Below are 72,089 nucleotides of genomic sequence, written 5' to 3' on the forward strand. Positions count from 1 at the left end.
TGGACCGAGAGAGGATTAAGGGCTGATTGGTCAGGCCAGTTACATCTCCTCAGCACATTCTCGGGAGCTGTCCTGTGAAGTTTGTTCTTGGGTCTGGACCGTTTGGGGCCCCGAGGAAAACCTTCTAGGCCCAGTGTTGCTCCATGTCTATCTGAGATTAGCCGAAAGTCACATATCCAGGGAGTGTGGAATGTAGGTCCCCAGGGTAAATTAACTCTGGAGAGAGTGACTCACCTCACCATCCAGGGAAGACTATTCTGGGGTCCCCACCAAGGTTTTGCTGAAACCAAATGCATTTTGTGGCTAATCTACTTCAGGGTTCTCCTGAGGATAATTCGTAAGTCTTTCCTTTCTTTTTCAAATTTTACATCTTTTGGGGGGAGGGTGGCTGGCTGGTACAGGGATCCAAACCCTTGACCTCTTTTTAAAATTTTGAACCTTAATATTTCTAGAGCTGTCTAGTTGGCTCAGTTGGTTAGAGAGTGGTGTTATAACACCAAGTTCAAAGATTCAGATATTTGAACCAGCCAGCCACCCCTTCTCGCACCAAAAAGCATTTCTTTTGAACAGGTATTAAATATATTCAGATGGTGCCAAGTGCAAAAGTGCAAAAGGGTGTGCAGTAAAAAGTCCCACTCCCAGCCTGTGTCCCTAGGCAGCCAGCTTCATCACGTGAAGGCAGCCAGTGGTAACTGGCAAGTTTCTGCCAAGCTTCCTCTTGGGGAGAACCTGCCTGATGAACCCAAGGTGTTGCTGGTGCAAGGCATTTTCTGTAAGATAAACTATTATTAGCAGGAGTTTGTTCCTCCTGAATTCCAGCTGCGTTGAGCACCTTCCAGAGCCAACGAGAAGCAGTGGGCAGAAGACCAACACTGATAGCAGGTTTTGGATCCAGAATCCGTCTCTCGTTCCTTCTGGGATCCCAGGCAAGTCCTGGCCTTTCTCTAAGTGACCTCATGAGCAAAAAAGCAGGGAGTGAAAAAACTTTCTCTGCAAGCTAGTTGAGAGGGTTACATGAGACCACACACATTCCTGGCCCATTATCAGGCATGTGCATTGCACATATAGTTCATTTTTTATTTGTTTGTTTGGTGGCTGGCTGGTACAGGGATCTAACTCTGGACCTGGGTGTTATCAGCACCACACTCTAACCAACTGAGCTAACCAGCCAGCCCTAATTCTTGATATTACCTGTTCACAGTCGGACTTCCCCACGGGTAGATGAGCTCCTTAGGGGCAAGGCTGTGTCCATCATAACTACCACTCTAGGCCCACTCACTGGCACAGTGGCCAGTATATGGCAATACTTAATAAATCAACATCACAGCTAATGTTCTGGAATACTTGCTACGTACCAAGCACTGTACCAAGCTCAATGCAGATAAAGTCACTCAATTGTCACAATAGTCAGCCTCTGATGTGATCCCCACTACACAGATGAGGAAACAAGTGCAGAGAGGTTGTTCCCTGGCTAGAGAGCAGTGATGCCAGGATTTTATTTCTGGCAGCCTGGCTTTAGTGCCCAGCACACGCCTAGAGTGACCAACTCTTCCCGACTTTCCCAGAACTATACTGGTTTTAAATCTGAAAGCCCTACCTCCCAGGAAGGGCAATCCAGAAGGTCCCAGGCTAGGGTACAGTCAGTGAGTCACTCACCTGGGGCATGACATTTAAGGGGGTGCCCAAAAAACTTAGTAGTCAAGATAAATAATGTTTTGATGCAATATTTAAAAAATCATCAAAATAAATGCAAAAAAAAATTCATGCTGAACAAAATGAAATTTATTTATTTATTTATTTATTTTATTTATTTATTTTTTTTAAAAGATGACCGGTAAGGGGATCTTAACCCTTGACTTGGTGTTGTGAGCACCACGCTCAGACAGTGAGCGAACCGGCCATCCGTATATGGGATCCGAACCCGGGGCCTTGGTGTTATCAGCACCGCACTCTCCCGAGTGAGCCACGGGCCGGCCCCAAAATGAAATTTAAACAAACAGAGACAGATGCCAGTGAATCACGGCTCCTCTGAGAGCATGCTTGGTCAGGACAGACACAGTGAGGGAAAGCACAAACTCTGGTGGCCCAGCCTCCCCGCTGCCCTTTTCCTCCCAGTCAGACCCCAGGGAACCTTCTGGTTTTCCTCAGCTTCAGGCAGGCAGGCAGCGAGTCTTGGGGGCCAGCAGGAGTAGCCACTGCAAAGGAGGAGGAGGAGCGGGCTGGGCTTGTTGGAGGAGAGGCCAGAGGTGGTATTCCCTCCGAGGGAAGAGCACAGCTGACAGGGACAGGCCGTGGGAGGAACACCAGCACAGGAAAGTGACAGGAAAGTGTTTTCTCTTAGCAGCCATAGGGGAGAGGGCCAGCTCTGTCAGGAGATGCTTCAAGAAGCCCATTTGCTGCAGAGGCTGCAGGCCCAGAGCTTCACTGGCAGACTGTGGCATGTGAGGTGCCTGTGGGACACCCAGGTGATGCTCCTCAGCAGCTTCTGGGCCCCATGGGGCTGGACAGACATGTATACATGTCACTTCTGCTGTAGAAAGAGGCTCTTAAACTTCTTTGGGTCAAGGACCCTTGCAGATACCAAAAAGGCTCCCCAGAAAAAGTGCACATACCCACATACTTAGAAAAACTTTCATGCAAATTCAACCCAGTTTTCAAATGGGGTTTCTTATTTTGTGTATGCCCTTGAGGATTGACTTTTGTGCATGAAAAGGATTATTCAGAAGTGATTTTAGTTTTTGAAACATTTTAAGTGTGTTAAAGTTCCAACTTAAAGCTTTATTTCTTTATCTTCTAAAATTCAGTTTATAAATATCTTTGTAATATTTATACATCTATCAAAGTTTAAACAACCGATTTAAAAAATACTTTATTGAGCTTTTAAACTTTTGTCCAGCCACCAAGAAAAACCTCCACCAACTTTATTTATACTTTTAATATACTTAATTTACTTTTAAAAAATTACTGCAGTTGCCTAAGTTAACAGACCTTCCAAGATATCTAAATAATTTTTATAAACCTAACAAATTAAACCTAAAACTGATAGATTTTAAGTTCTCTTAAGTGTTTCAATATGGTTTACAGGCTTAGTAAGACTTTAACTTAAATTCACAAGTCTAAATCAACTGTGCAATTACCTATTCTAAATGAAAATCACTGGGTTAACTTATTATAATTACTAATATGCTAAATTGTCCTTAACATTTCAAGAAATTAAAATAAAAGATATATATACAGACTGCTTCTAAATTTATCACAAAAATGTTGATATTTTACTTTGTAGCTCTTCTTTTTTTTTTGGATGGCTGGTCGGTAAGGGGATCCGAACCTTTAACCTTGGTGCTTGGTGTTACCAACACTACGCTCTTGTAGCTCTTCTTAATTCTGAGTCTCCCCTAGGATTAATTTTGTTTGGCCATCAAATGTAAAATCCTGCTACTCCAATGCTGAGCCTATTTTTATAGTCATTATGACAAGGGCTGTAAAACCATTAAAGGAATTGTCCCTAATCTACTCACAGAAGTCTGCATCTCCACCCAGGCTACTGTATTACAAGATTATGTTTTCCTTTTTAAAATTAGACTTGATTTTATGGGCTTTTTGTTTATTTTTTGTTCTTAGGGTAGTCTTAAATGTCTTTTCTGTCTGAACTCCAAAGACCTTGAGCTTGATGGAATTCTTTCTTCTTTCATGTTCACATCTGGTGGGACCCCACAGCCCAGAAAATGCAATGATGTCTCATGGGATCTCTCAAGACTTTGCCTCCGTCTGTGGTCACATACATCTCAAGCCATGTTGGTGTCAGCAACAAGGGTGTAAGAGGCCCACCAGCCCCAAGTTGTGACCCACCCCCCCGCGAGTGCGTACACTGTTGAATTTAGAGAAAGCAGAGAACTTGTTCAAAGGGAGTGAGGGAAGTCAGATCGGTTGGTTAGAGCATGGTGCCGGTAACACGAAGGTCTGGGGTCCAATCCCTATACCAATCAGCTATCAAATAAAAAAGATAAATTCATCATTTCTTTGTTATATTTCATCATAAACATTTTTATCTTGTTGCATTGTTTTCATAAATGCCAATTTTTTTTAAAAGATGACCTGTAAGGGGATCTTAACCCTTGACTTGGTGTTGTCAGCGCCACACTCAGCCAGTGAGCGAACCGGCCATCCATATATGGGATCCGAACCCGGGGCCTTGGTGTTGTCAGCACCACACTCTCCCAAGTGAGCCACAGGCCGGCCCATAAATGCCATTTTTTACAATGACTGCAAATAGTTTAGTTTATCTAGTGGAAGCACCGTAATTTACTTGTCAGTCTCATTCTGACCGTGTATTCTCATTGCTTCTTATCTTCTCCATTCTTTACCCTATAATGAATATTTTCATGCATGTGTTTTGGATTTCTTTCTAATGTGAGTTTCTGTAAGTATAATTACTAGGTCAAAGGATAAAAACAATTTTATGTATTTTTAATAAATGCATATTTCCAAGGTGATGGATATGCTAATTACCCAATTTGATCATTGCACATTGTATATATGTCCCCAGATACCACAATGTACCCTATAAAAATAATTAAAATTAAAAAATGCATATTTCTGATTTTCCTTGAAAAGTTATATTGACTTGAATTACCAGTAACACAAGAGAATATTTCATTGCTTCCTTACCACCATGGGACCTTAATGTTGCAGACAAGTATACTATTAGAGAGGTATCCTTTTAACTGTTTTAATATGTACTGTAAAAAATTATTGGCATTTTTCAAGACTGAATTAGTCGATCTGTATCTTTTGTGGTAGATTTTCTGCTTGCTCCTTTTATTTAGAGAAGTCTTAATGTTTGAATAAACTTTACAAATAAAAAAGATATCTGTCCACTGTTATGTTCAGTGGGAATATTCTTTCTCTCTGTATTTGCTTAATTTTACATGGCTATATAGTCAAAACTGCAGACCTTTTTTTTTTTTTTAGCAACTGGTCAGTATGGGGATCCAAACCTGTGACCTTTGGGTTAAAAGGATGTGCTTTAACCAACTGAGATAACTACCCAGGCCCTGCAGATCTTTTTGTCTATCTTACCCACGGTTTCTGTGATTTGACTTGTAAAGTCTACCTTTCTGGAACTAATTTTGGTATATGATATGAGTGTGCCTATGTTAATTATTTTCCTAATTACTAATTAGTTACTCTAGAAAATTTATTAGTAATCTTTAACTTTAAAATTGACTTGAACGGCCGGCCCGTGGCTCACTTGGTAAAGTGAGGTGGTGACAACACCAAGGCCGCGGGTTCGGATCCCTATATAGGGGTGGCCAGTTAGCTCACTTGGGAGAGCATGGTGCTGACAACACCAAGTCAAAGGTTAAGATCCCCTTACCAGTCATCTTTAAAAAAAAAAAAAATTGATTTGAGATGCCTTCTTTATCAAATATTAGCAGGGTCTACTTCTGGGCCATTTTATGGAATTGATTCATCTTTCTGCTCTTTGGCTCTTACCATGCTGTTCTGATAGCTATAGTCTTTTAGTGTGCTTCAATATTTTATTTTTATTTTTATTTTATTTTTTTGGCAGCTGGCCAGTGCATACACGTCTTGCTTTGATATTTGATTGAGCTTGCTTCATCTCATTTCTTTGCTTTCTTCTGAATTTTCTCCTATACACTCGTATTTTCTATTCTTCCAGATGAGTTTTAGAATTGTCTTGCCAGTGCCATGTCTCCTCTCCTGGTGGAAGGTGTCAGGGTGGGCTGGCCCAAGTGTCCTGGTCTCTAATGCCTCCATAGCACATGTGTGTGGGAGCCAGACACGCTGGCTTGCACAGCTCATTGAAACAAGGGACCTAAGGTGATTGTGAGTAGAACCAAGGAACAAGCTCCAAGGCAGGGTCTCTAAACCAGAGAAGAGAGGATTGAACCAGCCCTAAGGTGGGAGCTGGGATGAGCAGGTTTAGGGAGGCTGCTGGGTAGGGTTATTCAGCCCTAAGGTGGGAGCTAAATTGAGAAGATTAGGGAGGTTGTGGGTGTGGGCAGGGCTAGGATAAATTGTGGCATATCCAGGGAAGGCCTGGTTTCTTCCTCTTCCTCATGCATCGTCAGTGGTGTCCAGCTCTTCTTGACTGCTTTCTTCCCAGGTATGAAGACTGCTGTGAGGTCTGAGTGAGCTAGAACCTTCACCACAGTGTACTTGGTTTCCCCAAGTCCTGGGTGGACGAAGTTGTTCTCCAGGGAGGTGGTGGAGGGTGCAGTGTCAGTGTGGGGTGTGGCATAGGAAGATGAAGGAAATTGGGGTGAACAGTCAGGGAGGTCTCCATTTTCCAGCTCTGCAGCTTCTGTGTGTGTTGGGAGTAGAGCAAGGGGGAGACCCCATGCTAGTGTAATGGAGTGATCTTGTGTGTCAATGAGCTCCACACTGAGGGATGCCTGTTGGAGAATGTGGGTCCCATTAGGCAATGGATCTGCAGATTCATACTTAGGCTTGTGAGAGGCTGGTGGGGTAGTGGTTAATCTGGGTTTGAATCCTGACTGCACCAGAAACTAATCTGTAACTTGGGCAAAATATTAAGCAAACCCTCTGAGTCTGAGCTACTCATCTGCAAAATAAGGATAAAATTATCAGATAACTTAGGTTTGTGGTAGGAATTAATGAGTCTGGTGGCTTGCAAAGTTTTGAGATGAGAAGCAATAGGTTTTGCATCCTGGACTCACCACCTCACATAGGTAATATGCAAAATGTGGGTGATGATGGTGTCAAGGATATGGGTGGTCATAAGGATGAAAGGAGATAAACCCAAAGCCTGGGGTTAACCCCAGGCTGTCAAATGTTATGCCATTCTTGGCAAATATAGTGATTTCCAGAGCCCCAGGGCTAGAGCTCCCTTTCCACTTCTGTCAGGCAAAGAGTGGGCAGGGAGTGGGGCCTTTCGATGTCCTTGGATTCCTGAAGCATTTCCTCCAGGCTAAATTAGGTGGCCCTGCTTTTTCCTCTTCTGGGGACTGAGGATAGGGAGAAAGGTAGTTCCACCAAGCGTGGGTGGGGCCACCTCATGCTTAGGGAGGTATCCACAAAACCCTATTAATGTAGAAAGGAAACACCCAGTTCAGGGGGCCCCATAAAACAACTCTCTCTAAAAGATGCAGGACAGTCTGTGGACAGATGCAGATGAGGGTGCCCCCATTTCTCTGCCAGGAGTTCTCAAAAGGATTGGGAGGCATTTGCAATATTGTGGGATCAGTAGCTTCAAAAAACATTTAGTGACAAAGAAAAATGCTCACAATATAATATAGGGGAAAATAGGGAAATTAAGTTTATATATGAAGTGATAGCGATTCTATTAATATTACCATAGGCCATCTCATTTCCATGCCAGTGGTGCCCGAATAATCTTTGCTTCCAAGTACCCCCTGCCCAGTGCCACGTGTAAGTTATCTTTGGTCTCAGATTCTTCTAGTCTAAGGAATACGACTGAGAATAGGAAGCCTCATTGAATCTGGAGGTAAAAAGTTGACTTGCCTTCAAGTACATTAATCTGAGCAAAAACTAGTTTTGGCTCAAAGTACAGAATTCATGCTAATGCACCAGCCTGTTGGGTGGGGTGGGTAAGCCAAGTGCCATAATCATGTCACTTTTATCAGAAGTTTCCTCCAGACCTGCCCTTCTCTACAGTTATCCCAATTACTCCTTGGCAAATATTTCTTGAGAGGGTAGGTTGCCAAGGGCTTTTGTTTTTTTTTTTTGTTTGTTTGTTTTTTGGATTTTTTGGTGCTGGCCAGTAAAGGGATCCAAACCCTTGACCTTGGTGTTATCACGTTATCAACTCTGCACTCTAACTAACCAAGCTAACCAGCCAGCCCCAAGTACTTTTTATGTTTGAACAATTCAACTAATCTACATGGCCTCTACAAGGCCTCATAAAAAAGAACTTCCATCTCAAGTGGAAAAATGATCCTTGGCCTGGGTTCAGAAGACCCCTGACCTTTCTTGGCCATGTCCCAAATAGCAGAATTAACTTGGACAAGTCATTGCAGTTTTAAACTTCAGGTTCCCAATTTGTTTAATGAGAAAGGCCTCATCCTAAGCATCCTTCCCAACTCTAACATTCCATGAGATTTTTAAGTCAGGGGCCTCCAATTAGTAGCCTGTTGAAGGATTCTGGTTGTGTCAGCACAGTGGTATTTTTGGTTAGATTAATTTCATTTTGCATGTGAACTTGAATGCTTTAGGGCAAGGCATGCCCTACCCATTTGCCTCAAGCCCTACATTTATTTCCCTGTGAGTTGCCATGTGGCCATTCATGTCTTGACCTGCTTGCACTGAAGGCATTTGAATTTCATTTATTAAGTCAACAAATATCTACTGAGTACCTATTGTGTATCAGGCACTTGCTAGGCCCTGGGAACAAGACAAATGTCCCTCAAGGAGCCTATGGTCTACAGACAATAGAAAATGATACACAGAAAGGTCAAGTGGTGATCAGTTTGAAAAAAGGAGAACAAGACAAAGTAAGAGGCTACAAGAGGTGAGGGAAGCTGTCTCGGAGGATGTTAACAGACCTTGGAGAAGCAGGAAAGCAAGTTGTACAAACACCTGTGCCATCCAGGAAGAAGGATCAGAAAGGCCAGTGACCTGGGACAGGAACACGCTTGCCAAGTTTGAGGAACAGCAGGAAGGCTGTGGCCAGAGTGAAAGGAATGAGGTCAGATCAGCCTTGTTTGGTCTTAGGAAAGACGTCTTTAGACTGTGTTTACGTGGGATAGGGAGACATGGAGAAGAGGACATGGTCTAACTTAGGTCTCTAATCTATGTCAAAGATCCTTTTGGCTGCTTTATTAGAGAATAGACTGTAGAGGTGTTGGAGTGGGTGCAGACAGACCAGTTAAGACGTGAGACATAATCCAGGTGAGAGACGATGATGGCCAGGCTAGCATGGGAACGAATGGTAAGAAGCCATCTCCCTGGAGATGCATTTTGAAGGTAGAGCCATTTTAAGGATTTTCTGATTTACTAGATGTGAGGTGAGAAAGGAGGACAGAGGAGTAAAAATGAAGGCTCTAAAGTTTTTGATCATTACTGAGATGGGAAGCTTGGGAGTGTTCAGAGTCAAATTTGGGGCATGCCAATTTTTTTGGCGGCTGGCTGGTGTGGCCATCCGAACCCATAACCTTGGTGTTAAAAGGCTGCGCTCTAACCTACTGAGCTAACCGGCCAGCCCAGGGCATGACGAATTTGAAAGGCTGGTGGACATGCCTAGGAATCGTTCAGCGGAACTGTGCAGCAGGCAGTTGAAAATTCACATCTAAAGTTCAGGTCCAGGCTGGAGATGATAGTAAGGTTGGTCATTGTTTTGTGAAATATTTTATCCCGGGGGCCGGCCCGTGGCTCACTCGGGAGAGTGCGGTGCTAATAACACCAAGGCCCTGGGTTCGGATCCCATATACGGATGGCCGGTTCGCTCACTGGGTGAGCGTGGTGCTGACAACACCAAGTCAAGGGTTAAGATCCCCTTACCGGTCATCTTAAAAAAAAAAAAAAAAAGAAATATTTTATCCCGGTTGTATTTGAGTGTATATGTATAAACTGGGCCAGGGTTGCTAAAATGTATTTCTTACTGTGAGTCATGGTCAGAATCATTTGAAAGCCATTGAGCTAAGAGGTGAGCCCTGGGGCCCTTTGACACACCAAGTAAGAAAGAGAATCCACCAAGGAGACCCAAAAAACGAGTGACCACGATGCAGGAGGAATATCAAGAGAGAAGCAGAATGATGGAAGCATTTCAAGCCAGTCAGTGCTGTTAAAGGGTAGAGTGAGATGGCTGAGCCCTTGCCCTTGGATTTAGCCACTGCTGAGAGCTCTTTTAGTGGCGCACTGGTGGTGAAAGCTTGGCTAGAATGGGTTCAAGGGAGAATGAGATGGAGAAAAGTGGAGAAGGAATATGAATGACTCAAGGACATTTGCTATAAAGACAAGAGAAATGGGACAGTAGCTAAGGGGGGATAGGAGGTTAAAGGGGGAGGGGGTTGTTTCTAAAGATGGGAGAAACCCCACCAAGTTGTATGTCAATGGGAAAGATTGTCATTGAGTGAAGAACTAGAGGATGCAGGAGAAACAGGGGGGGGGATACTTGTGGGAGCATGTGAGAGGGAAGAAGATCTAGTGCATCTCTAAGCAGTTGTCTGTGATAGGCAGGAGCTTTCAGCCACATGCCAAGAAGAAATGCACAACACGTGGGTATAAATTCAGGAAGATCAGTTCATTTGGTGGAAGGATGGGGAGGTCTCTTTTGAGGGCTTTGATTTTCTCAGAAAGGTTACAAACAGTATCATCAGCCATGAGCAAGGAAAGGGGTGTTTGTGATCCCTGCTTACTTGCTCCACAAAAAACAATGGTCTCCAGTGGCGTGCAGCCTGCTGCTCCAGAATGCCCTTCTCCCCCTGAACCAGTGTGGAATGCTTATTGGAAGCCCACGTGGTGGCTATAACTCTGGCCTCACCTTGGGGCTAAGTGTAGTACCTGCTTTCCCATCAAAATCTTTCCTAAGGGCCCTGCATCTGCCACTTATGCTCATCCATGCTAAAAAGTGAGGTCACCAAAAAGGGCACTTGTGGTTCCAAACAGAACGAAGCCAGACCCGTGTAGTGAGCCTAGTGTGAGTTAAAGTCTGTGCAACACAAAACTCTCCACTGCCACTAGCTCAGTCTTTTCTAGAGATTAGGAAAATATGCCCTGACTCTGCTTGGACACAGTCTCAGGTAAAAAACAACTAAACATCCCATGTATAGAAAAATGTTAAAACTTGAAAGAAATGAACCAAAACTGTAACAGTGGCTATTCATTGACAATAACTCCCCCTCTGCCTTTTTTTTTTCTTTTCTGAAATTACACAATGTCCACAATGATTATAGATTCCTTTTATAACAGAAATCTTTGGTAAACCTTTTCTTTTCCCAAACACAAAGATTGGATCAGATTTTCTTTTTTTGGTGGCTAGCTGGAATGGTGTTCTGAATCCTTGATCTTGGTGTTATCAGCACCACACTCTAACCAACTGACCTAACCAGCTAGCCCTGGATCATATTTTCAAACTGCAACTTGGGAATCCCAGGGGCTTTGCACACAGAGCTCTTTTCCAATCTGTACCCCGCCACACCCACCCCTACAGCCCCAGGCTATTCCAGGGCAGGAAAGCAAATTGGGAGGAGGACTGAGCATGGGGAGAGGAGGGCCAGGTCAGGATTTCTGCTTTTATTTTATCTGTTTGCACTGAAAAATCACTGGGGTGGATGACCTCTAAGATTTGTTCCAACTTAAACATTCTGTGCTTCTGTGTTGCCCATGAAACGCTGAGATGACCGCAGCACTGCAATTTTATCTGAATGGAGGTTTCATAGAATTATATGCAGGATAGTACTCTCTAAATGCCTGGGAGACAGGAGCATGACTTCTCAGGGTCCCAGTGAGAAGGGGTCCACAGTGCCGAGATCAGAAAGGGCTACTCTGGAAGCTTCTGGGAAGAAGTGAAATTTGACCAGACTTACCATAAAGGGGAGAAACTATGACTTGCTCCGTGACGCACAATTGGCAGAGGCCGCTTCCTGCAATGGGGTGAGACTAGGCTGTATTTGCCCCACAGTGGCTGCCCCCTGCGTGTTCCTGTGAGTCACGGTCAAGGATCTCACCCCGTGCAGATCAGAAAGAATGAAGTAACAGTGAGCGGTAGCAGTTTAAAATGGTGAGCCTCCTTGGCCTTTTTCAGGGGTTGTGAAGCCTCTAGCGAGGGAGGAAAAAGATCTGGGTTTTACTGGTCTTCTTGAAGGTAAAAATCTTGTATTGTTCCTAGCAGCTGTTCCCAGCAGGTAAGCCTCAGGACACCTGCCCAGAGTAAACACCGGCACATCAAAGAAATAAGCAGCCCCTTCCCCACCCTCTGCATTCTGTGATGGGATAAAGTGGGAAGGCATTGGGGATTTGGGAGGGTTTGGGTGGGAATGCAAGCTCTTGGGAGCCTTCCTTCTCAAGATGCACCAGGTTTTGATAAAGGGGAATTAGCACAAAGATAGGCCGTCCTCCATATCACTTATTTATTACACAAATATCACCTGAGCTCTACTGTGAGCCGGACACCCTTCTGGATTTGGGAGACATGGCAGTGAGTAACAGGCAAACATCCCTGCCCTCAGGCAGCCTGCATTCCATTGTCAACAGGAACAGAAGTTCTAGGACGAACTAAGCAGCAAAGGCAGGTAGTGGCGAGCTGGCTAGCAGCTAGCGTTTGGCTTGAGATGTATTTAATTTGGCTCCTGTACTTGGGGTTTTTTTTTTGTTTTTGTTTTAAAAAGGATGATCGGAAAGGGGATCTTAACCCTTGACTTGGTGTTGTCAGCACCACGCTCTCCCAAGTAAGCCAACTGTCCATCCCTATACAGGGATCCAAACCCGTGGCCTTGGTGTTATCAGCACCACACTCTCCTAAGTAAGCCACAGGCTGGCCCTTGTACTTGTGGTTTTTTTGTTTGTTTGTTTGTTTTTTAAATTTGAGGCCACATCTAAAAATTCTGAAATTTTACCTGAAAGTCTTAATTTCTGGCTTCTGAAATGTGAGAGAAATAGCAACATCGGCCCTATATCCCAGCAGTAACAATTAGCTGAAGCTGAGTGACACCTGCCCCTTTCAGGAGGAAATCAGTGGGTCAGTTCACTACTCTGAGACCTTTTGTCTCACTTGGTCTTTTTCACTCGGCTGTTGGCCAGGGTGCTGGCTCAGACAGGCGTTACACCTGCTCCATGGGAACAGCCTGAGCCCCACTTTTACATGTCCTCTTCGATGTTATTACTATTCAAGCAACATTTATGGAGAAGCTAGTGAAAACCAGACCTTGTGCAAGGCACCATGGAAATGAAGATTAGTAAGGCCCAGAAAGGCTTCCTGGAGGAAGCAATGCAGAGGGTGTATGCAGGGGCCGTGGAGGTTCTGACAGAGCAGTTCTTGGGGTCTATCTCCAGACCAGAGTTCTGAACTTCAGTGCACACCAGGATTACCTGAAGACAATTGCTGGGGCCCATCCCCCGGGCTGAAGATCCGCTTGTTGAGAAAGAAATGGAGTGAAACTGTCCCAAATCTAAACACTCAGGACCAGCGCCAATTTCTTTACAAAGCATTTACTTTTAAAATCTCAACAAAAGGAGAACATACTCTTGAAAAATATAGATGGGAAGTCCTGAGTATCTATTTTGTTTTTACCCGATGGACACCATAGGTTTTAAACTGGTCTTATTTTCCTCTTCTAGTTGGTGACTAGAAAACTAAGAGCCAAAGTTGGCTTAACTCTAGCAAGGGTAGATCTGCATTTTGTATTAGGTTGATCTATATGAAACCATATGAAATTTTGGTTTGTTCGTTTGTTTTGGAGGCTGGCTGGTAAAGGGATCAAAGCCCGGACCTTGGTGTTACCAGCACCACGCTCCGCTCTAACCAACTGAGCTAACTGGCCTGCCCTGTTAGACTATGTTTGACTTATAAAAAATGGAGGTTTTGTGGTTCAACCTAATGTGTAGCACTTGCCTCTCTCTGCCTCAGTCTTACTTCATTACATTTCTCTACGCCTCTTCCTTCTTGCTTATTTTTGAATCAGTTTTACTTATTTGTAAGCTGCCTAAATCCCATTTGGTGCCGCATACAAATAGAAAAATACAGTCACCCGTATCCCACTATCAGAGATAACCACTATGAACGTTTTTGTGGATTGCTTTCCAGTATTTCTCTGTGCATTTATATACATATTTAAGCAAGATTGAGAACGGCCTATAATTCTGTCAGTCCTGTGTTCTGTTCCTTTAGCATTTCCCCAGTTAAGCCTGGATCTTTGAAGCCTAGTGCTTTCTCACGACTATGTAACATGTTATCTGACATTTCTTGAATTCTGGCGGAATCTAAGTGGCCTAATGGATAATTCTAAGATTATCAGCACTGCCATAGGGACCCGAACAAGCTCCTGATGAATGGAAAAGTTCAAAGTGGTTTTGTTCGGTTGTTATTTTTGGAGCCACTTTTGCAGGCCTTTACGAAGCCATCCATTTGAGATCCCTTTCTTGCAGTGGCTGTGGCCAGGAGAAAGCAGCGCCAAGTAGTCGCCCACAGGCTGTCAGGGCTGGGTCCCCGAGCAAGCAGGCCCAGAGTGTAGCTGCCTCCTCTGAAGGCCCAGCCTGGGCAGCTGAGAACCAAGCAGGCAGTATTTGCCATCCACCACTTTTCTGGCTTCAGTGACAGGCAGCTTCTTTCTGCTGGAGGGGTTTGAATGATGAGCAGGGCAAGGTTAGGGGTTTTCTTATGAGGCTGAATTTGTTGGTTTTCCCAGGCCCAGTGACTCAGAGGGTGGGGCACTGAGCCGAGGAAGAGAAATGAGAACCTGGACTCCCAGTGCCTCTCCCTTGGCACAACCATCTCCTAGGGAGAGCCATCCACTCACTCCTCTATGGAATCTCTGCCACTTCTACTTTGTGGATTAGGAGGCTGGCAGACAGAGGCACCAGAGGCCCTGAGGACAAGCCATGTAACTGGTAGAAAGGGCAATGGGCCAGGGTCTGAGCACCAAGAACACGTTTAGTGTCAGGATGAGAATTGGCAGTCCACAGACCTGCTTTACTTGGCCTGCCCAGTATTTTTTTTTAGTGGTAAATCTCACATAAAAACCTGTATATCTGGCTTCTCCAGAAAAGTCCAAAGGTCAAGGAGCATTTGACCAAATCTCATCATGCAGCATCTGGAGCTGAGGAGCAGCTGGCTCTGGGCAGGGGTTTCCTCTTCCCATGAACAAAGCCCACCTTGCTCCTACCTGCCTTCCTCCTCTGTGTGTTTCCATGTGAAAATCTGGGAGGAAATGTTCTAGGGGGAGGGAATGGCAGGAGCAAAGGCCCTGGGTTGGAAATGAGTGTTGGAAGCAGAATAAAGGCCAGAATAAATGGCAGGGGAAGCCACCTCTTTCTGTGCACTAAACTCATGGCCACCACCCAGGTTATGAGGCCCAGAGTGGCTATGTGGCTCACCCTGGTTACCCCAGGCCCTCTGTAGGGCACTGGCTTGTTAGTCTTGTTCATTTCTATTCTGGTATGTCCTTGTAAAGTGGGAGTTTAATGTCAATGGCCTCAAATATTTAGGGTCTAGACCAGTAGGTACTATATAGGAGGAAAAAAATGCTGATTATCCAAAGTAGTTGCTATCAAATCTAGGCAGTAGAAGACGCACATAAATAGACCTATCAGACCTCTCAGGCTTACTTTTTCTTGCTTTACACACAGTTTTAGTAACTGGTATTTGAATGGGTGAATAAGGTAAGCTATTTTCTTAATCTATAACAGATTAGAAATAGCAAAATAATACTGATAATAGCTGATGGTGCTTAAAGCAGGGGACATTATTGCTACATATAGTATAAAGCGGTAACTCCAGTACCTATGAATGGCCTAACAGCTAACACCGAAGCAAGGAAAAAAGTGGAAAAGTTAAAACACACAGACACACACACATGAAAAACTTGAAAGCAAAGCTGCCTGGGCCTACTGAGGATAGAAAATCAGCTCTGAGACACTTAAGGAATATGAGATTGTGATTAGATTTTGTAAAATAATTATGAGTCATCAGGAGGTTGTTAAATTCAGATTGCTCCCAGCAGAAAAATGTGTGTCTATTTTAAAAGTTTATTACATAATTGGTTAAACTTTTTTGTGACACTTAAGAAACTCACTTAATCTGGAGAATTCACCTATAGGAAACTAAATAAATTCTGAGGATGATAACGTAGACAGCATAGACTTTAGTTGAAGGCATGGATGCTGGAGCCCGACTACCTGGGTTGAATTCCTACCTCCATCACTCACCTTGGGCAAGATACTTAATCTCTCTGTACCTCAGTTTGCTCATCAATAGAATGGGATAATAAACTTATTTCATAGGCTTAGATGGGTCAATTTGTGAAAAGCACTTAGAGCAGTATATGTCAGAGAGCAAGCAAAATGGAAGAGTCCACTATGCTCACAATTACGGCAGACATTTATGTGGCAGCCTGTAAGCAGCTCGAAAGTACAGGCTTCAAAAGGATTTAAACTCAGTGGTATATTCCAGAGCTCACCCTCTTTGCCAGAGCTCCCCTCATACCATTCAACCTTTTAAATATTTTAATTGTGAAACATTCATAGAAAAATACATAGAATTAGTAAAACTCGTGGATTTCCCATAAAGTAACGGGCCACAACCAAGAAGAACATTTTCAGCACCTCAGAAATCCCCTCATGCCATCATCAGTCTTACTCCCTCCTCCCCAGCAAAGTGACTTCTGCAGTAAGCCTTTGCTTTTTCCTTCATAGTTTTACCACTTAAGCATGCATTCCTGCACTCTAAGATTTAGTTTTGGCTGGTTTTGGAGTTTCATGCAAAGGCACTCAAACAGTGTGAATTCGCATATCTGGCTTCCTTGGCTTAACATTGTTTGTGAGACTCATCCGTTCAGTTCCGTGTAGCAATACATTGTTCATTTTCATTGCTGTATGTTATCTGGCCACTTTTGACTATAAAATGGTAATTTCTTAATAGCATTTCATTCTATGAGGGTTTCACAGTTAAAATTCCATTCGGTTAGTTGTAATGGGCATCTGAGCTATTTATAGGGCTATGCTGCTCCAGGTGTTTTTTTGGTGAACATATGTACACATTTCTCTTAGACATACGCCTAGAAGTGGACGTTTGGATCTTGCCTTCCACTCTGGTTTACCGTTTAACTCTCTTAAAGTGTCTTCTATGTTTTTTTACATTTTATTTTCTTGCTATGCTCCAGCCAAGAGATAAAAGTGTCTGGAAAGTGCCTTTTTTCTTTATAGTTAATGCACTTGTATCCTGCTTAAGAAGTCTTTTCCTACCCTGAATTTATGAATTTTTACCTATATTGTATTTTAGAAGTTCTTTTGTTTTTGCTTTTTACATTTAGATACCTTCTGTGTGTACGGTGTGAGGCAGTTGAGTGAGGGAGCCAAGTTTCATTTGTTCCCATACGGATATCCATTTACCGCAGGATGTCTTTGGTCCTACTGCTCTGCAGTGACACTGTTGTAAGTCAAATGCCCCTATATGTTCTGGGTTCTCTAGTCTATTTCATTCCACTTGTATAATAAGTCCTTTGGGCAAGAAAATATCTCTATAAAGGAAAAGAGTGTAAGAAAATAGGCAAAGCTTGCTGATAATGTGGATGAAACCAGTAATGTCAGACTAGGTTAAGATCTCAACTCTGCCACCTACCACTCCTGTGACATTGTTTAACTTCTTTGGGGCCCCATTTCCTGGCTTCAATAATATGGATCACAACACAAACTCATTTGGTGCTGAACCCTAACCTGAATTCATATTGGAAATCAAATGTATTCCACTTAGTATCAATATTTATACATTTGCCAAGCACTGTTCTTTATGCTTTAATTATTTTAGCTTATTTTATTCTAACAGATCAGGACCATTATTCCCATTGTACCATGAGGCTGGAAAAGCAATAGGCAGAACAGGCTGTTTGGACCCAGAGTCAGCGTGCTTAACCACAGTGGAGACAATTCTTCGTTTCGGGATGAAACCCGGTAGTTCCAGTGGGGTGTTTCCGCTATTATTTGTGGGCAGCCAGGCAACTAGTAAGCTCACTAAGCCTTACTTCTCCCAGCTATAAAACCAGGACAGTGCAGCAGAGGGAAAGGGTTTGGGTTTGGGAGTAAAACCCAGGTTTGCTCCCTGCTCAGCAAATCCTGTGTAATCTAGTGTCATGCCCCCTAACCCCTCCAACCTCAGCTGGAAAGGGAGCTACTCAGCCCAAGGCAAGGCTTTTGTGTACACACTGGGGACAACGTCTGTTTTGCCCAGCATATAACTGGGTAGCTGTTACGATCAGCATCAGGATGGGCTCCCCCTGGGACAGATCTTCTCTCCTAGCCAGGATGGAGAAAGATAGGTGCACACACGGGGAACACACAGGGCAGAGCAGGACTTGAACTAAGAGCCGTAGTCTCCCAGACCCAGGACAAGCTCACCAAGGGAGTGTCCCCTTCCTCAGCCTGGCCAATCCGGCCCTTTCCCATTGCAGACCCAGAGCTGAGCTGGCCAAGTTTCTAACTGCTGAGTCCAGACTGCCAGGGCAGAAAGCACCCCCAAGACTGATAAGGCCAAACAATCGTGGCTTTGTTTTGGACGGATTTAACCCTGAGTTTCCAATTGGCCCTTTTCTCTAAAATCTGTGTCCCAACGTCTGTCTCTGACCTCTTCAGCCTCAGTGGAGCTAGACTAGAAGATTCAGGTTCCTGCGGGGGAGAAGGCAGGGGACAGGGAGCCCAAGTGGCCCCGACTTGTTGGGCTCCGGTGCGGCCAGAGCTGGGGCGGGGAAGGGCGCGCGCCCGTCGGGGCCAGGGCGCGCGGGGCGGCCGCGGGGCGCAGGGCCGTTCGGGCCGTTCGCGCGGTGCGGCCCCGTCCCAGGCCGGTCCCCGCAGCCCCGCAGCCCGCCGGCCGCCCGTCCTTCCAACGCGCAGCGGGCGAGGTCACGATGCGCTCATTAAGCCGGCAGGTAGGCAGCGTCCCGGCGGCGGCGGCAGGCGGTCCTGGAATGCGCGAGGGGCGTGATGACAGCGGCTGCCGCCGGCCTCTTTGCGCAACACCTTCTCCATATATACCCGGGGCGCGGCGCGGCACCTGGCTGCCTCCTGCGCCGCGGCGCCTGCGAGCGGAGCGCTGGTGAGTACCGACCGCCGCGGGCCCGGGGCGCTGCCTTCGCTCGCCTCGCCCTTTCGGGAACCCTCATTCACTTGACATGGACTGAGTTCTTTTAGATGTCCCTCGATGTGGACCTCAAGGAACGTGGCTGGCTGTGGGCTGCAGAAGAGAAAAAATAAACCTCCCTGAAATTTTCAGAGTTTTGTTCTTCTTCATGTCACTGCTCTTGCTGTGACTACAAACTCCTAATGCTACACGACGACTGACAGTGTTGTTAATCAGCCACACCCGGGGATTTAAAATGACAGACGTGCTGAGAGTCGTGGTTTGGAGGGGTACTCGAAGGGAGGGAAAGTAGCACCTAGGAGTCAGGACCACCGGGCTTTCTTTTCTGCGAGGTGGCTAACTAGCTGTGTGACTCAGTGCAGGTCCCCGTGAGCCGCTGGGCGACAGTTTCCCCCTCTTCACAAAAGGGGGAACGAGACCATCTCAGAGTCTTTCCTACCCTAAAAATTATAGGTTTGTGGTGATGCAGGCGCCCCCCCCCCCCCCCCCCGTTGTTGGCATTTATTTAAGGTGACTAAGAGGCAGATCTACTTCGCTGTTCCCATCGGGGTGGGTCAGCAAAGGGTCTGTCCTTTAGCAATCTTGGGAGAACAGAGCCCACAGTTTCTCTGTTTTCAGAGCCAGAGGGTGCTGGGCGGGCTGGCCGGGAGGTGACGTACAAGGAGACGCCAGCAGGGTGGTAGGGCTGGGGGGATCCGGCCCTGCAGGCCAGAAAGAGGAGAGAGAGCACATGGTTTGGAGCTAATTCAGGCTCCCTGAGGCAGATACCTGCCACAGGTGGCTTGCACTGAGGTTTTTGTTAGTGAGAAAGGTGACTTTCTCAAATGTGTTGATTTTGTGGAGTCAGCTTATGGATTTCATCACTTAGAATCCCCTCTTCTCCCTGTCTAGGTTCACCAGGAGGTTTCTGTGTTAGCCCTGATTGCTGCGGACTTTGTCTCTCTCTCTCTCTTTTTCCCCCTTCCTTTCCTGTGCTGGCAGTTTTGAACCTGTTCTGTGTCGGGTTTTCTTGGAAAAGTTGTGCCTCATAGGAGCGACCGTTGTTTCAGATTAGTAAAAGACTGTTTGGATCTTTTGACTCATGCCAACTGATAATGATCTTTTCTCTGTTTTTGCAATTTTGGGAAGAGGTGGCAAGAAAGGCAAGCTTTGCAAAAGGTTTGGACGCTAAACAAATTGCCCCCTCCGAAGCCCTCCCCAGGTCAGTCAACCATCTCATTGTAACAAGTCCCCAGTGGTATAAGGACGGGCGTCTGGGTTATTGCTGTTAGACACAAAATGGACACAAAAACAGCTGAATTTAATGAAGAAACCAGCTTCTCAGGACCAGTGATTTGGAATAAGCTGGATAATACCATTTTCAGCCTTCTTCCACCTGCTGTCCTCACCCCCACCCCCACCTCCATTCTGGGGACAGAATGGGGCTCTTGGCAGGGAGCAGTCAGGACATCCCACAGAACTGATTCAACTCAGTGAATCAAAAATGCAAAAAGTGCAAAAAGGGGGCTGCAAAAAAGATTGCAATATGTTTAAGATGTTTATATTTATGAATTTTTTTGTTGGTTTTTTTGGTTTTTGGCAACGGGCCAGTACAGGGATCGAACCCTGGACTTGGTGTTATCAGCACCATGCTCCAACCAACCGAGCTAACAAGCTAGCCTATATTTACAAATTGGTATAGTTACAAGTTAATTTCAGGATTGTTTTAAAGCTATAAATACAAATTGGAAGTGCATTATGAGAGTGTGGTTTGGTTTAGTGTATCTCATCAAAAGTGTAAAACTAAAGCCCTTCATCAATGTGAGGCTCAGGCCAATTCATTCCTTGTCTACTGTCTCAAACATATCTCCTCTCTCCCATCACCACCACTGCATCCTTGGGGGGATTATTTTTTCTTGTGATGGCTAAAGGAAGCTGAAGAAGAGCAGCCATCACCCTCGTGGGAATTTTTGAAGTCCTGGGTCATTCTTTCAAAGTACAAGAAAATTCCTTGGGCATAGTGAGCACATTGAACCACATGAGTTTGACTCATCTGTGGTGTCTATGTGTCTTTAAGCAATTAATTTCTCTGCCTCAGTTTCCCCCTCTTCAGAATGGGGACAAATTGGTACTAAAGGATGCCTTATGTAAAGTAAATTTACATAAATACATAAAGTGCTTGTGAGATTTAAATGAATTAATTTGTGTACGGGAGGACTTACAACAGTACCTGGCACAAAGTGCTCAGCAAACATTTGGCTGGCTACTGTGTGCCAGACACTGTGCTGGGAATACACTGGTCATCCTCCTTGTGCTTGTAGAGGCCACCGCTTGGTGGGAGAATGTGGTCTGTGTCTTTCTGCAGGACCAATGCCCTGGCCTCCTCCTCTCCCCACTTCAGATGGCCTTGGGCTGCTGCTGCTCTGAGCATAGGTGGCCCCAGAACAGGTCCTGGTTAGAGAGGCCCGAACAATACTAAGCATAGGGGTTGGGTGACTGCCAGGTGCCCTACATTTCCCAGTTTTGCAAGTCCCAGAAGAGCCAAGAAGTTTCTCCTTGGCCTGCGAGAAGGGATAAGAGTTCCTTTTGGCGTTGTGTGCACCTGTGGATGCAGGAAGTGGAGCCCGGGTGGTCAGGTCCACAGGCTGCTCAGCTGTAGACACCAGGGGTGGAGAGCAGGGGAGCAGATGTATGATCGCTAGGGACCTGGAGGCCCAGTCGTAGCCACTAATCTCCTTCCTGGGCATTACCAACCTGCCGAAATGGATGACTTTTCCCTTCCTTCTAGGCTGCCTCTGGCTAGTAGCAAGAATTTACTGGAATGTGGCCTTGGGGGAAGGTGGGGAGAGGGATCGGCAAGGTGACAACTGCATTAGGGGGGTGGGATTGGGAAAAAGTCTTTGGAGGGGCCCAAAGGCTCCAGGGACCCCTGGTGGTGCCCAAAATCCCCTCTCCCAAGAAGCACATTCAGTGTTTGCCATGTCCCTGGACATAGTGACCTTATTCATGCCACATCCTCTGCCTGCCTCATTCGATACCACCTGCCCTGCTCAGCTGAGACTCCTAAAAGGCTTGGGATGTGCCGAAGCCAGGCCTCTGGTATGCCAGAAGCCTTTGTGGGAACTCAGCAGCCTGTCATTATAGCATTCTTGGCTGGCATTTCTGGCTGTCTGAATGACTACATGGGAATGACCCCTGCAGACGTGCCAACCCAGCCGGCTCTCCCAGGAACACCGAGAGCCCTCGCTGAGCCTGGAGCTGGGGCCTCTTGGTGCTCTGGTGCTTTGATGGGGACTGGAGGACTTCTCCCTTTGCCCCCTGGCTGCGAGGTTTATGTAAGGCCTTTGGCTTTGGAACCAGCAGTCCCAGGTTTGAATCCTGACACCACCCCCAGGTAGCTGTGGGACTTCAGGGAAGTTTCTTAATTTCTCTTTGCCTTAGTTTCTTTGTCTATTGACTGGAAAGAAGAACCTCTTCCTTGTTATACGATTTAATGAGGTCACAAACCTCATAGGACGCTCCCTTGTGCAAAACAAATGTTAGCACCTTTTTCTCACGGGCTTTGGGTTGTTATTGAGCAAACATTTACTACTGTGCTGAGCACTGAGCTGAAGAGCTTATGGTCTGGGGCAAAGTGGAGTTGAGACAATTCGCCTTGTGCGTGATGTGACACATTTCAAAAGTTCTGAATGTTTACTCTGCCAGGCCTGTGCTCAAGGCCTCACCTACGCTTATTAACGCTTATTAACCAGTCCTCAAACAGCTCAGTGAGGGAGATGGTGTTGTCCCCACTTTTGAGATGTTGAAACAGAGGCTCGGAGAGGCTCAGGGTCACACACAATGAGTGACAGGCCTCTGCAGAGCTGGTCTCGCCCACCATGTGGTTCTGCCTCTTGGTGCTCTGTGCCAGGCACAGTGGTATCAGCAGAGGTGGCAACTCCAGTGGCCTGGAGGATCCCTCAAGTAGGTGCCTAGTCCCGGTGCTGGCAGAGGGAGTGTGTGCTCCAGGTCCTCCCTTCACTCCAGCGCTGTAGCTGCAGTCTCTCGGCACACCCGCTCTCTCCTGTCTGCCCTGCAGGCAGAGCTGGGGCTTTGTTGGCAGGAGGGCAGGGCGAATGGGGCTGGGATGGCTGTAGCTGCAGTCTCTCGGCACACCCGCTCTCTCCTGTCTGCCCTGCAGGCAGAGCTGGGGCTTTGCTGGCAGGAGGGCAGGGCGAATGGGGCTGGGATGCTGGAGCTACGCAGCACAGTGGTTGGGTGGCTGCCAGGTGCCCTACATTTCCCCACTTTCTAGGTCCCAAGAGGAGCAGCAGGAGCTGTGGGGTGGAGAGGCTCAGGAGTGGCTGGCAGTGTGAGAGAGCTCTGAGCTGGGTCTGATGACTCTCCCGGCTGCCCACCCAAGAGGGGACAGTGCCTAGGTGTGTGGACCTGCCGCTCATTTCCTATCTGCAGTACCGAGCACAGTGAACACCAGAAAATGAAGCACGGAGTCGGGGGGAATCATTGCTTCCCCACACAGGGAAATGTTTGTAAAGAGGAAACTGACAAGGTTTGGACTTGGAAGAGGGGAAATAAACACTTCTAAGACAGAGGAGTAGAGACGTTCAGTAGAAATTTGCCTTTGCTTTTTGGTGGCGCTAAGAGTAAATGAGGATCCAGAGGTGAATGCAGCCAGCACAGGCCTCACACAAAGTCGGTACTCAAGACGGTTTAGCTGGTGGGTCCCTCGCTATCATATCCTATTGCTTTTTGTACAGTTCAGTGAAAATGGTGTATGCCCATTGCTTGCAGTATTACTGTAAAGTGTTTGGACGATGAACCGTGGAGGTGTCTGTTTCTGTGTTCCCTGAACATGTTTTGTTCAATCCTTGAAAGAAAATTATTCTGACCAGTCATAGAAATCAAGTCATAGAAAACATGATTTATATAATAGGCAAGTAATCATCCTTCTTGAACCTTACTGCTTAGAGTTTCCCAAATGGGGCTTCTGTGACAACCGGGTTGTAGTTTCCTTATACAGTTGCTCTGTCCAACAGATCGTGATGCAGGACAACCAGGCTTGAGTTGTTTCCTAGTCGTGATCAGCACGGACCAAGTGCATTCCCTCAGCACACCCTCACGTTGACTCCTCCTTTCAAAAGTATCAAGTGCCTACTATGTACGGTCTACTGGGCACTGGGAGAAAAAGCATAACAGATGGGTCCTGCCCTCTGAGCACTTAAAATCTAGCTGGGATTTTAAGGCAGTAAAAATGTGTAGGAAAACAATTGCAGAGCTAATTAAGATTATAAGAGAAAGAGAGGTGGTAGATGGTCACAGTAATTTTCAAATTTTTCCTTCAAAGTACCCCCAAGAGCCGAAAGCCAGGTATGTGAACCTCTGGATGTCTATGAATGGCCCCAAACAGCTCATGGCAAGCTCAAAGCAATTTTTTTTGTGTCCCCCTTTTTAATTTTTAATTTGTATAAACCTCGCATTTCATACCGTAATATACCTATGCTTGTTTTAGTATGATAGTTGGTAATCACACAAAGTTTACAATGTGCCAGGCACTGTTCTGAGAGTTTTAAAATTTTAACACATTTAATCGTCACAATAATCCTTCGCAGGCATTGTTATCCTCATTTTACCTGTGGGAAAACAGAGGCAAAGGAACTAGCCCCAAAGTCACACCGTAAATGGCAAAGCTGGGACTTGAATTCAGGCAGTTGAGATCTAAAAGTCCAGTCTCTTAACCTCTGGAAAAATAGTTCTCAGCCCCCAAGGCATATTTGGCAAGTCCTGGTTGTCAGGACTCGGGGTAGGGAAGTCCTCCTGGCATCATAAGTAGAGGCCGGGGATGCTGCTAAATATCCTTCAATGCACAGGACGGCTCCCCACAGCAAAGACTTATCCGGCCCCAAATATCAGTAGTTCGGAGGTTAAGAAACAACTTGCTCCATGTAAATGTCACATCTCAAATGCAGACCCAGTCAAATTACTTAAAATTCCCTTTCCCCAATTACGTGAGTAAAATCAGTACTCCAGGAGAGACGAGTCTTGTTTATGTCACGGCCAAGGATATCGTGGATAAAGGCCCCAACCTCACTGGCAAGTAGAGCTGTGTTTAAAAACAGGCTCTATCACTGACCTGCTGGACAACTTTGAAGGAGCTGCTTCATCTCTTTGGGCTCCAGTTTTCCCCATTTGCAAACTGGTGTAATCACAATCCTTTCCTTCCATAAGGATTGAATGAGATAACATTTGTCAAGCACCAGCACAGCTCCTGGCGCCTCTTTGATGCTCATTAAATAGTAGTTGTTGTTATTAGAAATCAATTAAAAGATGTTGCAGTGCTGTGGGATGGAGTGCCAGATGAGTCACATAGGTAGTGCATGCTAGGGGCAAGAGAAGGGCAAGACCAGAGACTCCAGAAGAGAGGAGGGAGGATTTGTGCTGAGCCTGAGTGGTGGACAGAAAGACATGCAGAGGACCTTGTGATGGGGAGAGTTGCCTGTGCAAGGGTAGGGGTGGGAATCTTGGAGTGTTCAAGGGAGTGTGGAGAAGAGAGATCATTTGGGGAGCAGTGGGCAATAAAAGACAAGAAGTCAGATTACATCCACATCATGGCTATGTGTTAGGAACATTAACCTATGGAAAGAGCCTGGGACCCAAACCAGTTAAACAGCTGCTGCATTCATCTAGATGGGAGTTGATGAGGCCCAGGCTAAGGAGGTGGCACTGGAACCAGAGACAGGGAGAGATGAGATGCTCCCGGGCAGAATCGATAAGTCCTGGTGCTGGTTGGATTGGGGAGCAGTCAGAAATGACTTTGAGATTCTGGGATGATGATGGCAGATATCGTAAACAGGAAAGTTCTACATAGGGGATTTGGTGAGGTAGGTTTAAGTTAAGGTGAGTTTGAAGTGGTGGTGATTGTAAATGGCCCAGGAAAATTGAAGATCAGAGGCCTTGAGGTTCAGACGCAGGTCGAATGCTTTTGTACAAGTATCTGGGGTGGGAGGTGCTGCTTTGAGACCTAGATCGTGGAATCCTCCCTCTCTTCCTCCTGGCTTCTGTGAACAGTAAGTGGGACACTGACTCCATCCTCCATTGGCGCATCGAAGCATCTCCCTATTTGCCTTTAATCAGAACCATCTCACTTTTGATGCTATTAACCAATGACTCACCCCTTCCTGCCATTCACTCGTTCAGGTGTGTCTACACGATACATGTTGAGAGGGGTCTTCATGTGCTCTGGGTCATGTAGTAATTGAGAGGCAAGCATAGACTCTGGAGTCAGAGAAACTCCAAATCATGGCCATGGCCTTGAGCCAAGTGGCTTCACCCCTCTGAGAGGATCAGTTTTCTCATCTGTAAAATGGGAACAACACTAACCCCTCTCACGGTTGCTAAGAAGAGTGACATAAACCAGTTCATTTAACAGGTTACTGTTCTAAGCACTTTGTAGAAATTAACTCATTTAAACTTCTTGATAACCCAGTGAGGGAGGCACTGTTATAAACCTCATTTACTTATGAGAAACTCAGGCACAGAATGGTTAAGTGACTTGCCCAAGGTGACAATGTGTTGGAGGCAGAGCTGGAGTTTGGTTCTGAACCTCTGGCCTGTAAAGTACCTAGCACAGTGCCTGACTGAAACTGACAGTTCCAAAATAGTTAGTTTCTTTGCCTAAGGATCCCTGGATTAGAGTAAAAAAAAGCACACTGGGCCAGCCTGTGTGCTGTTTCAAGCCTGGGCCATTTCAGCCACATGGCAGCCTAGAGCTGAGGTTGGAGTTTGCCCAGGACCTGCTTGGCCTGTCCCCCGGCTACCCAGCTCCGCCTGCCTCCCCTGCCTTGGCCCTGGCCATGTCGCTGCTGCTTTGCTCGCCCCACAAGGAGCCCCCTCCAGCAGGCCTTAGAACAGCAGACTGTGCCCCACATTTGATTGTCAACTATGAGAAAACTTTTCACTGAGCCCATGGGGGGATTCAAACTCCATGGCAGGCACGGCACCTCAGGAGGCAGGACATTAGAATGCAGCCTTGCCCCTGGAGACTGGGAGATGCACGGAAGGTGCTCCGCCCCAGAGCTGCTTCAAACCCACCTGGGTTCAAGGCTCTGCCACGTGGGACCTTGGAGAAGTTACTTAACCTCCTCATGCCTGAGTTTCTTCATCTGGGTGACAGAGGGAACAATAGCACCTGCCCCACGAGTGGCTGGGAGGCTGCACGTAGCAGAGCCTGGCTCAGTAGATACTGACTCTCCACTGGATAGGCGGGTCCCAGCATTCAACTCAAAAAGCACATCGAGGCCGATTGTGTGCTGGGTGCTTATTAAACTGAAATGAAAGATGTGCTCTGTGCCTTCATGGAGGCCAATGAGTAGGGGATGATCCCAGTGTCAAGGGAGCAGCTTCATGAAAGCTCCTCATGATGGGGATGCACAGAACCAGCCATTATTACTTTGAGCTTTATTAATATGAATAACAGAAGCAATACAGATGTTGCTGAGCCATCTTACTCTTGTGGGTTTGGCCACTGAGCTGCATCTTTTAAAAGAATTTGGAAATTTCAGAAGAAAATAAAAATCACCCACAGTCTCACCACCCACTCTGAACCCCATGGAACATTTATGGATCTAGTTTATCTCATTGCGATCATGCTATACATGGGACAAAAAAGTGCCTTTTAGTCACAATCTATCTAAAGTATTTTCCTGTGTTTTTACTGATTCATTATAACCTTTTCATGGCAGGCTATTACACTGCATGGGTGTACCATAGTTAGTACAATAATTTCCCTATTCTTATTTTTCTACTCTGTAAATGACAAAGCAACAAATGTATTTTGGTCTGCTTCGCATCCATTCTGTCAATAAATATTTATTGAACGTAGTCAATGTGCCAGGCAGAACTCCAGGCCCCGAGGATGCAGCAACAAACAAAACAAAGCCCCTTTTTTGGTCGGGCTTGCATTCTGGTTGGCAGGAAATAAACTGATTTCAGAAAAAGAGGAGACGAGTCAGGCAGAGCCAGGTTCCAGGAAGCCCTCTCGGAAGAAGTGATCAGAGCAAGGCAGGCATTTCTGATTTTCTGAGAGCAGATATTCCTGGGTTCCTAATACCTAGAAGTGAAATTGCTGGGTCAAAGATGTGTGATAAATGTAATGTGTGACGAATACGCTTTAAACATTTTGCCAACTCTTCTCCAGAGCTTCGAGCAGTGCTCGTCTCACAGTATCTTGTTGAGCATAGCATATTACACTTTTCAACATTTTTTTGCTCCTTTGATAGTTGTCGCTGCATATCTTGGATGGCTAAGGAGGCTGAATTCTTATTAGCTGTTTGTACTTGCTTTTCTGTGAATTGTCTGTTCCAGTCCTTTGGACTGGTTTGTCTATCTTGTGTTAGAGGACAAGGAATGCAAAGAGTGGACTGCCTGGTATTTCAGGAGCCACATAACTGAAAAAGTCTTTATGGAGAAAATGGGTTATGAGGAAGTCTCTACTGAAGGCTCGAAAGGATGTGGTTCTGACAAAGGGTCATTAATCCAGGCAGCATGTGTAGTAATCACTGCTACTACTGATAGGATGCCTGCTCAATGCCAGACACTATCCACACCTTATATCTCACCATTAATCTCATATTACCTTTAATCTCATAACCCTGCAAGGTATGAAGAATTAATCCCATTTTATAGATGGGGAAACTAACACTTTATGTTCAGAGGCATAAAGGGACTTGCCTAAATACACACCCACTAATAAATGGCATTGCTGGATTGTAATCCAGGTCCAATGTTACGCTTTTCACAGAAGACCCAGGTGGTAGGTAAAGCAGATAGAATGTATATGAACATCTATAGATATGAATACATTAAGTCGTACATATATATTAAGTCCACCGGATGAGGTTTTGTGCAGATTTGCAATTGAACTTGTCCAGATGTAAGAAGCAGATAGGGAGCCCATTGCAGGGTCGTGAGGACTTGGACAGGTTAGCATCACCTTGTTGATTAGAGTGTAAAGACAGAGGCCGAGACAGAAGGAAGTTAGAGAAATCAAAGGAGGTGCCACTAATTACAGATTCGAGGCTAGAATGGAAAAACACTAAAAAGTGGTTTGATTTAGTGACAACCTGGGTGACTGGTTCAGGGAGGACTACAGAAGAGTAAAATACGGCACTTAAGACTCCACATTTAGAAGACATAATAAGCACGACCCCCTTGCCTTCCTTCACTCCCCCAAATAGAAGGAATAGAAGCTTTGCAACCAATGGTTCTCCCTTTTGCAGCAACTGGGTGCACCTCTTTCAGTGGCTGCTTCTTTAAGCTCTGCTTTCCCATCTGCAGACCATGGCTCCTTGGCCTGAGTTGGAAAATGCCCAGCCCGACCCCAGTAAATACATCGAAGGAGCCATGAACCAGCAGCCCACCATACCAGCTAAAGGCAAAGAGACTGACACAAGTAAGTGCCACTCACCTGGCTGCAGACGGGCCCCCTACAAGGACCTGGGGAGACACAGGTCTGATTCCTCATGGCCTCTGTCGCTTGTTTGGGCAGATGACACTGGGACTCCTGTAACCAAGATTGAACTTCTGCCATCCTACTCTACTGTGACGCTGATAGAGGAGCCTGCCGAGGTGGACGACCCCTGGGACCTGCCTGCACTTCGCGACACTGGGGTCAAGTGGTCAGGTAAAAATGAGGCCAGCTGGGGCAGGCATGAGGGGAACCGCCTCTTGTTCACAGTGTCACCACCTTCATGTCAACCCCCCCCCTTATTGTTCTGATGCCCTTAGGACAAGGGCCCTGGCTAGGGATGCCACCTACAGCCTTTGAGGTTTAGAGTCAGAGCACAATGTAGTGATTTGGGGGATTTTTTGTTCTTTCTTCCATTCAACAAACGTGTGTCACTGGGGTTATAGCCCAGACAGACACTGTCTTGCTTCTTATATTTCATTGCCTGCTGCCCAGGTTTTGGGTATTGCTGTAGGTGCTGTGGATATAGCAATGAACAACTAAGGCCCCTGTTCTTGGAGAGCTTCTCACCTCTCACCTAAATGTGGGCATCAGGGAAGGCTTCCAGAACACAGAGGGTGTACAGCCAGAACAGCTGGGGTGCAAGCAAGTGCTACATTTCTTATCCAAGTGTAGTGTGTAAGGTCTGCAGGCCAGACAGCTAGGAGGGCAAAAGAGGTAGGAGGGAAAGGAGCTGGGGGGAGGAGGTAAGAACCACTTTAAAAGTGAGTGCAGGGCTGACCCCGTGGTGCACTCAGGAGAGTGCGGCGCTGGGAGTGCAGCAGTGCTCCCGCCACGGGTTCGGATCCTATATAAGGATGGCCCGTGTGCTCACTGGCTGAGTGCGGTGCGGCCGTTCACAAAAATGACAAAAAAAAAAAAAAAAAAAAAAAGTGAGTGCAGAAAACAGCAGTCAAGGACAAAGCATCCCAGTATGTATCTTTGACCCAGCACTTTGCAGGTGGCAAGTGCTTTTAACTGCCCCCCTTAGTGACACTGTGGTTTAGCCCAGCATGGAACCTGGCTTGCCTGCCTGTACCCAAGAATGGACCACGCTGAACCCCTCCTCCCAAATGCAAAGGCTTTCAAGAAACTTCTCCAGGGCTTTCAACTAAATGGACCCCAGTGCTAAATGCTTGGAGAACTTCAGCAATGGATGTACCCACCTCGAAGCCCTGCAGGAATAAGAGCTTACAGCCGCCTGGCTGGGAGGGGAGGTGAGGGGAGTTCTGAGCATATTGCCAAACTTCTTAGTGTTTCAGACATTAAAAGCCTTTGTGACTTTTTTCCCCCACCCCCTTCCCTGCAGAGAGAGACACCAAAGGGAAGATCCTTTGTGTCTTCCAAGCGATTGGGAAATTGATTTTGCTTCTGGGATTTCTCTACTTGTTCGTATGCTCCTTGGACGTCCTCAGCAGTGCCTTCCAGCTGCTGGGAGGTAAGGATGAAAGGCTCAGAGGTCTGCGGGTTGGGGCTGTTGTCATGGAATTTGGTTTAGACAGTAGCAAGCCAGCCAGCCTGCCCTCTCAGACGCAGCCTCCTGGAGTGTTTTGGACTGAAAGCCACCTCAGCTCATCTTGCAAAATCTGTGACCCCTGTTTCACAGAAGAGAAAATGGAGGCCTATGAAAGCGCTATGCCATGGCTCAGGTGGCTTAGGCCAGGATTGTGTTTGTCCACAGGCAGGAAGCTGTTTGACACACAGACTTATCTGAGGGACCCCTGCTGTCTTTGGGCCTCCATACCCGAGGGGATTACAGAATAAGAAAGAGCACTCTCTTTGGTCAAAGTGACTAAGAAAGACAAAGCTGGGCCTCTTCTGGGGGAAGGATGGAGTCCCCAGGCTGGGGAACTCTCCATCCACCGCAGTTGCCTACACATCTCCTGGGACTGAGTGTGGCTGTGCCATGTGAGAGGAACCCAGAAGTGAGATTGCCACGTGCTCAGTCAGCTTTGTACTCTGAGTGGGTGACAGCAGTAATTGGCAGCACTCTGACTGCCTATGGGTATAGACATTTTCAGGGGCCTTTCCCCGAACCCTCCCATCTACAGAGGAGAGGACTCAGGCTCAGAGAGATCACTAACCAGACCTAAACTTCACAGCCCGTAACTGGCATAGTGGATTCAGTCTCAGATCTGGGTGACACAAAGGCCTATGGATTTCTGCACCCCTTGGTGACTCTCTTGAGACCCATCTTTGTGACCAGGGGAGTTGGCAAGGGGGCACCCAATGGGGAGCAGACTGACTTCTTGGATGCTGCTTCTGGTCCCCCTGTTCCAGGGCAGCATCAGCAAGGGGCTTGCTCACCAATCTCAGACAAGACACGTCCATTCTCTGGGCCTCTGTCCTCTTTGTAAAGTGGATTCAGGAATGGATTGATGGGACTGGAGGCACACTCTCGAAAATGACTCTCCCAGCATTTAATTACAGCCTGGGCTTGGACTGGGGGTGGATAGAGATGAATGAGAAGATTCACTCCTGGAAGATAAATCTTCTTCTGAATTGGGAAATCATCCCATAGACAGAGGAATTAGGGTATCAGGAGGTTCCCTGGCACCCACTGTGCCCAGAATAGAGTTGAGATCAGGTTCATGATCAGAGAATAGAGAAGGACTTGCTGACCGAAGGAGAAGTTGAAGGACAGGAGGAGGGTGAAGGGGCTGATACTGGTGGGGAACAAGGACAGAGAGGCAGAGACAGGAGGTGCACGTGGAGCCAGCAGGTCTCCTGACTTATCAGGGCAGGGCTGGGAAGAAGGACAAGGAAGCAAGATTCCATAGGCACCAGCAGGCTGGAGGCTGGGAGCCCCAACCCACATCCAGCTGGCCTTGGTGCCCACCTAACCCCCTCCTCATCTCACGGCCATTGGTTTGTTTTTCAGGAAAGGCAGCTGGGCAGTTCTTCAGCAACAACTCCATTATGTCCAACCCTGTGGCAGGGCTGGTGATCGGGGTGCTGGTGACCGTCTTAGTGCAGAGCTCCAGCACCTCCTCATCCATCATTGTCAGCATGGTGGCCTCCTCATGTGAGTCTGTGCACCCCTGAGCCCACATGCATTGCAGGCCACCTGGGGAGTCTGAACTTACTCTGAATATGTCCATTGCCTTGTCCAACTATGATGTGTCCTGCTGTTAATCCCAGGCAACTTCCTTGTCTTACTCCTTTTTCTGCTAGTATGACAGAATACCACAGACCAGGTAATTTACAAAGAGATTTATCCCTGTAATGGCCATCTGCTCCCCACCACCCCACCAAAAGAGATTTATTTGGCTCACAGTTCTGGAGGCTGGGAAGTCCAAGATTGAGTGGCTGCATCTGGTGAGGGCCTTCTTGCTGCATTAGAGCATGCAGAAGGCATCGCATGGTGAGGAACAGCATGGGTGAGACAGAGAGAAAAATAGGGGCCAAATTTATCCTTTTATCAAGAGCACACTCTGGTGATAACGGCATTAATCCATTCTGAGGGCAGAACCTTTATGATCTAATCACCTCTTAAAGGTCTCACCTCTTAATACCATCACAACGGCAATTAAATTTCAACATGAGTTTTGGAGGAGACTTCCAAACCATAGTAGTCCTGTTTCCATTTTGAAGGCTGGATCTGAAAATAGACCCCAGTGCTTGAGAACTGAGCTCTGAATTCTCTAGAACTATGCTGTCTGGCCTGGCAACCATTAGCCACATGTGGCTATTTAATTTTTTTCATCTTAATTGACTTAAATTTAAAATATAAAATTCAGTTTCTCAGTTGCATTAGCTACATTTCAAGGGCTTGATAGCCTTATGCAGCTTCCAGCTACCATATTGAACAGTATAGATACACATATTTCTATCATTGCAAAAAGTTCTATTGAACAGGCTTGCCCTCAGTGCTAAGAGTAAAGACATCTAATCACATCACACACTGACTTTGGGACAACTGAGCTAGGAAAGACGGCACTCCAAACTTGCACCTGCTGATATTTGCTACACCTAAGTTGGGCTAAATCCCCTGAGGAGCACCAGTTTGAGCTGAGTAATTTTCAGCCCAAACTAGCATTTTAGCCTAAGTTAACTAGAACCTTTCAGGACCAAATTAGAAAAAGGTATTTGTTCCTCAAGATATTTTACTTTCATATGTCAGAAAATTGTGACAGTATACTTATTCTGTTAGAAAAAGAAATTATACTGCCAGGAATTCGCCTACTAGATGTACAAATGTTTGATGTCTAGCATGTGAATGACACCTCCTTAAATGTGAGCCTTTATGCTGTGTACAGCTGACTCAATTGTACTCACGAGCTTGGGAACTCATTCACCTGAGTCCTTAAATACGAGCTGTTTCCTGGTTCTTTTAAGCTGGCTTTGCATTTGTAATAGGAATTTAGAAAGACACTTTTAAACTGGGGGCCAGGGCTGGTAGTTACCAGCTGGTTAGAGCATGGTGTTGATAACACCAAAGTCAAGTGTTCCAATTCCTGTACTGGCTAGTGGCTAAAAAAGAAAAAAACAAAAACAAAAATAGAACACTTCTGTAAAAAATAAAAGCCACCTGGGGTCCATAGCAGGGCTTCAGGCAGTCTGTGGATTCCCCAAAATTATGTGTAGGAATTTTTTTTGACACACAGACATATTTCTCTGGTGACCCATCCTACCTGTCATCAGATTCACAGAGCAGTACCTAATCCCAAAGAGTTTATGAACTGCTGCTTTAGGAGATCCCCAGCACAAATGAGTTCAGCCTGCCTTGAGCCATGTGGAAATATGGCCAGGCTGCCTTCTTCAACTTGCTAATGGCTCTTTTTTACCTTCCAGTGTTGACTGTGCGGACCGCCATCCCCATTATCATGGGGGCCAACATTGGGACCTCAATCACGAACACCTTCGTGGCGCTCATGCAGGCAGGAGACCGGAGTGAGTTCAGACGGTAGGAAGCCCACAACCCACCTTTGCTACCATCAGGCCCTTCCTTTGTGGTCATGTGTCATCACCACCCTTAAGTAGCCAATGAGAACATGCTTGTCAGGCTCATTGCTGGAGCTCCCAGAGGTAGTCACTGAGGAGTAGAGCAGGGCTGGGGCTCACATATTTAACAGCTCCCTGACCCGCACAGTGGGGATGATAACAATAGTATCCAACACCATTGTGCTGTCTTAAGGATTAAACACAACTGTGCAGGTAAGTGTGTAGCACTTACCTGGCTCATAGTCAGGGCTCACTAAATGCGAGCTCTAGCTAGGAACTTACCTGTTGCATGGTTGAGGTGAAACTAAGTCACTTAGTCATAGGTAACTATAACTTCCTAAAACTTCCATTTTTGGCCAGCTCAATCTGTGCCAATTTTTCTTTGTCACTACAAGGCCAAACGTAATTTTCGTGGATGCATAATATCTGAAAATAGAATGGGTTAAATATAGGCAAAGTGAACCCCTTTCTTCCAAAAAAATTAATATGAAAATTAAGCACATGTTCTAGCCTCTCCTCTGACTGGTGATGGGCTTTTACCAGAGCTTATTAAAACATGGAAGCAGTTCCCAGCTTGCCTATGTGATGCAGTCACCATGAGGGTCAGGCAGATGGTGTTAAAATACGCTGGTTGGGGAGACAGCAGATGTCACCCATTGGTGAGCTGGCAGATTGGTGGATGTCCTCGGAGCTGTTCATCTCCCCTGAGCCACCTCCTTTGGTCCCTGATAAGATGTCCTCATGGTCACAATAAGAATACCCATTATATAGAGCGTTTGCTAATTTGATCTTCTCAAGAAGCCACGTAGGCTTTTTAATACCCCATTGTATTAATGTAGAAACTCAAAGAAGTTAAATAACTTCATGCAGAGGCATAGCTGGAATTCAATCCAGGTTTCCTTATTCCAGATTTTGGGTTCTTTTCATTGTTTTACTCGTTTTTGCCTCAGGATGGCCTATGAAATATGAGCATAAGACCTGTGAAGGTGCTTGTATATAGGAATGTAATTAATTTAGCTCATCCCTATTTGGGATATTTAAACATGCTTTCAGTAACATCTGTGGAGGTATGTATTTTTCACTTCTGATGGTTTGGATTATCTTCTTGGGTTGATTCCTAGAACAATAATTATTGTACCAAACATCTATAAGGCTCTAAAAACATTTTGCCAAACTACTAAGAAATATTTGTTATCACTTTATACTGCATTATCAGAATATAAAAGTCCCTTAAACTACCCTCTCCAGGAAGAATAAGAATACTTTCAAATATAAAAGTGCAAATTTGCACTTGCAAATAAATAAATAAATTGCAAATAAATTTCTTTCACTAGTGAAGTTAAGCATTTCCCCCCACGTGCGTATTAGCTTCTCCTTTCTGTTCATGTCCCATGTTCCATTTGGTTTGGGGTGTTTTTGACATGCAGATGTTTTTTAAAGAAAACTTCTTTTACATTTTAAGAAAAAAAAAATGTAAAAGCAGAGTTTCTTAATCTGGAGATAGGATGGGATTCGTGGGAATCTTTGAACCTCCTCAGGTAGATGCAAAATGCGGTATATCTTAGCCTTGTTTCCTGCGGAGACTGTTATTCTCAAGAACTTAAGAAAAAAGGTTAAGAATTCACTTGCATAGATGGCTTTGATGGTTACTTTCAAACTGGTTCCCACCTTCCCAGAGAAAAAAGTTGCCTTCAATATACATGACTCAAAAGGCATCTCGATGCAATTCTCCCACATAGCGGCTGCTGAGCTAGTTATTCCAGCCATAACATGCTTGTTGGCCCTCAATTCCTCATCTGTTGGATGGGAATATTGATATCACCCCCTTGGAGGATTGCTGTGAGAGAGAACAAAAGCGAGACTGCACACGTGTGTACACGCATAGGTGATACCTGGCAGATGGTGGCAGATGACACAAGTAATGGCCCACCTCGCCTGGTGCCCGCTCACTCGTTGACTAAGCTGGCTACTGGGGTTCCCCTCCTGCAGGGCTTTTGCAGGGGCCACCATCCATGACTTCTTCAACTGGCTCTCTGTGTTGGTCCTCTTGCCCCTGGAGGCAGCCACCCATTACCTGGAGATCCTGACCAACGTCGTGCTGGAGACTTTCAACTTCAAGAGTGGAGAAGATGCCCCGGCACTTCTGAAAGTCATCACAGACCCCTTCACAACGCTCATTATCCAGGTAACCTGGCTCCTTTGGGCAGAGAAAGGTACTAAATCTGTCCCCACTCCATCCCCCACCCCACTGAGCCCATACACTCACTGTATAGATTAGTCTATGAACACTAATCTGGCTGCTTCTGGAAAAGGCCAAGGGAGGCAGAACTTTAACGACACAGGACAGAGTAATTGGCCTTGCTCGTTTCCTTGACTTCAGTGTATGTGTCATCTTTATTGGGATAGGGGTGCTTCTTAGGAATGAATACTTGAGACCACTTTATTCTCACTACTGTCCTCAACACCAGTGCGCTTACCGATGATGAAGTATTATCCCTATCTTAGCCAAACGGGAAGGTTACTGCCCTTTTCTGCCAGGAGCCATCTCGCCCTCTGCTCACTGGGGTCTGTCCACATAATTGAAATGAAAGAAGGCTTTGTGGATGTTGCCTTGGAGAGAAAGGACCAGCTGGGACCATGGGCTCTCACTTTTACCTTCAGGGTTTCTCAGCCATTCAGTCACCCAGCGCATGCTTCCGAGATACCAGGGCTTTTGTTTGTGCAATCATTTATTTGTCAAGCACCTGCTAACATCTGGGTAGTGTGCTCCACCCTGGGAGTGCAGGTGGGCTGAGTCCCACTTCACTTCTGCAGGGGCTCACAGCCCTGTGCATCTCCTCAAAGCCCCTCTAACAGCAACCCCTACCTTTCTGTCCCAAATCAGTTCTGAGGACATGCTGACTGTCTAAATTTCTTTCCTCAGCTGGATAAAACAGTGATCAACCAAATTGCAATGAAAGATGAAGCAGCCCAAAACAAGAGTCTGATCAAAATTTGGTGTGAAACTTTTACTAACGTGGTAAGTTTCCAAGAATATACTGCTGGGTGGGTGAACCTTTACATCTGAACTTTAAGCAATATCTTTCTTCCAAGGTGATCAATTAAAAAGACAGGGGAAAGAAAAATTGAGAACTCCTGAAAAACCAAAACTGGCCAGTGAGGTTCCTTTAGGAAACAAGTCCTTGAATGTTGGATGGGCTTAAGCAGTAGGACGGACAAACTCCCTTTTGCCCCATCGCACACAATGGATACACTATTCCTGGACTGTCTGTATCTTCATGTCTCAGAGGAGGCCTGGAGGGTCTCATGGAAACAGTCCATCTCACTCTATAGGTGCTGGCAGCAGGTGGCATCTCTCACACTTTCCAGACTCTTCCAGAGCATTCCTCCTTGGAATGCCCACATTCTTGCATTCGTACATCAGGGAACTTAACCCATGCTGCTTTGCAGTAGGGTTGTAGCTTACTCTTGCTTCTAGGGTGTATATGTTTTTGTTTTTGTGGGGTGCTAAAGGCTGCAGACTAAATGCAAAAATTAGATGTTTTTAAATGATGAAGGCTGATTTTATTTGTCCCGAGTTGTTCTAAGAGCTTTTCCCATAAAGATGAATAAATAATAAGTCCTCCAGAGATAAAAGAAAGTTTATGACGGAGTTACTGCACACACCAGTGAATATGGTGTCTCGTGCCTGCTCCCCCTGCTCCCCTCCATCCCCCACCAAAAGCGAGTATAGTGACATTGTTATGTTTGTCATCCAGACTCAGATGAATGTCACTGTCCCCTCACCTGACAACTGCACCTCCCCTTCCCTCTGTTGGACGGACGGTGTGCACACCTGGACCATCAAGAATGAGACCTACGTGGAGAACATTGCTAAATGTGAGTGGAACTCAAATTGGTCACCGGGAAGGGCTGTCTGTGGTGCTGATGTGTGTTTCTTATCTGCGTGGAGCCCCAGGAAGTGAAGGAAGGAAGGAAGGAAGGAAGGGCAGTAAGATTCACTGAGCACCCACCCCCGCACCCGGCATGGAGCAATGTGCTTTCAAAGCAGAGGATACTAAGGCTTTGAGACTGAGGTGACAAGCCACAGATCCCATGGCAGCTCCATGTCACTTCCCATAATTCATCAACAGATTTCAGAGTGTTCCCTCTGTGTGCCTCAGTATCCCTTTGTCAGTAACTCTGGGGAGATGACAGCAGATTTGAAGGAAGATGTGGGGCCCACATAGAACAGATATATTTACCCAGCGAGATCCTGCTGTACAGCAGACCCCATTCAAGGCACTGGGGCTGCAGCAGTGAACAAGTCAATGAGCCTACGTGATGCTCTGATTCTTTCAAGAGGCTGTAATGTTGCCCCTGGAATCTTTACCAACCCGGACATCCTTAGTTCTTCTAATTATTCCTTATATACCCTTTTATATATCTCTGCTTCTCTCTTCCCTCCCCCCTCCCCTGACATTAATTCTGAGCAATACACACCTTGATACTCCAGATGTGATTGACCCCACAGAATCAAGTAAACTTATCACCTCCCATGTTCTAGGTGCTATACATCCATTGATATAACCATGGTTTGCTGGAATTATCATGGGGACATACTGGGTCTTTGAAAAACAAGAGGTTTTACAATTAGCAATACCCCCTGTTCCGACTTGCCCATCCTACCACTCAAACACGTTGTTGTAAGTATCATGAGTAAAAAACACCATGGGATTTAGAAGTAGAAGAACTGGTTGGAGGCCTAGGTCTGCCCCTGATGAGCTGTGTGGCTTTAAGGGCAGGTTTTCTAGCCTCATGAGATCCCACTGGCCTGAACATAGTCTCAGGGCTACACTTAGCTGCAAAGGAGGCCAGAAGGGGTGGTCTTTATTCTGGGCCGCCATGTGTTGAGCTAACAGCCGAGATTCTGGTACTGTGAGAGAGAAGGATTCTGTGGCTGTGCTGGCTCCAGACCCTCCTGACAGGCCTTCTGTGGTCTCTTCAGGCCGGCACATCTTTGCGAATTCCAGCCTCTCAGATCTGAGTGTGGGCCTCATCCTGCTTTTTTCCTCCTTGCTGGTCCTCTGCGGCTGCCTGATCATGATTGTGAAGCTCCTGGAAACTGTGCTCAGGGGGCAGGTTGCTGTTATCATCAAGAAGACCCTCAACACTGGTAGGTGCACTGCCCCCATTCCGGTCCTTCTACGGGATGGCATCACTGTGGCCACCCCAGGGAGCTCCTTCAGATATCCACCTAAAAATGGCCTCTGCATGGAGTTTCTTTCTCAGATCTGATCGGCTACAGAAGTTGAGTTATTGTCTGCTCTGCAAATTTTATTTGGTGTCCTGGGTAGGGTCTGAGAAGCAGCCAGCTCAAATGCAGCGAGCTGTGAGTTAGGCCGGAAGGTTATCCTGGCAGGTTTTCCATATACCCGGGACTTTACTGGGTCTGTCAGGACCGCTTAGGAAAATGGTAACAAGTGTCCACCCTTGTCCCTGCTTCCCTTCACTATTGGGAAGAAAATGTGGCTCCGGACAGACTCATCAGCATCCTAAGGTAGCCAAGGAGACTCCACTGGCCAAGAGGAGCTCCTGCTGTATATGATGTCTTGTCCAATGAGAGCCTGCCAAGGCAGTGACATCACCACCCAGCCACATCTGCCTCTGCAGGGCTTCGTGAGGATGAACTGAGTGACTGTGGTGCTTGCCGAGCGTGCAGGGCCTGGTCTGGTGCCTGTGGGGTGCAGGGCTGGGTTTGTAGGGTTGTTCCAAGCTGCTGTGTTTACTCAATGCTCCTTTAGGTGGAAACTAAGGTGGAAGGTGTGCAGTGACAGGACACCAGGATGGGGGAGGAAGCGTAGGGGTCTAAGGGCTCTGAGTGCTTTGTGGGAGGAGGGTGGTTATTCAGATGGGATCAGTATTTCTAACCTGACTTCCAGTGAACCTGTGTGTTTGTCTTCGTAACACACGCCGACATCCTTGCTTTCACTGTCCACATATGCAGGGTTAAAGACAGTGGGAATGAAGCTGGATTCTAAAAATCCTGTTTGCAACCTCAGACCATGAGTGGGGTGGGGAGGCTCTGCACAGCCTCACCCTCCAGCCCAGCCCCTGCCCCCAGAGGCCTGCAGCCTCTGCCTTCCCCAGCAGGGTTGCAAAAATTCTTCACTTCTGTCTTCCAGATTTCCCCTTTCCCTTTGCCTGGGTGACTGGCTACCTGGCCATCCTCGTGGGAGCAGGCATGACCTTCGTTGTGCAGAGCAGCTCCGTGTTTACGTCAGCTATGACCCCACTGATAGGTGAGTTTCTCCCTGGATCTTCCTCTGGCTGCCACTGCCTTTTCCTGTCACCCCCAAGGGCTGATGCCATGTGCTTTTCTTCAGGCATGGGTGTGATAAGCATTGAGAGGGCGTATCCGCTCACGCTGGGCTCCAACATTGGTACCACGACCACCGCTATCCTGGCCGCCCTAGCCAGCCCGGGCAGTACACTGAGGAGCTCGCTCCAGGTCAGGGCATGCTGCATGGGGCAGGGGATCTGTGGGTGGGATCCATCCCCATTTGTGGTCTTGCAAACCGGTTTCCAACAAGAGCCAAGCCTTTCTGTTTTATCCAAAAGATGGAACTAATGTGTGGAAGAGAAGCCACAGGGAGACAGATTTGAGGAGCTCAATATGAGAACAGCTATCTACTCCTAGAAAGGTAGTGACCTAATCTCTGAGCTTAAATCCCCTGATCTGAAAGATAGACAACACAATCCCTATGTCATTACGATTATTATAGGCACCACATTTTTGGAGGGTCGGTGGGGGGGCGCAGCTGGCCAGTACAGGGGTCTGAACCCTTGACCTTGGTGTTAGATCACTATACTGTAACCCATCATGAGGATTATTATAAAGCTCTGACAAAGCACTGCCTAAAAACCATGCCATCCTATAGAAATATGTAAGTGTATAACATAGAATTGCATAGGTAATTTGGAATTTTTTATTAGCCACATTTTTCAAAAGTAAAAAGAAACCGGGAGACTCATTTGAATAATGTATTTGATTTAACTCATTATCACTTCAACATGTAATTGATGTAAAAATATTGGTGAGATTGTTGACATTCTTTTTTGGACAAAGTCTTTGAAATCTGGTGTGTATTTTACACTTAGAACACATCTCGAGGTGGACTAGCCACACCCGAAGCCAGCGGCTAATGTACTAGACAGGGCTGGTGGAAAGCCCCTAGGCTGGTGCCTGGCACCACACACAGGAAAGTAGCCCAGTGCCTGGCCTCTGGAGCCAGCCTACCTGGATAATGAATCCTACTTCTCCCATCTCTTACCTGGGAAAATAGGTTAACCTCATGGTGCCTCAAGTGTCAATGGTGGCCACTTCATAGGGTGTTTTTTGATGACCAAGGTAATCCACATAAAGTTCTTAGAACAGTTGCCTTGTACACAGCAAACATTCTATAAGCATCAGCTGCCACTGCTATCAATTTTTAGTAACTGTAACCATCCTTCCTGTCTCTCACTCCTCAGAATCAGCCAGTGAGCCGAGAAAGCCAGCAGTGCTGTGAGCCTTTCTTTCCACCCCACCAGCTCTTAACTGCTCAGCTGGAAGCTGCAGAGCCCAGGCCCAGGGTAGCAGTGGGCAGATCCACTGTTAGATGGGGCCTGCAGACTTCGGGCCCTGGATACTGAGCTGTGACTCCACCTGGTCCGCTCCAGGCCTCTCCTTCCTCCCCCTTGAAACATAGTAGTCCTCAGGGAGTACGGGTCATCCCTCTCGAGGCTGAGCTATAAAGACAAGGAAGACCCCTGAGTCTGCCACTGATGGCTGCTGGAAGTCCTCACCCTCATTCCATCCCCACTGGGCAACAGACCTCCTCACCTGCCCAACCTCTTGTGTTTCAGATCGCCCTGTGCCACTTTTTCTTCAACATCTCCGGCATCTTGCTGTGGTACCCCATCCCGTTCACCCGCCTGCCCATCCGCCTGGCCAAAGGGCTGGGCAACATCTCCGCCAAGTACCGCTGGTTTGCCGTCTTCTACCTGCTCTTCCTCTTTGTCCTAACCCCGCTGGTGGTGTTTGGCCTCTCGCTGGCCGGCTGGCAGGTGCTGGTGGGCGTAGGGGTGCCCATCATCTTCCTGATCCTCCTGGTGCTGGGCATCAGGCTCCTGCAGGCCCGCTGCCCACGTGTCCTGCCCACGAAGCTCCAGAACTGGAACTTCCTGCCCTTGTGGATGCACTCGCTGAAGCCCTGGGACACCCTCATCTCCCTGCTCACCAGCTGCTGCCAGACCCGCTGCTGCCTCTGCTGCCGCCTGTGCTGCCGCGCGTGCTGCCTGCTGTGCGGCTGCCCCACGTGCTGCCGCTGCAGCAAGTGCTGTGGAGACCTGGAGGAGGGGCGGGAGGTGGAGGGCATCCCCGTCAAGGCCCCCAAGGCCTTCGATAACAGAGCCATGAGTAGAGAGGCCCAGGATGAGGTCAAGTCCCAGACTGACTCCCTGGGCACCAAGACCATCTCCAGCAGCACAACCTTATAGCGGGCGGCCCAGAGGTTGGGGGTAGGACCTCACCCCTGGCACACTCTGCTTGCCTCCCCTACCTGGAGGGGATTTGTTCCCCATTAAGAAGTGAAATAGACATTAGTCCTGACTCTCATTCCCCTTGGCCCAGGATATCACCCCGCAGGGCAGTTTTCTCTCAGCCCCCGCTCCGTCGGTCTTGCACTCCCAGGAAGGCACAGGACCACACTGAAGGAAATTTAGCCAGTGACCCTCGCTAGACAGATGGTCAGGTCCATCCTTGCACATGGCTGGATGGTCAACAGGACCTATGTTCAACCTCAATCCCTTTTCTTCAGAAGGAAAAGGCCCGAAGGAGGAATTTATGAAAGGTTCTCAAGGGAGCATATGTGTGTCTGTATGTATATATGTGAGCAAAGCTTTTTTATTATGGTAGAGCTCAGGTCTCCTTTTTACCAAAGACAGGCTGCAATGGAGAGCAGTTGCTCACAGGCATCCTTGCCCCAGACCACCCAGGACATGGGAAATCGTGTAATTGTTTGGAGATGTGGAGAAGACCCCAGTGGTGGGCCTTTCTCACTTCCTAGTGCTCCCCAAGTCCCCTGTCGGGTTTTCCTCACCTGGGCAGGTATGGCTAATCCAAGCAGTTTACCTGCAGTGTGCTGTTCTCAAGTTTCCAGGATGGGAGCCACACCTGAACTGCAGAGGAGGTCCAGGTGCTCTTTGGTTCACCTGTTGGCTCCGGTCTTCACAAGAGTTCTCTAAGCCCTCTCTCCACTGCTGCTGCCTCCAATCCCAGGAAGCATGGAATCGTTCTACATTTCACACTTTCTGTGCAAGATGACTTTCTGGGGCAGCTTTTAGTGGTCAACTTCCTTCCTTCCTTCCTTCCATCCATCCATTGGAATTCCTTTCCAAATGGTTTTCCATTTTCCCATAGAGGAGCTTTGATTTCCTGCCCTCTCTTCATGCCTGCAAAGCTCCAAACTTTTCTCAGGAGGAGGAAACCAGGGCCTGGCTGGAATGCCCATGAGCTGTGACCATCAAGTAGAGTTCATGTGTGTCTGTGGGTCAAAGAGGGGTGCTCCTTTTGTCCCAGATGACTCTGTGCCTTTAGAGCCCCTGTTTTATTTACACCGCTGCTCTGCCCTCAACAATCCCACTTCTCCCAGTGAGCGACCCTGTCCCCCCCATCCCAGCTTCTGCATCATCTTAACAGGTTGGGATACCAAACTGAGCCCTCCCTGACCTTCCCCCGTGTAGATACCAACTCCCAAACAGAGCCATTTATGCTCTATATTTATAGTCACGCACTGTACAGCATTTTACATAAGTTATATATTAAACAGTTTGTGTGATTTGTGTTTTATAGTGCTCTCATTTGGAAAGGAGGCAGGGTTCTTCTGTGAAGTGTATAGAAGAGAAAGGCCACCTCTGTATATTTTGTAATACCGCCTTTTAGACATGCCTCTGTGGCCCTGCCCACACCACACTGTCTGTAAATATGTAAGTTAAACCCGGGCAGGGGCTGTGGCCATCTTTGTACTCTGATGATTTTTAAAAATTGTGTCCTTGTACTTGCGCCAATTGTATTTTTTTTTTTTTTTTTTTTTTTTTTTTACTGGTTGTGGGAAGGGAGAAATAAAGAAGATAATCAAACCCAAAAGGAGTATGCTGCTTTCAATTACAGGGTAGTTGGGGCATCCTTGAATCTATTTCCTAAAAATATGACGTCTCTTCCCTCACTTAACGTCACTACCCAGCACCAAGGTCACCTTCCTATTTTGTGGGGCCCCTTGGTCAAAAATCAGGGAAAATGTGCCAGTATAGGTACCAAAAATATAAAGTTTTCTTTTCATTCATGGTCTTTCTTGACTTCTCATGGAAATTTGTTGTTGAATGCTATTCTAAGTAAAAAATTTAAATTTAAATTATTATATGAATTTTACGGTTCATCTTTATATTGTGCGATGCCAATTTTCAATGAAAATGTAAGAGCTTTTAACTCACACGTGGGCTCATAGAAATCACACATCTCATATTTTATAGCTCATACATATATTTTGTTCCTACAAGAACAGTGGGAATGCTGCACAAAGCTACTTGTTTCAATTTTACTTCTATATGTGCACATTCTACAGTACTTTCTACCTTACTGATGAGTCAGGCAGAACTGGAAGGAAAACTTTTTTTTTCAGGGGAATGGGAGGAAGTCTGGCATGTATAGGAGATCCGAACCCTTGACCTTGGTGTTATGAGGCTGTGCCATAACCAACTGACCTAACAGGCCAGCTCTTGTGTTGCCCTTTCTATATCATTTTCAGTCTAAGTGGTTGGCTAATAAAAGGAAGCAATATGAGCGAGAAAGGATATGGTGGAGTTCCTTAGTCAGTTGTGTTTCTTGAAACACCAATGCCTTTCTGCTGCATTTGAAGAAAGTTCTGGTTTTAATAGAAAGACTGGCTTTTTAGTGCTGTCAGTACTCCTGTTTACCTGGTGCTCGGCCCGCCACTCTGTGCCTGCCAACACAGTACAGTGTTAAGGAAAAGGACAATTTTAAATTAAGAAATGCATGCAGGAGGGCTCTACACCTCTTTGTGGGCCAGCTGCAGCACATGCTTAGGACCGAGTCAGTGTTGTGGAGTGATGCTGAGATAGGACAGCTGGACACTCCTGGCTCTGTTGACTTCCTCAATGTCAATTTCCTCATCTGGAATATGGGACAGTAACACTTGGCTTCCTATGGTTACTAAAATGAAGCAATGAATATAAACATTTAGCCCAGGGTTGGTTTACCCTAAGTGCTTGGTTATGCCTCGAAATACAGGGGGCTGACATGCATGGCCAGGGTGCAGGATGCACTTCCCTTGCTTGTCTGCACTCTTCCTTCTCTGGGTACTTCTGAAGAGAAATGCAAGTCAAAGAAACTGCTGTCAACCCATGAAACAGCGGCCAGAACTGGCCTCGGAGTTATTATTAGGATGAGCTGGATGAGCGTCCCATGACCTGGAGTCAGTCTAAGGACTGGGCTCAGAAGACAGAACGCAAGGAACACTCAGCTTTTTGGAAACAAATGGTTGTGCTGTCCTCTGGCGAGAGACTCACTTTCTAGCCCCAACCAATGGCAGTGGTGGCTGGTGTTTTCAAAAGGTTTTCACACTTATTTTTGTCAAGGTTGAAAATCACCTAATTCTAGAGAGTGTGCCACAAGCGGTGCTGGCATTTGTCCCCTCCCTCCCTGTGTGGCAGTCTGTCTCCCTGGCTCCTCAGAGTCAATCCTTTCCAGCTCTTTCGGTACTTTCTTCTGGTCTGTCATGCCACAGTTAACGTGTGATAATAATGGCTTTTTCTTAATGAACCCATTGACCTGTATTTTGGGAGATGGGGTTTAGCTCTCATGTCCTGCCACCACTACCAATGGCCGTTCTCCAAACCAGTAGTCAATATTACATTACTATTATATAAATGTGACAAACTGCAGAACAAAATGGTGCACCAACATTTTCTGTAATTGTCTTCATCAGCGCTGTCATATATCTGTAAATATTTTTTTCCAATTGCTCCCAAGTGGCTGATAACTTTTTGGTTTCTGTCTCTCTCCCCACTCTGTCACCCTCCTGCAACATCATGAACTGGTGGCTCTGTCAGCCTTTAGCAACTATCGTCTTGGGGCTTTCCACTCTTCTAGGATGGATCCCCTGTTTTCTCAATTTTATATTTCTTTACTTCTTTATTCTCTAGTTTCAGTACCCAAGAATGGGTATGAAAAAAGTAAAAATTTTTGAGTCCGTGCGTGTGTGAAAATGTATTGCATCCTCACACTTGATGGATAATTTGGAAACCACTGCCTTGGCACATAGAAGGCCTTTCTCTACTGTCTTCTGGAATCTCGGTGATAAGAGACCGTGGGGGGAGGAAGGCCCAGCAGCTAGCTGGCACGTCACCAGACATGAGAATGAGACCATCTCGGACCATCCAGCCCCTGCCTGCCAGGTGAGGCCAGCAGAACAGCTCAAAAAAGCATTGCAAATTGCTGAGCACAGAATAAACAAACGAAATGGTGGTGACTTTTAAGGCACTAAGTTTTGGACCTGTTAGACAGCTCGTGGTAACCGAGACAGAACGCAACTCTTTTGTGTGTAGACTTTGGCTTCCGTCCGATGTATTTCCTGCACCTCATTGCCCACCCCTTTGCCTTCTTACCATGACTCCTTGGGTTTAATTCCTTCAGTCAATAAACCTCCCATCTCCTGCCGGGGGTGGTAGAGCAGACCCACAGGTCTGCCAGGCTCCACCATTTGGTCCTTAGCCTCAGCTGATAATATGTCATTGGTGTGTCACATTAGCAGAATAAATCCTCTCCTTGGGTACTGGCTAATGTATGGCCTGTGAGTACAGCATAAATTATGCTGCCATGAAGCCAAATTACACCTTCTCATTTGGCTCAGGTTAATTACACAGCATCCAAAGGAGTTCTGGGGATGCCTGTTGGGACCGAGGTTGTAGTTTTCATCCTTCACTTTGTTGGGGTCTTAGGAAGTCGGTAAATAATATCCTTTTCTTCCCTTATAGAATTAGGAATCAATTGAAAAATAAGACAGAAGACAGACTAATGGAGATGAAAATGTCCATTGTATTACTAAGGCAGCTGATTGTAAAATGTAGTTTTTAGATTTGCAAGGGAAAGCGGGGACAGGGGAGACTTACTAACGCTTTATCCTTGAATTTTCTTACCCAGTCACAGGCAGAGATGAATGCTACTGGCTTCCCCCATGGGATCAGAGCCCTCCCTGAGGTTACCGCAGCTGAGGGGCATGAATGAGACCTGAACAAGGCCTGGGGTGTGCCAGTCCAAAGCTGAGCGTGCTCCGTTTCTTCTCCCAGAGCACCAATTAGGTAACTGAGAGGCCCAGATGGTGACTGCTCTGGAGGCTGCAGGGAGATGGGTGGAGGCTCCCTCTCTACCACTCTCATTGGGATTGCAGGTGAGTTTGCTACATAGACATCACCTCCTGACTCACAGTAGTGCAGCCTGAAGAGACAGGAGTTATCTCCACTTAATAGCTGCAGAAGCAACAGTTTCCAGGAACTTAGCTGATGGTCCCAAGATGACAGGATTCTCAAATGAAGGCAGACAAGAGTCAACTGTATAGAATACGTTGTTACCACACTGAAAAAAGTTCTGTTAAATCATCTGAGTTAGTTTTTATATATACATTTAAATGTTTGATGTAATCAGACATCCTCAAGGTTTCACACAGTAATTTTTTTTTAACTAGAGATATAAACCATTATTTCACAACTTTGTCATAATTCACTTTCTAATAAGACATGTACTGGGGGACATAGTTTGAAACACTGGGAAGGCGAGATGCTGGGTGTCTTCCTGACAGAAGCACAGACGTAGTCACATGAGGACCGATGCGCTCCTGGGCTCTCAGGCAGCATGGTCGATATGTTTACACATACCAAAAATATGTTTCCTGGACTTTGGACTTCCTAGCCTCCAAACTGTTAAGAAATAAATTTTGTTTTCTTATAAATTAAAAAAAAAAAAAAGAAAAAAATGAAAGCAATAGTTCCATTGTTAAGTATGTTTCAGGAAGGTTGGGGGGTGTGGTTTTTACAAAATCTTTGGGCAGAAATTTGTCTTCTGAAATTTAGGGTTTATCTTAGCCATGGTCCCCTTCCTTCCTGTAACTGTGATGTGGTTACACTACGACCATTAGTCCTTAATCACTAATATCAAATAATCAGTTCTTAGAATCAAGACTACCACGGCCTGAGTGGCAGCCTCAGAGGCAAGCTCTGGTGGCTGCGGGGGTGAGGAGGGGGTAGTGGCTGAATGTGAATATAGTGTTCTTTCGGAGTAAGGCAAGCGTTGAATGGTTAAGTCATGCATTTCTCATTTCACTGTGTCATGTACATTAATATGATGAAATAAAATCAGAACTGGTACCTGTTTACACTTTTTACAAAATGACAGAATTTGAATACAGAACCCATCCCTCGGACCACTGAGCAGTGCTACCTGGTGACTCACCAACCTCGAGGTACTCAAGGTTATTAGAGCAGGGCAGATGTCACGGAGCTGAATTGTCAAGGCATTCTGGCAGGAAGAAGCTTAGGGAGACGAGGTGGAACAGTCCCACTGTAAGCGAAAAAGGGTGTGGGACTCAAGTCTTCCCAGTGTAATAAACACGTGCCAAACATCCACCACTTTCTGTCTCAGTCTCCCAAGGCCAGCTCCCTAGTCCTCATGGGTGGTCTGGTCCTTGCTCCTCACCACTGAGTGAAGTATGTGTGGGACACCAAGGGTCACAGCAGGAAAGCCACTTCCCAAGTGTCCAGGGCTGAGGGGAAAAGGGCACTCCGTTCTTACCACAGGTCGCCTCAGAATCCGGTGAGAACCTTGCTATTGGCTGGTGGAGGGACAAAGGCCTCGCCTTTCTTCTCTCTGGATTCACAGTCCCACGTAGCCAGTAGGAGGCTTTGGGCAGGAAACCTCGTCCACTCCTAGCCCTGGCCCTACCTTTCTGTTTGAAAACTGTGAGGAGATCTTGTTCCTTCTGTTAAAATAATTAAGTGGGGAGGCCATTAGACGGAGATAGCTCTCACTCTCTGGGTTCCTATGTAAGCAAAGCTAAACCTAACTCAGAATTTAAGAGAAAATGAAACAAGCCCTGCTGATCACAGGCAGCTAACTAGGTACTGGTTCTATTGTCTTAAACTTCCCAAGGGGATAGTGCACATGAAGCAATTGCTCCAACTTTAACCCACCAGGTAATGTCTTTGCTCTGCTTCTGTGTTCACCCTATAAAAGACTTCCCCTCTTGCCCCTGCCTGATTGATTCATAAATTGCTGTCTGCTCAAATAAACTCTTTAAAATTTTGTGTCCAAGTGTCCAAGTTTATCTTTTAACACTTCTTTTATCTTCCTGTCACTCTCACTTTTGCTCCTCAAAAAAAAAAAAAAAAAAAAAAAAAAAATCTAGATGTGGTGAAGGGAAGACATTATCAGATGTTTTTAGATAGAGCAAGAAGTTTGGGCAGAAACAGGCCTAGCTGTTGGCGGCCCTGGCTAGATAAAGCAGAGGCGTGTTGGCTGTGACGCAAACCTCCCGTTCTCAGCCCTGCAGGTACTTCTGTTGGAACACTGATCCCAGAAGGTCATGTTTCCCTCCGCCCTCAGGTCTAGTAGGATGGCTTTAATGGAACCTTCAGGGAGCTGGGCAGGAGTTCTCTAAAGTGGGCACATGATTAACTGTTCCCTGACTTGTGTCTGAGAGCAAAGGCTGTATGTGAGAAGTAACTGCATTCCCCTCAACAGCCGGTCAGTCACGTCCAAGACAGCTCTCACGTGCTGTTGGTGGGGAGCTCAGCTAGGGCTGTCATCAAAGGGCCTTCCTTCTCTCTGGTGTGGTCTCTCTGTGTGGCTTGGGACTCACGCAGCAGGGCCACTGGTTCAAAAGGGAGAGTTCCATTCCATCGATTCAAACAATGAAAATATGTAAAACAGAGTATTTCCTTTGGCCTGTACAATACTGAAAATAACATTTTTAAATTGTTGATTACAAGTATCTGTGTACTAATATGAAAGTAAATAAAGTCAACTGTTTCTAACATATGTTCTGATTAAACAGTTAAGTTTTCTTTCACTTAATAAGACCAGAGAATCTTCCAAAAAGCAAAAACTAAGGGGCAGAGGGAGTGATCCAAAAGAAGAAGATACAGGTTGCTTAAAACCTAGATTTAGAGTTATACAACATCTATTCTGCCACCTTCTATTGGCCAAAGCAAGGCCAGCCCCCATTCAAAGGGAGGGGATAGACTGCACTTTTCCATGGAAAGAATGGTAAAGAATTTGTGGCCTCCTTTAATCTAATTGAATTTGTGACTTAAAGTGGTCCTAACACTTTTTTAAAACCTAGGAGTAACAAGAAAAATTGTGGGGTTTTATGAGGAAGCAAAGAAAAAACTTTCCACTGAAAAAATTTTTTAAATTAGTGGGAAAAAAAATAAAGTACTCTGTGTACATATATATACTTTTTTATTGAAATATAATTGATTATACACATCTGTGGGGTACAGAGTTGATGACTGTATATTATTTGTCATATTTACTTAATATTTTAGTTATGATCATAAAAATAACAAGAAAACGTGGCATTGTAGTACCTAAAGCAAGGGCTAGCCTGTGGCTCACTTTGGAGAGTGTGGTGCTGATAGTACCAAGGCCACAGGTTCCGATCCCAATACAGGGATGGCCAGTTAGCTCACTTGGGCGAGCGTGGTGCTTACAACACCAAGTCAAGGGTTAAGATCTCCTTACTGGTCATCTTTAAAAAAAAAAAAAAAAAATACCTAAAGCTAAATACAGGAAAAAAATTTGTTATAAAATTAAATTTATAAATGGAAAAATGTTTAGTCCAAAATTTGTTACCTTTTTATAATCTTTTTACTATGAAAAGTTTTAACATATATAATAGTAAACAAAATAGTATTACGAATTCTGTGTACCCTTCACCAAACTTTAATGATTATTATTAAATTAAATTTTAACATTTATTATTAGCATATTCATTCTTACAAATCGTGATATTTCTTTATGCCCTTTATCCAACCTATCACTTCCCAAACCCCCTCCCTCCATCTACCCCATCTCTAATATCCTTAGGTTTTTTTTCTCCTTCTGAGAGTTCAACATATTGTTGTGGTCTTTTCTTTCTTTCTTTCCTGCCAGTTCTTTTTCAACTATACCCCAACCCACTTTATTCTCTCTCTTATTGTTTTGAAACCAATCTCAAAGATCATGTGATTTCTTTAATAAGTATATCAATATCCACTTCTAAAAGATAACATGCTTTTAAAAATACGCACAATACATTATCACATCTAAAAAAATTTAACAATAATTTCTCCAAAGCAGTTGGCGATTTTAATACAATTCTATTTGACAAATCTTGCAGGCAAAAATAAATGAGGCTGTAGAGCTGCACTGTTCACTTCAGCAGATAGAAGCCACGTGTGTCTGTTGAGCACTTGAATTTCGGCTAGTGTGACTGAGAAATTGAATTTTTTATTTCATTTAATTTTAATCAAGTTAAATACTATTTTTGAAATGATACTTGATTTGGTATTGACAAATGTTTAAGAATGCTTGGAACAACTTGAGTATGTGACTCCACTTTTTCAACTGTAAATTTTTTTTGTTTGTTTTTGGCAGCTGGCCAGTACAGGCATCTGAACTCATCAACCTTAGTGTTATAAGGATGTGCTCTAACCAAGTGAGCTAACAGGCTGGTCCCTCAGCTGTAAATTTTATGAAATCCAAATACAGATCAAGTATTTCCAATGACAATTTATCTTCTGAATTGCGATGCACTGTAAATGTAAAATATACACTGGATTTTGAAGATCTAGTATAAAAAAAGAATGTAAAATATCTCACCAATATATTTTATATTGACTATATGTTGGAATGATAATATTCTGGATATATTAGGTAAAGTAAAATATATTAATTAAAATGAATTTCACCTATTTCTTTTTCCTTTTTGAACATGGCTACTAGGAAATTTTAAATCACAAACGTGGCTTGTGACATATTTATATTGGACAGCCCTCATATAGAAGTTCTGAATTATATAATCAATAAGGTTAATTTAATAGATATGTATTGTACTCTCGTTTTCTTCAAACATAAAATAAAGCTTTTCTAGTACTCACAGATCACTTTAAAATTGATTATATATTGCTCAGCAAAGAAAATTTCCTCTCTAACCCATGTTAATAACACAACTAGAATCAACAAGACCCAACCCTATGAATATATAGGAATTCTCTCATAAATAATTCTTTTGTCAAAGATGAGACCCCCCTGCCCTTACCAGCTGTGGGGGGGGGGAAACCCAAACAAACAAACCAAAACAAGCCACACCGGGCCAGCCTGTGGCTTACTCGGGAGAGTGTGGTGCTGATAACACCAAGGCCCCGGGTTCGGATCCCATATACGGATGGCCGGTTCGCTCACTGGCTGAGCATGGTGCTGACAACACCAAGTCAAGGGTTAAGATCCCCTTACCGGTCATCTTTTAAAAAAAAAAAACAAAAAAAAAACAAGCCACAACGATGAGACTAAACTACAAAGCAACTTGGAAGGACCCTGACAAAGCTGTAATTAGAAGCAAATTCAAAGTAGCAAATGCTTCATTATCAAACAAGCAGGAATGTAACTGAATTAAGCATTAAGCTCAAGAAGTCAGAAAACAAAGTAGCTTAAAGGAAATCCTGAAAAAGAAAATACAGGGATAAAAATGAGAAAATAAATAAAAAAGAATTAAAAAATAGAAGAGATAATAAAAAGTCTTGGATTTAAAAAACAATAACAAAATAGACAACATTTTGCTTGTATAATAAAGAAAAAAAGTGAACAAATTCAAAGATCCAGTGGTAGATAAATAAAAACAGCCCACATTTACCGACAATTTCCTGTGTATCAGGCACTATGCTAAGCATATGACCTGCTTAAATTAACCTCTCAGCGTCCATACTAGGTACGAGTATTATCATCTTTATTTTACATTTTCTCCATTTCAAGAAGCCAGGCATAGGCTAGTTGAAGTAACTTGTCCCACTAAACTCATCATAGGAGTTGGTAAAACGGGGACTTGAACCCATATCTTCTGGATTTTAGATCCTGCCATTTTAAATCTCTACACTGTACAGAATAGTGGATAAAAGAACATATACAAAAAAATTTTTAATTCTGTGTGCAGCTTAGTGCTAATACATTTTAAAATCTTTATGAAGGGTATAATTCTGTAGTAAAATGTAAATGATCAAACTTGAATCAAGACATAGATAACCTAAACAAAGCAATGACCATGAAAGCACACACACACACACACACACACACACACACACACACACACACACACGCATGCATGCACGCGCACACACACACACGCACACACACGCACGTGCGCGCACACACGCACACACACGCGCGCGCGCACATGCACACGCACACACATACTGGGCTTAAAGGATTACAAGAGAAAATTCTTTTAAAAAAGACCTTTGCAGAATAGAAAATTCCCATGATAAAGGAACTGTTAGGGACGTAGGAAAGTATGGATTAATTCATAAAACTAATTCAAATACAACGTTTAAAAAAAGGGTATAGATAATGTTCACTTATGTATATAAAAAGTTTACGTATACCCAAAAGTTTTAAACAAAACTCTAGTAAATAAGCCCAGTGGTAAATAAAATAGCAAATGATATTATGTCAGAAATGTAAGGGTGGTTTACTATGGAAAAAACCTCCTAGTAAAACTCACATCAATATTTGCCCTCTGACAGATTGTTTTTTAAAATTTTGATGAATTCCAATATCCATTTCTAATTTTTTAAAAAAATTTGTAATAGGCTTTATTTTTTAGAGCAGTTTTAGGTTCACAGCAAAACTAAGTGGAAGTTACAGATTTTCCGTATACTTTCTACCCCACCATCACCATGCACAGCCTCCCCAGTATCAACATCCCCCACCAGAGTGGGACATTTGTTACAACTGACGAACTTACACTGACACATCCTATCACCCAGTGTCTATAGATTAGGGTTCACTCTTGGTGTTGTTCATTCTACAGATTTGAACAAATTGATAATGACATGAATCCACCATTATAATATCATACAGAGTATTTTCATTGCCCTGAAATTCTTCTGTGCTCGGTCTATTCATCTCTCCCTCTCCATTAACCCTTGGCAACCACTGATCTTACCACCTCCATAGTTTTGCCTTTGCCAGAATATCATATAATTAGAAGCATACAGTATGTAGCCTTTTCAGACTGGCTTTTTTAATGTGTTAATATTCATTTAAGTTTCCTCCATGTCTTTTCATGACTTGATGGCTCATTTCTTGTTAGTGCTGAATAATGTTTCATTGTCTGGATGTGCCACAGTTTATTTATACACTCACCTACTGAAGGACATTCGGTTGCTCTGATTTTTTTAAAAAGGTACTTTCATTTCATGATAAAGAACATCTATCTCAACATCCAACATCTGAACTGGTATAAATAAGAATCAACATCATACTCAAAAGTGAAACACCAAAGTCATTCCCATTAAAATCAGGAACAAGACAAAGGTTCAGATTATAGAAGTTTTAGTCATTTCTCAATAATAATGCAAAGAAAATGTCCCATTCACAATAGCAACAAAGCTATTAACTACCCAGGAACAATCCTAGAAGGAACGTGGAAGAAGAAGGAATCAAAATTATACACACAATGTCATCTGTACTAAATTTTAAAAAGTGAACAGAGAATAAGAAACTTTTTTAGACTTTTCTAAACTTTCTATTTAACATGAACATAAATTTTGTGATCAAAAGAAGATAAACAGCGACAAGGGGGGGAAATCCCTAGTGAGTGAGTGAGTAAGAGAGAGAGAGATTGGAGAAAAAGAGAGAGAATGAGTAGAAAATGTAATGGGTTTGCAGTGTCAGCAGGGAGAGGAAAGTTGGGAAGGAAATTGACTTGGAACCATGGTAGTACACATCCTCTTCTCCCAGTGACTTAGGATATCCCACTTCCTGCAAAGTCTCTATTCATCCAGAGCTGAACGTGATTGTCTCAGAACATCAGAGTTCAAATTCCTTGGTGAGTCAAGCTGAAGTTTGCCGGTAATTAGATGGTTGTAAAAGATACCAGGAGCTGGCCGGTTAGCTCAGTTGGTTAGCATGTGGTGCTGATAACACCAAGGTCCAGGGATCCATTGCTGTACTGGCCAGATGCAAAAAAAAAAAGAAAAGAAATTAGAGGGTAAGCATGCTGTGTGACAAACTTTTTCCCACTAGTTAAAGTCTTCAATCCCAGATAGCATGGACATTGGGCTTCTGGGGTTCAGGGTTCCTCACAGCCCAACTCTTGTCAATGAGAGCATGGTCCCAGCTCAGGGCAAGAATGAATTATTTCTGGGCCAACTTTATTTTTTACTTCCACTCTGCTAGGTACAACTCACGGTCTAAAAATGAGAAAGGAAGAGGCAGACAAGGTGTGGGTATGTGTGTACGTGTATGTGTGTGTACATGCACATGTCTGTACCCAAGGATAGCTTTATTTTCCAGATGTTTCCTTTAAAATTCACACTCTAATATAATAGAAGTCCTGGCATTCTGCTCTTAACTGCTGAGGATTTCTGGAAGTGCTTGCCCATCCTGGTTGTGACTGGTCTCTTGTCACTCCAAACTGTGGCTCTGCCACCTGCTCCTGGACATTGCATTTCTGCTTACTCATTGGGGCCACTTTGCTCATTCTTTCATGCCCCTAAAGCACTGAGGTCTTTAAAGTCACAGGCTTTCCTAAAAACTTGAAAATGTCATAGGGTAGACAACGCAAGAAGGAAAACTTAAATCTCACCTCCGTCTGCTGACCACATACGGTCACCTGGAATCCGGCTTTCTCCTTGGCCTACCTTCATGGTGTCCAACCAGCCCTTCATCTCAGACCTCAGCTCAATTTCCCCTCCCCCAGGCCCAAGGGTCTCCAAAGTCCCTGTCTCATGATGTCTGCAGAGGAAGCTCCAATTCAGCTAACAGCAGCAGGCCAAGGTTAGGGACCCTCCACTATGCAGAGCAGTTGAGTTCTCTCTTCAAAACGGCACGTGTCCTGGCCAGGCTTTGGCATAAGCACTAAAGTGGGGTTTTTCTCCCATAGAAAGCTGCCCCCCACTCCCAGGGTGACTTCTCTGGGCCACCTGTCCCAGTAGTATTCTCAACTTGGCAGAAACTGTTAAAATGCAGAATCTGAGGCCCCATGCCAGAGTAGGAATTCAGTAGGTTGAGGGACAGGAATCTGCATTTTGAGAAAATGCCTCAGGCGATTCTGATGCAGGTGATCTTCAACCATACTCAGGAGAACTTGTCCCCAGCAAAGGGCAAACGTTAGATCCTTGTTTTTAATGCAGCTTGCTAGGCCTTCCATTTCTCTTTCCCTTCCTTCCTTCCTTCTTTCCTTCCTTCCTTCCTTCCTTCCTTCCTTCCTTCCTTCCTTCCTTCCTTCCTTCCTTCCTTCCTTCCTTCCTTCCTTCCTCCTCCTCCTCCTCCTCCTCTTTCTTTTTCTCTGTTTCCCTTTTCTCTTCCTTCCTCTCCTCCTTCTCTTCTACCTTCTGCTTTTTGTTAGATCTACAATGTCGACCATCATTTCTGCGCAGTGAGTTTATACGTCATTTTTATTTTTGTATTTGTAATTTTCTGCCCTCATCCCAGTGTTTTCACCATGAACTTCTATTTTCATTAGCAAGAAAATATAACAAAGAATAAAAAAACTGGAATGGCCCCAAGGAAGTGTGTCCATTGGGAAAAGGCTTTTGCCCAGCAGTCAGTCTCCTCTCACTCAGGGCCAACACTTTGTCTCCTCATATCTTATCTGAGTCATCAGGGGCTGTTTCCAGATTCCAAAGAAACACCTGAGGGGCGGTATGTGTCAAGGGCGGGAAGTTCTTTTGGGCGGCTGAGCTCAGAACCTAGAAAGGGAAGGGGTGCCCGAGGTTAAGGTCACCCGCCGTCCAGGTCTGCAGGATCACCCCCTTCCTTTCCTCTCCATCTCCCACTGGCCTGCGCCCTCCTGCTCCACCCCCTATGGCTCTGGGCCCATGTGGCATCCTGGTGAGTGTGACCCCACTCTGCCTCACTCTTAGCGTGAAGGCAAACTAGTCGGTGCTCTCCTGGGTAATGGGGAAAGGGAATAATACTTTCAGCAGAAGAGTGTTGGGAGAATTAAATGAAAATGCCTGTGAACGTGCCTTGTAACTGCGCACAGGCGAACGCCTCACCTAACTCCTCGCCTCTTCTCCCTGCGGTCATTCATTCCTTTCCTCAGAACCTAAGTAAGTTCAACTGGGTATCAGCAAGTGCACTCGGCGTGGGATATACAATTAAGGCACAAATCCTCCTTCCAAGGACCTTCCACTGTCCAGTGAGAGAGAAGGTGAAGTGGACAGCATGCAGCATCCAGCAGCTTTTCTGGGAGGAGTTGGCCCAACCCACCATCAAACCTGCTCTGAACCCTCCACTTAATAGTCCTGTGGACTTAGGCGAGTTATTTCACCTTTGTGACTCCTAGGGTTTCTATCTTGAAAATGTGAACAAGAATTCTATTTCACAAGGTTGTTGAATGGATTAAATGAGATTTCCCCGAACCTCAGGCATTAGTATCTCTCCTTTATTTATTTCTTATTTTTTGGTGGCTGGCCAGTACAGGGAGCGAACCCTGGACCTTGGTGTTATCAACACCGCATTCTAACCAACGGCACTAACCAGCCAGCCCAGCATCTCGCCTTCAAAATGTTTGCTCTGTCTCCCGGCAACCCCTACACACCTACTTTTGCTTCAGCCTAACTGACAATATTTGTGAAACCATGGGGTTCATGTACAAGTCCTGGTTTTTTTTTTCCTCATAAACATTAGAAAAAATAAACATTGGTATTATTAAAAAATAAACATTTTCTAATAAACATTAGTCCTATTTTTTTTTATAAAAACATAAAAGCAAATACATAACTATTTTAAAAATTTTTAAACTTAAATGGGATCCCACTTAGAAACATCTCTTGTGCCCCTTGGGTATAATACTGAGATCCATAGTTAAAGCACCTAGCATATTACTTGGTGCAGAGAAGGCTCAAATACACACATTTTTGTGGATTCTGAGAAGTAAGCACAGAGTAGGGGAGAAGACCCAACTGGCAGGGAGGTGTTTTCCAAGAGAAGGGAACAAAGGCCAGGAGGTGAGGGAGAGCAGGACCTTAGAACAACTGGAAAGGTCACCTGCAGGGCTTTGGGGAGGGGAAGGGAAGTGGGCGAGAGATGTGCCTGGGGACAGATGAGCTGAGACAAAGATGAAGGAGGCTGTGCATGCTCTCTGCGGGGTCTGGACTCGATCCTGGTGGATATGGTGAAACACTGAGGAGTTTTAGGCCTGGTGGTCATGTGTTCCAGTGACAGCCTAAGAAGATCTCAGGAGAATTATTCAGCATGGCTCAGGACAAGGGATACACAAAGCTATATGCATCAAGGTTTACAGCCTGATAAATTTGTAAAAATCCATCTTGGGCTTCTGGTTCCCATCCCTTTGTGTTTTTCCCCCCTTGTTCTTAACTGAGGCTTCCAAATAAAATAGTCTATACGGAATTTATTTCAGCATAAGTGAGAGCTTTGTTTCTGATAGCAGCTTCTCCCATCTCAAAGAGTTGTGGTCATTACAGTTGTCAGTCACCCTCCTGGTGGTGGAAGCCAGAAACCTGGGAGCCCTCTTCAGTTCTTTCCTCTGCCCCACCATGCACACCAGGGTCAGCAGGCCTGTCAATTTCCACTTTTCAATACTGATCAAATCTCACCCCTCCTCTGCTCCCTACTGTTCCTGCAGTTCATTCCCTTATCATCTCCTGCCTCAGTGACTTAAAATGGTCTCCAAACTAGTCTCACTTCTGGTTATATCTTTATTCTTAGACTAAGTACTACCAGATCCTAAGAAAATCCCTCAATCTTACTAATTCCTGGTTTTCTCATCTGTCAAATGGGATAATATATTAATTTTTCTGTCTCATGAAGTTGTTGTGGGGATTACATGAGATGCTGAGTATAAAACACTATACTGCAAGGCACATAGTAGTAGTTCAATAAAGACTTGGTATTAAATTATAATCCCACCCCACCCCCCATTTAGGGACTTAAAACAACAATGATCATTTATTATTATTATCTGTCAGGGTTCTGGATGTTGAATAGGCTCAGCTGGTGGTTCTCTCAGAACTTCTCAAGAATTGCTGTCAGGTGGTGGTTAATATTGAAGTCAGTTCAATGTCTTACTCACATGTCTTGTAGTTGATGTTGGCTGCTGACTGGCTGGGACCTCAGCTGTGGCTATTATTCAAAACACCTACACATGGCCTCTCCTTATGGTCTGGACTTCTTTACCATATGATGCCTTGGTTTTAATAGAGTGTCCCAAGAGAGTCAAGTGTAAATGGTATCCCCTTTTGTGACCTAGCATCAGAAGTTACACAATGTCACTTCTGCTACTTTCTATGTTTTATAAACATATAAATGTTTTATATACATATAAAGTATATACAAATATAAACTTTATAAAGTCAGCCCTTATTCAATGGGAAGGGAAGTACACTCCACCTCTTGATGTGAGAGTGTCAACAAATTTGCAAATATGTTTTAAAACTACCAATGTTCACCCTCTGTTCACAAGTCATTTACATTTCTCCCACATGCAAAATACACTCATGTTCTTTCAAGACCTCCATAAGTCTTTTGCCCTACAGCTTCAGGTTCAGGCTTATAATCAGGAATCTTGTCAACTTAATCAGGTCCAGGTGTGGATGAAGCTCCTTGGGTATGATTTCATGGGTACAGTTCCTTGAAAACCAGTTCCTCTCAATCTGCCCTTTACATAGCCAACACACAACGGTGAGACAGGCATAAATTAACAGAAACCTCCTACTCAAAAAAACAGGTAGCACACGCCGTCAATCCTCCTGCTTGGGAATGCTTCTCGACAGGTCTTGGCTTCACTCTCTGAACTCATGTTCCTGTCCTCTGAATTAATTTTCCTTTTTTACAAAACATAACCCATTTTTTCAGTTAAGTATGCTTCCTCTCTGGGGAAATTTAGGGCTCATGGTTCTCTTTTCATTTTGTACTTCCTCTGCCCTTTTGGTTCAAGCTAATGATGTTTATCCCAATACAATTCTCTTAAAAACTTTGTGGTTTTCTTATTAATCTTATTATGGCTTACTCAGTTATACAAAACCACACCTATAAATCTCACAGAGGTTAGCCTTTCTCTATCCTGAGTTTTCTTTAAATAAGCTGAGGGACAACTCCCTTAAGATTCTTAAAAGATTGATTGTTTAATGAATTGAATCTGAGGAGTGCCCTTAAAATCCTTACAGGGCCTTTCATCTATTTGAAAGAAACTGTGGGGTACCTCCTTAAATCTTTCTGAGGTCTTAGCAAAAGGTTTTACAGTCAAACTCTTGACTTTATTGTTAGATGATGTTTTCCTGACAGGGCCCTGGATTTGATCTTTGCCCAAAGTCATTTCTTAATTTGAGAAATGGTTGCTATCTGGAGTGGCTGGGATTAGGAAATATTTTCATTTTCAAACCCAGAAAGATCTGGCTCCTTTATATTTAACAATTGATTATTTAGCTCTTCTCTCTCATTTTATTCTAAAAGAGACAGGGTGGCACCTTCAACATTCTGTCTAGAAACGTCCTTAGCTAGAAATGTCCTTAGCATTATTGCATACATTATCTGTTTTCCTTTAAGCCCTTGCTGATCAAAACACTTTAAGCTTCTACTAACAGTCTCAAGGTACTTCCAGCTTCTTTTTGCTGTCTAGTCCCAAAGCCAAGGCCACATGTATTAGGTTTGGTTCAGGCACCCTCCCCTACTTTATCAAAACTTGTTTCAATTTTCTGTATTGTAGCTGTGTAACAAACTACCTCCACCTCGGTGGTGCACAATAACAACAATTATTATTAGTTATTATTAATAATAATTATTATTTTTCACAGTTCTGGGGGTTGACTGGTGTATTAGTTAAGGCTTCTGTAACAAAGTACTACAAACAGGGTGGCTTAAAACCACAGAAATGTATTGTTTTACAGTTCTGGAGGCTAAAAGCCTCACAAAACAATGGCCTCCTATAATTTTTATTTAATAACTTCAACAAATCTTTTTGGCAGGACACAATACAACCCATAACAACAGGGTCCAGCTAGGTGTTTTCCACTCAAGTGTCTCAAGCAATTCCCGTCAGAGGCTGGCTTGAGTTGGGGTCTTCTTGAAGGCTTCATTACTTCCGTGCCTGGTGGTTGATTCTGGCTGTTGGCTGGGACCTCAGCTGGGGCTGTCAACCAGAATACTCACACATGGTCTCTTCAAGTGGCATGGGCTTTCTCAGGGCATGGCAGCCAGAAAGAAGATGAGTAGACTCTACCTGCTGGAGGGAGAAGTATCAATGAATTTGCAGGCATATTTTTCAATCATCACACTCTCCATCTCCTAATCGTTTTGGTGTGGTGCCAAAGGTGTGGTTTCCTAAAATGCAAATCTGACCATGCCATTTTCTTGCTTACAATTCATTAATAGAGAGATTGAGGCCAAACCCCTTAGCGTGACCTTCAAGGCCTTCATTTCTGCTGTTCTCTCCAGCAAGAGCCACATGGATACCAGGGAGCCTGTTAGTGTGGGGACTCCTCCTCAGGGCATTGGAAGTAATGAAATATGATTGCTGCTTGAGAAAGGTAAGTGTCCAGATCAATACAAAAAGAAATTGGAGCAGAGATATGCAGTCACCCAATAGAGACAGAATGACTTCCAGGCCAAAAGACTTTGCTGTAAAACCAACTGAAAGAGTTACCATATCCAAAGTGAGATTGTGCTTATCAGAAGTGGAGCTGGTCAGCCACAGAGGCCAGTTGGCAGTGTCCACTCAAGCTCTGTCAGGACAGAGGGAGCCCTGGCCCAAGGTCCTGGCCTGCTGATTCTGAAATTCCTATGTGGAGATTAACTACGGTCATACGCTGCATATCAACGTTTCAGTCAAGGGTGGGCCACATATAAAACAGTGATCCCATACGATTGTAGTGGCTGTACCATCTGTAGTTTGTGTAAGTACACTTTGATGTTTGCACAATGATGAAATTGCCAAACACTGCATTTCTCAGAACATATTTTCGTTAAGAGACACATGACTGTATATGAATTCCTAACTTATTGGGACTAACTTCCTAGATCCAAAGATGCATCTATGGCTGGCTGGTTAGCTCAGCTGATTAACATGCTGCCTTGTAACACCAAGGTCAAGGGTTTGGATCCCCAAAGATGCATCTAGCCACTCTCTGATTATGATCTGGCTTCCCATGTAGCTTTTTAAGGGAGAGAATGTACTAGTGATGCTGGTCGGGGAATTTGATTGCTACGACGGTTCTATATCTCTCTATAAATGAATAACTGGCCTTCTGGTGTTAGTAACCAGCTTCCTGGACTGGGTCATTGGGAATCTGTTAGATCTGCTCTCTGTGTGTTCAGCTGACAACAGCAGATATCTGAGCCTGTGTGGCTAAGGATCCATAGGGGTGAAGTTAAGGTAAGGCAGAAGAGGCACTTGGGGCACAAAATTTAAGGGTGCTCTCATGCTCAAGGTCTTGCAAGCGCTTCCTTTTATATTTTGCACCCTCAATGACTCTTGCCTCAACCTGGTCTCAGCTCTGGTGCATTCAGCAAAGTGCCACGTTAGAGGATCATCTTGTCTGATCAGAGACTGACCTCCTAGATCCAAAGGTAATATTAAAATCAACTCTATTTTCCTCTGGTTGAGTGGTCCTTTAAACAAGACCTAGACTCTCTAGCCATGAGTAGAAAGCAAGCAAGCTCTAATGATGCTTCCCAGGTACCCTAAGACCCAAAGGGGTAGGAGGAAGAGGGGAGAGCCCAGGGGAGGTTTAGGGTTACAGTAACACCACTTGAGGGGGAGTAGAGCTTGTGCTGATTGGGGAGGAGATGAGAATCAGTGTCCTGAGTTCCCAGGCACCTGTATTGCCCAGGAACAGGGATCTGCAGTCAGTACCAGGTAGAGACAGGCTGGCTAATAGGCTGGTACCTTTCAGTGCTAAAATGTGTATCGATACTTTTTCCCATCCCTGGCTCAACCTTCTAGCAAGGGAGAAATCCGTTCCTCTTACCCCTTGGTTTGCCCTGGCCCTAAGCAACCAAGGCATATGCTGATTAGCCGAGGTCATTTCTTTCATGTCCTGACCAGCTCTAGATTGCTGATTACTTGGGTAACTCTGGGTCCCACTGGTCAGGATATTGGGATTTTGGGGGTGGTAGAGGGCAGGGACAAGGCATCATCCTAGCAGGGGTGAGCCAGACAGACACCTCTGTCCTGCCCCCTCATGTCCAGCAGGAGTGCAGTCTTCTCTTCAAGTGCTGGGTGGTGCCCTGAGCATGGGGTAGGGGTGAAATGGAAGTAGAGACAGAGAGAGATCTCAGATTTCCCATGTATCTGTCCAGGCCAATATTTTAGAGTTCCTTTCAAATTAGTGGGTTAATGTAGTGAGTCAAGACCACATCGGGTTGGTCCCAGTCTGGTACTTGGGATTAATGTATCATGAAAGAAATAAAGGATGTGGCTAAGGCCAATTAGTAAGTCAGTGGTGTTGGGAATATCAGTCAGCACGGTTTGCACCCCCAGTGGCGCTTTCCCTCTGTCCTGTGGTTCTTCCTTCTGTCTTTACCTTTCACCCTGGCCCAGAGAGTGACTTTGAGCAGAGAAATTAGTACAGTGGAGTGGAAGGTTCTGGATCTGCTACTGACAACCTGTGAAATATTGGTCAAATTATTTCACCTCTTTGAGCCTCAGTTTCCCCAACTGCAAAATGGGAACTGTATACCTACCCAGGAGGCAGAAGGTTAAAAGTGGTGGTATCTGCAAAGCACCTGACGGTAGCAGATTCCACTGATGCTAGTTACACTCAGGTTGTTTCTGTCCAACCTTTTCTTCAAACGAACCACTGTTGATTTTTATAATCTTAATAGGAATGAAGAAGTGGTTTCATTTGAACTTTTTTGGGGGGAGGCTGGCCAGTGTGAGGATCTGAATGCATTTGAACTTTTTGAGGACGCTTTCTAGTGGGTTCCCTGGGCAAGAATTAATAAAAATGATGACAGATATCATGTATGTGGCATTTACTGTATGTACAGCTCTTACTGTACATGGACTAACTCATTTATTCCCCACCAGCTCTGTGAAGCAGGAACAACCGTCATGCTTGTTTTACAGACGAGGAGAAATACCAACGTGCCCTAGAAAGTACGTTCACCTCTTTTCTCTTGCTGGTGGGTTGGTTGTTAAAAAATGGCTTTGTCCCTGTCTTAATTAAAAAAAAAAATATTGAGGTGAAATTCCCATAACATCAAATTAATCATTTTAAAGTGAAAAAATCAGTGGCTTTTACTCTATTCACAGTATTGTGCACCCACCACCCCTATGTAGCTCCAAACCATTTCCATCACTCCCACGTAAAACCCCCTACACAGTTGCTCCTCATCTCACCCTTCCCCCAGCCCCCGGCAGCCACCAATCTGTGTTCAGTCTCTATGGATTTATCTATTCGGTGCATTGCATATAAATGGAGTCTTACAATATGTGAATTTTTGTTTCTGGTTTTTGGGTTTTTTTTCCACTTTGCATGTTTTGAGTTTCATTCACATTGTGGCATGTATCAGTACCTTTTTATGGCTGAGTAATACTCCATCGTGTGTATAAAGCACAAAATGTTCGTTTATTCATCGGCTGATGGGCATTTGGGCTGTTTTCACCTCTCGGTTATTGTGAGTTATGCTGCTGTGAATGAGTGTGTACATGTACTTGGTTGAGCATCTGCTTTCAATTCTTTGGGTATATACCTAGGAGTGGAATTGTGGAGTCAGACGGTAATTCTATGTTTAACTTTTCAAGAAACCACCAAACTGTTTTCCATGGCAGCTGGACCACTTCACGTTCCCACCAGCAACGTGTGAGCAATTTCTCCGCATCCTCACCAACACTTTTTTTCTCAATTTTTTTTAACTTCATCCTAATGGGTGTGATGTCGTAATTTATTGTGTTTCGATTTGCATTTCCCTAGTGACTAATGTCAAGCATCTTTTCATGTGCTTGTTGGCCATTTGAATACCTTCTTTGGAGAAATGTCTGTTCAAGTCCTGTGTCTATTTCATCTTCTGGTAAGTTCTAAAAATTCTTTATATATTCTGAATACAGGACCCATACCAGATATATGATTTGCAAATATTTACTCCCATTCGTAGGTTGTCTTTTCACTTTATTGATAATGTTCTTTTGATGCACAAAAGTTTTTAACTTTGATGAAGTCCAATTTATCATTTTTTTTTTTTTGCTGGCCATCCACCGAAAAACAACAAAAATGCCAATTTATCATTTTTTTCTTTTGTTGCTTGCACTTTGGTGTCACATTTAAGAATCCATTGCTAAATCCAAGGTCTTGAAGATTTACTCCCATTTTCTGCTAAGAATTTTGTGGTTTTAGCTGTTATATTTAGGTTTGATGCATTTTGAGATAATTTTTTGTATATAATAAAAGATAGGGGGTCAAACTTAATTCTTTTGCATGTGGAAATTCAGTTGTACCAAAACCAATTGTTGAAGAGACTCTTCTTTCCCACAGTGGTCTTCCCCACATGATTTTCATCTCTGTGGAACAGGCGTGAAGACAGGTGAAGAAAAGCCAGGCTCCCTGAGCCTTGGTTTGGGAACAAGGGGAGATGCCGGAATGGGGTACTCAGCATGTCAAACAAAGAACAGAAAAGAAATTTCTAGAGCTACAGACCTGTGAGTAAGTGGGGAACTGCTCTCTGTTTATGATTTTATCAGACGTAAGTTGAATGACCCTTTCAAATTGATTTGATTTACAAAATGCAATGGGAAAAATAAATGATGCAAACCATTATGGTAATATCCAAATCTCACAGCTGGAGCTCAGTGCATGTGACATACCCACACGCAAGGCTAACCTTTGTATAGGGGAGGAAATACGATTTCAATCATTTGGGTAATTTACTTCCTCTGTTTGCTTTCTTAATCCTCCTGAAGGTGAAAAACTTTATCCAAGCTGGTAATTATAGTATAGTATTTTACAGTTTTCAAAACCTATTCACATTCTAGTGCAGTGAATACCTAAATGAAATAAGACCCCACTCTCATTCAAGATAGTCAATGAACTTGAAACTGTAAATAAAACAGTTGGGAAGGACTCCATGTTTATAATATATAAAACACACCAGATTTGCTGCTACACTAAGAGAAGAGGAAAAGAGGACTAATGTTTTCTAAGTATTTACTATATGCCAGGCACTTGGGTGCGCCTTTGTTTTCTCATTTAATCCTTGCAACAGCCTGTGAAGTAGGTGTTCTTATTCCTATTTTACAGATATGGAAACTGAGGCACAAAAAAGTTAAGTCTCTTGCTCAAGGCACATTTCTAAGAAATGTCAGAGTCAGGACTTCAGCCCAGACCCATGGCTTCAACATCCACATATTCTCTCTTAAAGACTAAAATATCTTAGTGGAAATATACTTTAGTTTAATTATAATGAAAAACAAAAACAAGCTAAAAATTATCCAATGAATTCAAACTGGAGTTTCTCTTGCCTATGTATATTTAAGCCAATTGAATTGGAATAGCACAGTAGCCTCCAACAATTTAGAACAGAACTAATATTTTATGGAATGCCAGTGCTGGTCTGAGAATCCTTTGACTTATTTATTTATTTATACATAAAGTTTACAACATGATGTTTATATACATATATACACACACATTTTGAAATAATTACTATAGGTAATCAAATTAACATATTTATCACTGTATTAGTCCACTTTCTGTCACTTATAACAGAATACCTAAAACTGAGAAATTTATCAAGAAACAAAATTTATTTCTTACAGTTTGGGAGGCTGGATAGGTGCAGGTCCAGGGGCACATCAAGTGAGGACCTTCTTCCTGGTTGTGACCTCTGCAGAGTCACACAAGGTAACAACACATGGCAAGGAGGAGGAAGAGTGTGTTTCCACATGCTTAATCCTGTCTTTATAAAGCCCCTAGTCTACTCCCTGATAACCCATTAAATCATCAATGGATTAATTCATTCATGAGGGCAGAGTTCTCATAATCCCATCACTTTTTAAAGGCTCCACCTTTCAAATACCATATTGGGGATTAAGTTCCAATATGAGCTTTGGAGGGGAAAAACATTCAACCCATAGCAATCACCTTCTCCAATTACTTCTTGTATATCTGCGTCTATGGAAGAGCACCTAAAATCTACTTTTTTAAAGCAAATTTTCAATATATGATAGAATATTGTTAGCTATTTGACTCCCTTGCTCAAATCAATGCTTTTAAGAGGTAGTTTCATTTTTTCTTCTTCCCCCAAGTAGATCCCCAAGAGACTTTCCAAGCTGGCTCTAACCTGGAGCACATTTTAACACAATTGAGGACAGTGAAGTCTATTTATCTTCATACCACACTGATTTATTTCTATAATTTTGTTTGTTTGTTTTGGCAGCTGGCCGGTGCGGGGATCTGAACATTTGACCTTAGTATTACAACACCACACGCTAACCCACTGAGCTAACTGGCTAGCCCCTTGTTTCTATAATTAATGATCTTGCTATTTGTCTGGTCAGGCAATTCACTCATCCTCGTTTTTCTGCAAAATCGTCTTAACTACTTTTGTCCCTTTTCTCTTCCAAAAGAATTTAAAAATCAGGTGAACCTACAGATTAATTTTGGGAGGCTTGAAATCTTTATGATATTGTGTTCCGTGTTCATGGACAGGGAGATTCACACAAATAGTTACCAGCTTTCAGGTGGTTAGAGGAAGCCTGGAGAGCTGGAGCCCCAGGGGGGCCATCCGCCTCTTCAATTTACTCCAATGTGCCCTGCAAAGATGATCATTTCCCATGCGTTCATGACGTGAAAACGTTATCAAGCACTGGACTAGACCCATGGACTAAGAACAGAGAACTCAGAAGTAGATCCTTATATACGTGGAAATTTTATCATCCCCAAAAGTGCTATTACCAACCTGTTGGGAAGGGAAGGATTATTCAATAAATGGTGCAATTAGTTGTGTATATGGGAAATAAAATAAAATTGCTTTCTTACTCCACATCATAAACAATAACGAATTTCAGATGAATTGAAAACCAAAATGTAAAAATGCAAAATATTACAAATTTTTTAAAAATGTAGAATATTTTGATAACATCAGATTAGAGAAGAACCTAATAAAAGCAGAGAAAGATCAAACCATAAAATAAAACACAAATAAATTGGACCATATGCATGAGAAAAACCACTGTGAGTACAGACAAAACACCAATAAACCTTCTTGAAAAAAATTACAACTCATATTACAAAGAACTAATTTCACTAATAAACACTTTTGTAAATTAATAAAGTTCCAATAATTTGATATGAAGACAGATCACAGAAAAGTATACATAAGTGGTCTGAAAAACTTAAAAATATTAGATTTTTGTGCCATATGTTCAACTTCATTAATATTAATAGATATGCAGACTAAAATCTCACTGAGATCCCAGTTTTCACTTATCAGTTGAATAAAAATCCAGAAGTCTGATTTATGGTACCATCCGTGGTGTAGAATACAGATCCTCTTACAGTGCTGTGGGGAGCAAATGTTTACAACCCCTATTGAGGAAATTTGGCCATATATATATATATATGTGTGTGTACATATATAATATAATCTATCCAAATTACAGTTGCACATGCCCTTTGACCATGCATTTTCATTTCTAGGAATGTGTTTCCTAGACATACCCGCTCATGTGTGCCATATAAAAAAACAAGGTTATCAGTGCAACGTTGTAATAGCAAAAGATGAGAAAGAAACCACTAAATATTGATTAACAAGGAAATGGCTAAATATTAATTATAGTGTATTCACACTATGGAATATTATAAAGTAGTAAAGAAAAATAAGGAAACTCTTTAAGCATAGTACTGATATGGAATAAACAGCAGGAAATATAGTAAAGAGAGAAAAAAACCCAAGATGCATAACAGTATATACAATATGAAAACATTTGAGTTAAATAGTAGAAATACTTATTTATATTTTGCTTTTATGTACTTAAGATAATTCTGGAAGAATACCAAGGGGAATTGGGTGATCATGAAAGAGCCAGAGAAAAAAAGACTTTTCCCTACATGCTCTTTTGTACTTCTTGAATTTTGAGCTGTATGCATGTATGATCTTTCAAAAAAAGACTAATATATTTAAATTTAGCAAATTGACTACATCGAAATTAAAATTTCGGATACAATAAAAGACATCATAAAAAGGTAAAAGGTAGGTAACATATTAGGAGAATATATTTTCAACACGTGCAATTGAGAAAAGATTAGTAACTGGAGTTCCAAATCAATAGGAAAAAACAACCCAGTGTGAAAATGGACAGAAAATATGATCAAAACATTCACAGAAGAAGAAATGGTGAATAGCCAGTTAAAATAATAAAAGATGTTTATTCTAACAATCAGGAAATTATAAACTAAAATGAACTGACATTTTACTGTCATTAGATTGGAAAATATTTAAAATTCTGACAATCCCCAGTGTTGGTGACAATCTAGGATGTGGAGAACACTCATACCCTGCCGGTGGGAGTGTAAATTGGGAATATCACACTGGAGAGCTACATGGCAATAAAGTAGAAAATAGTCACAGTGGGGGCCAAGTTTCTAATACATAAAACTCGGGGGACACAATTCAAGCTTCAGTGAGTTTTGGGGAGACATAATTCAATCCACTACAACATGTTGTTGGTACTAACAAAATGCAACAGAGAAATGGATAAATAATGGTATTAGTACAAAATAAGATATTAGTAGTATTTCTATTCCAGTATTCCTATATGTTTAAACATAGATTAATCGCAAACATATAAGGTGAAGTGAAAAGCAAATTTTAGAAGAATACTATTTAAATAAAAATTTTAAACATTCAACCAATTCTATGTGGTGTTTATGCTTATCTACATATGCAGTATAAATATAAAAAATATACTGGAATTAGAAACACTGCATTCAAGTAATACCTTGGGCATAGAGGGTGCTAGGGTTAGGGAAGAACGCTTACAGGATATTTCTGTGACTGTAATACAAGGGTCTTTAAAAAGTTTATGGAAGGATTTGTATTATCTTTTAATTCCATTTTCCACAAACTTTTTGAAGTACCTTGTACTTTTTTTGACTTATAGCAACACACATTTATTGTCTCATAGTTTGTGTGGGTCAAAAGTCTGGGCATTGCTTAGCTTAGTGCTCTGCTTAAGGTCCCACAAGCTGCAGTCAAGGTGTTGATAAGGCTTTCGACTGGAGGCTTGACCAGAAACATTCCCTTCCACCTTCCCATGGTTGTTGGCAGCATTTAATTCCTTGTGGTTGTAGGATTCACAGCAGATTGCTTCTATAGTTTTCAGCTACTTAGAATGCAGCCTTATAACTCCAAAGTCATGGGTTCAGATCCCCGTACTGGTCAGCTTTCTAGTGTAGCCGGAGGAGGAAGAAGTGGTGATCATTGGGTGTCCCATAGCTGATCCTTCAAAAGGGTTGACTTCTCAGCAATGTTTAAGGTACCTCGTCGGCTTGACAATAGTTAATATTCTGTATTTTTTAAAACCAATCATTGAAAGAAAAAAAGGAAAACATAATATTTTACAAAACTGGTTGATGAGTACACTAGTATTATTTTCTATACTTTTTTATGCTTGAACTGGTTCATTAAAATTAAAAAGAACGCAGTAGGAATTTAGCATAGACCTAAAGAGCATAGATTTTTTTTCTGGGGTTTACTTCCCATCTCTACCATTTGTAAGCACTGTGACCCTGGGCAATCACATGATCTCTTTAAGACTCATTTTTTTTCCGCTGCAAGATGGGGTTAATTATAATAGCTAGAAGATTAAGTAAGATAAAGCTTAATCGCCATTATGAGCACATGATCTTTGTACACAGTAAGTGATTAATAAGTATTAACCAGTATTAGCACCATCTCCATCTGACTAGAAGGACATTCTTGAATCATGTTGACTCTCATCTCTTGACTCTCTTTAGAAGGTGAAATTTTGGTCTCAGATTTGGATGAGAAGTAACTAAAAATTAGGATATAAGCTTGGAACAGTTGTGTTTTCTTTTTTTAAAAAACCTGGTTTTAACAAGAAGTGGAGTTCTGACAAGGAGTTGCTAATTAAGTCTGCAAGGATATGATGCTGATTAATCCAGCTGTACCTGCTGGTAGACGATCCTCTGAAATAATGAAGATCGGTCAAATTCTTTCAGCATTGTGGGGCTGCAGTTACATGCTCAGCAATTTTAGGCTTGTTTTCATGTAATCTGCCAGGATACCTATAGTGGCAACTATTGTAGGCTTCTTGGTAGGAAGATAAAAAAAAAAAAAAAAAACAACCAAAAACCCAAATACACCTGACGAGTCCTTCTACAATTACTTACTGTGGGCTTCTCTGTACCAGCATTGTACAAGTGCTGGGGATGACCCAGAAGTGCCCCTGCTGTAATAACTCAATGATTCAATTGGGGAGACAAAGTAAATGCCAAAAACTAAGACCTGAGTAATATGACAAAAGTATGTAATTAATTGCTTCATTGTGTGGTAAAGACAATGAGCCAGGGGAAGTCACAGGAAGGGGGACTTCAATGAAGGCT

At 44.2% G+C, this 72,089-nt stretch overlaps 1 protein-coding gene across 1 annotated transcript; it reads left to right on the top strand.

Moving 5' to 3' along the window:
• Positions 1-29,104: 29,104 nt before the first annotated feature.
• Positions 29,105-42,734, top strand: SLC34A2 (solute carrier family 34 member 2). The gene is made up of 12 exons (XM_063108359.1): positions 29,105-29,216; positions 29,313-29,447; positions 30,580-30,708; positions 32,152-32,295; positions 34,065-34,176; positions 36,204-36,399; positions 37,138-37,233; positions 37,973-38,093; positions 39,202-39,369; positions 40,379-40,495; positions 40,580-40,704; positions 42,102-42,734. The coding sequence occupies exons 1-12, from the start codon at positions 29,105-29,107 to the stop codon at positions 42,732-42,734; spliced, it is 2,088 nt and encodes a 695-aa protein (XP_062964429.1).
• Positions 42,735-72,089: the final 29,355 nt, after the last annotated feature.

This window comes from Cynocephalus volans, chromosome 9 (assembly GCF_027409185.1).
Source record: "Cynocephalus volans isolate mCynVol1 chromosome 9, mCynVol1.pri, whole genome shotgun sequence".
NCBI classification, from domain to species: domain Eukaryota; kingdom Metazoa; phylum Chordata; class Mammalia; order Dermoptera; family Cynocephalidae; genus Cynocephalus; species Cynocephalus volans.

Coding starts and splice junctions, on each gene's coding strand:
- SLC34A2 (XM_063108359.1), top strand. CDS start 29,105: ATGGCTCCTTGGCCTGAGTTGGAAAATGCCCAGCCCGACCCCAGTAAA. Junction 29,448..30,579: donor CACTGGGGTCAAGTGGTCAG/GTAAAAATGAGG, acceptor CCTTCCCTGCAG/AGAGAGACACCAAAGGGAAG. Junction 34,177..36,203: donor GACCGGAGTGAGTTCAGACG/GTAGGAAGCCCA, acceptor CCCCTCCTGCAG/GGCTTTTGCAGGGGCCACCA.